Source organism: Schistocerca cancellata, chromosome 1 (genome assembly GCF_023864275.1).
Source record: "Schistocerca cancellata isolate TAMUIC-IGC-003103 chromosome 1, iqSchCanc2.1, whole genome shotgun sequence".
NCBI lineage: Eukaryota > Metazoa > Arthropoda > Insecta > Orthoptera > Acrididae > Schistocerca > Schistocerca cancellata.
In genome coordinates this window covers 326,408,707-326,480,795 of record NC_064626.1, presented here as the reverse complement: position 1 = coordinate 326,480,795, position 72,089 = coordinate 326,408,707, and the positions used below count along the sequence as shown (strand labels likewise).

At 42.2% G+C, this 72,089-nt stretch overlaps 2 pseudogenes; both read left to right on the top strand.

Moving 5' to 3' along the window:
* Positions 1–14,760: 14,760 nt before the first annotated feature.
* LOC126095476 (5S ribosomal RNA) lies at positions 14,761–14,878 on the top strand (annotated as a pseudogene).
* A 3,538-nt stretch (positions 14,879–18,416) lies between these two features.
* On the top strand, positions 18,417–41,531 carry LOC126174570 (protein DEK-like; annotated as a pseudogene).
* The last annotated feature ends 30,558 nt before the right edge of the window (positions 41,532–72,089 follow it).

Here is a 72,089-nt window from a genome sequence, read left to right as displayed (position 1 = left end):
TACGCTACAGTCTGTGTATCGCATTCGGGTACTGCAGTATACTGGCTAATATCCTGTATTATTCTGTAGATAAGAGTGCCACTCAGGATACGAGTTTCTCTCCCCCCCACCCCCCCCCCCCCCCCCCCCACCCCCCCGTTGCAGCGCTGTTCACCGGTTCACAGATCCTGGAAAATTATTCCCATCGCTTAAATATATCTTGGGTCTTAGGATTATATAAGCAGTTTTGATGACTGAAGGTGATATGTACTCTGCACACTACTACTGCTACACCTTGGATCTTTAGAGTACGTACGAAACTTTAACAGCGGCAGTTGATCAGTTTGCCGTGTCATCAACATATGAGAGAGTGAAGATGGGTTCCTCCATTTTTAGTTGACTTTGGTGCCGAGTTTGTAAGAATAAGTAAACATTAAGTGGTACTGAAAATGGCTAACGTCAACACACCTGCCAACGATGCGATAAGATTCTACCACACTCCACCTCAACAACAATCCATGTATTTTCGTCCATATAAGGAGCAACTTTGACAGCTAGGATTGTGCTGATGAAAGTTCCTGTGGGCAGACATTTGGAAGAAGAGGAAAGATCATCTGAAAAGTACTTTGTAGATAGAAAAAGATATACGATTTATTCCAGAAGTGCATTTTTTTAATTTGGCCTACTGGAAATTAGTTTAGGTACACAGTACCATCCTCAGGCTATGCCCTGTTTTGACACAAGTACTTTAGAACCAAGTGTGATGCCTCCAAGCCCCAGGATGGCCTGAGCATGGCACTGTGTACTGAAACTGGTACCCAATAGACAAAATAAATTATTGCAACTTTAGACGATAACATGTATCTTTTTCTGATTCTCGTGGTCGGTGTTCCATTCAACAGCATGGCACGAATATGTAATCCGTAGATACTCTGGCTGGGTGATGGATCCGAATCACTGTTGGACACTAAAGAAACCAACGAAACTTGGTGGCGTAATGGAAAAGGAAACAAATAATCTCGTACAAAAAGCTTTATTAAATTTTGCATATACATTTACAAACTGGAAACAACTCTTCCGTTACTCTCACTTTCTCCAGTTTTAATAACATCCGTGCTAGTTCTTAACATACAATTTTAATCTACAACAGAATCTCAAATCTCTTTCCCCAACCAGTAATTTTACAAATACAAAGAAGGTATGAACATGTGGCCGGTAATTGGAAGTGTTATGATCATCACTCCTCTGCTAAAAGATTTCGGATTAGCCCCTGTTCGGATATCTAAGAGGGGAGTGCCAAAGGGAAAGTGACCATGAGAATAAGTTTAAAAAACCAACGAAAGGGTGATGTTCTACGAGTCAGGGTGTGGAATGTCATGAGTTTGAACTTGGTAGGGGATCTAGAAAAACTGATGAGGAAAATGCAAAGGCTCAATCTAGATGTAGTGGTGGTAAGTAAAGTGAAATGGAAAGAAGACTAAATATATCTGGTCAGACGAATATAGGGTAATACCACCAGCAGCAGAAAATGGTATAAAGGTTACAATACGACAGTATGGCAGAAAGTGAGTTACTGTGAACAGTTCAGTGGTGGGGTTGTTCTCATTAGAAGCGACAACAAACCAACACCAACAAATGTAATTCAAGTACACATGGAATGCCAACTTCGCAAGCAGAAGACGAAGAGATAGAGAATGTATAAGCGGATGTTTAACGGGTAATTTAGTATGTAAACGGAGGTGAAAAACTTATAATAATGTGGGATTTGAATTCCGTTGTAGAGGATGGAGTAGAAGAATGGGTTATGTGAGAATATGGGATTGGTAGTAGGAATGAGAGAGCAGAAAGACTAACTGATTTCTGCAACACATATCAGTAATGCTGAATACTCCGTTCAAGAATCACAAGAATATGTATTCTCGGAAAAGGCCGCGAAATATGGGGACACTTCAGTTAGATTACATCATTATCAGGCAGAGATTCGGAAATAAGATAATGGATTATGCCGTGTACCCAGGAGCGGGTACAGGCTCTGATACCAATTTTATAATGATGAAGCGTAGGCTGAAGAGTAAGAGATTGGTTAGAAAGAACCAGTGCACAAAGAAGTGGGATACGGAAGCACTAAGGTATGAAAAGATACACCTGAAGTTCTCTGAGACTATAGATCCTGCGATAGTGAATAGCTCCGTAGTTCAGTGGAAAAGGAATGGATATCTCTAACGAAACGCAGTCACAGGCGTTGCAAAGAAATAGAAAGCTACAAGAAATCTGCGAGGAAACAACCGTTAGCAGAAGAAACACTACAGCTGATCGACAAAAGAATAGACAGGGAAATTCAGGAGTATAGAAATACGAACACTTAGGAAATAAATAAATATGAACTGCAGGAAGCTAAGTCGAAATGAGTGCATGAAAAATATGAAGAAATCGAAAAAGAAGTGATTGTTGAAGAGAATGACTGAGCATATAGAAAAGTCAAGACGTCCTACGGAGAAATTGAAAGCAAGTGCGGTAACATTAAGAGTGCAATTGTAATTTCCCTATTAAATGCAGAGGAGAGAGTGGAACGGTGGAAAGAGTACATTGAAGGCTTCTATGAGGAGGAGAACTTGTCTGAAGACGTGACTGAATAAAAATCAGTAGTCGCAGGGAACAGGTGGGGACTCAGTTATTAGCCCAGATTTTGAAAGAGCTTCGGAAGATTTAAAATCAAATAAGATGAAAAGAATAAATAACATTCTATCGGAATATCTAGAGTTATTGGCGGTGGGTGGGGGGGGGGGGGGGGGGAGGGAAGGGGGAGTGGCAACAAAAAGGCTATTCACCTTTGGTGTATGCAGTGTATAAGACTGGCGATATAGCATCAGATTTCGGATAAACACCACCCACAGAAATCAGAAACCGAGAAGAGACAGAAGTATTGCACAATCAGTTTAACAGCTCATGCAGCCAAGATGTTGACAAGGAAACTACACAGAACAATAGATCTGTTAGATGACGATCAATTTGGATTTAGGAATGGTAAAGGCAACAGAGTGACGTTTCTGACTTGTGGCTAACAGCGGAAACACCACTGAAGAAAAAGTAAGACATCGGATCTGTCGCCCTAGACAAAGCTTTCGAAACTGTAGAATTGTGCAAGATGTTCGAAATTCAAGGAAAAATAGGAGAAGACTATAGTGAAAGATGGTGTGATATACAAGACATAGAAAAATTAAGAAGGAACAATAAGAGTGGAAGATAAAGAACGAAGTGCTCGGTTTAAAAAGGGTGTAAAACAGGGTATAATCTTTTGCCTCGACTGTTCAATCTATACACCGATGAAGCAATGACAAAAAAAAAAAAAAAAAAAAAACAGAAACAAAAACGATATCAAGGGTGGAATTAAAATTCAAGGCGAATTTTCTGAAATTGTAGTCAGTTGTTGACTGTTACATGTACATCACATCTGCACATTTCTATCCCATTCGGATAATTTCTATGTTGTGTATTGTACTGTTTCCTTTTTTGTCTTGGTGTGTATGTACTACGCATAGTATCTCGATATACTAGTAGTAATAGGGTACCACCAAACTCTGTTACTAATGAGGTGATAACATGACTGACGCTGGCGGTGGCGCCACTTCTGCTGCTGTTACTGCTGCTAATGTTGCTGCCACTGCTGGACCTCATGTTATTTGTGTTCGTTGGTGAGTTGACTCTCAACTTGTGGTTGAGTGTGATTTCAGTTATAAACTTTAAGATAAGAGACTCTTGCTAAAATATCTGTTGGTTTTATTAAGTCATATATTATAGCGATAAAGGTAAGTATGATATAAATATAGCCATCTCGGATGATGAATTGTAGTGGTTAAGTTATTGGGTATAAATTAGATCCTAAAAATACATCTGAATTCCGGCAACTATCCAGGTTGAAACAGTACCACTAGCCAATAGGACAAAGCCCCAGCTACGATTTTCAATTTCCTGCCATTTATAAGTAAAGCAGTTGGCGTAGAAGGGAGGAAGAGAGAAGGGAGAGAGGAATGTGGACAATGGTCTTGACCCTGGGGGCGATTTGGCAACAGCAGAAGCTTTCTTGTAACGAATACAGCCCCCATACGGCCTCCCAGCCGTCTGTAAATAATTCGTCTTACAGTCATGATTTATTAATCTCATAGTGGGAATATTCATCTGTTTATTCTGAGATTGGAATAATCACCATGTCCAGTTAGTCTATAGGTATTTCTCCTTCTCGTACATCTTGCACACCATGTGGAATAGTTTTATCATGTCTGCCTCTCGAGGATATGGGTAATTCTAAGACCTGTTATCTACTCCAAGGCCCTTGTTTGGGCTTAGGTATTTCAGTGTTCTGTTAAACTCTACTCACAGTATCACGTCTCTCACCTTATTCTCCTCTACTTCCTCTTCCCTTTCTGTATATTGTCTTCAAGTTCATTTACTGTGTGTCCCCTTCCATGTACTGTTAGCTTCCCCTTCTTCGCTTAGTACTGATTTTCCAGCAGTGCTGTTGATATTCTTACAGCTGATTTTTTGTCCAAAGGCCTCTGTATCTTTCCTATAGGCAGTATCTATCTTCCCCGAAATTATACTTGCTTCTACGGCCTTTTATTTGTTCTCTAGCCAAGCCTGCCTAGGCTTCTACGTATTCCTTTGTTTCAGTTAGTTGCTGTGTAAAGCCCCCTTTGAAACTCCCAACAGTCTCTACTTCTTTCAACATCCAGGTCGCATAATTTTGATTTCCTACCGTTTTTCTGTTTCTTCGCTTCACTGTACGATTAAAAACCACTTAATAGTGGTCAGGGCCTACATCTGTCTCTGAAAATGCCTTACAGTTTACAATAGGGTTTGGAAAGCTTTGTCTTACCACTATATAGCCTATGCGCAAACTTGCAGTGTCTCCTCGTCTCTTCCACGTATCCAACCCTCATTCACGATCCTTATATCAAAATCATGCTTTAAGTTGATATAAACACGAAAGATTTCGGGGCCTTAAAAATCTTCAGAGACGCAGACCGTTTCATGTGGTACAATCATACATCACTACATCAGTTATAACTGCAAGAGGCCTTCCTGATGAAGGGCACTTGTTGTGGTACGAAATTAGAATTACACTCCTGGAAATTGAAATAAGAACACCGTGAATTCATTGTCCCAGGAAGGGGAAACTTTATTGACACATTCCTGGGGTCAGATACATCACATGATCACACTGACAGAACCACAGGCACATAGACACAGGCAACAGAGCATGCACAATGTCGGCACTAGTACAGTGTATATCCACCTTTCGCAGCAATGCAGGCTGCTATTCTCCCATGGAGACGATCGTAGAGATGCTGGATGTAGTCCTGTGGAACGGCTTGCCATGCCATTTCCACCTGGCGCCTCAGTTGGACCAGCGTTCGTGCTGGACGTGCAGACCGCGTGAGACGACGCTTCATCCAGTCCCAAACATGCTCAATGGGGGACAGATCCGGAGATCTTGCTGGCCAGGGTAGTTGACTTACACCTTCTAGAGCACGTTGGGTGGCACGGGATACATGCGGACGTGCATTGTCCTGTTGGAACAGCAAGTTCCCTTGCCGGTCTAGGAATGGTAGAACGATGGGTTCGATGACGGTTTGGATGTACCATGCACTATTCAGTGTCCCCTCGACGATTGCCAGTGGTGTACGGCCAGTGTAGGAGATCGCTCCCCACACCATGATGCCGGGTGTTGGCCCTGTGTGCCTCGGTCGTATGCAGTCCTGATTGTGGCGCTCACCTGCACGGCGCCAAACACGCATACGACCATCATTGGCACCAAGGCAGAAGCGACTCTCATCGCTGAAGACGACACGTCTCCATTCGTCCCTCCATTCACGCCTGTCGCGACACCACTGGAGGCGGGCTGCACGATGTTGGGGCGTGAGCGGAAGACGGCCTAACGGTGTGCGGGACCGTAGCCCAGCTTCATGGAGACGGTTGCGAATAGTCCTCGCCGATACCCCAGGAGCAACAGTGTCCCTAATTTGCTGGGAAGTGGCGGTGCGGTCCCCTACGGCACTGCGTAGGATCCTACGGTCTTGGCGTGCATCCGTGCGTCGCTGCGGTCCGGTCCCAGGTCGACGGGCACGTCCACCTTCCGCCGACCACTGGCGACAACATCGATGTACTGTGGAGACCTCACGCCCCACGTGTTGAGCAATTCGGCGGTACGTCCACCCGGCCTCCCGCATGCCCACTATACGCCCTCGCTCAAAGTCCGTCAACTGCACATACGGTTCACGTCCACGCTGTCGCGGCATGCTACCAGTGTTAAAGACTGCGATGGAGCTCCGTATGCCACGGCAAACTGGCTGACACTGACGGCGGCGGTGCACAAATGCTGCGCAGCTAGCGCCATTCGACGGCCAACACCGCGGTTCCTGGTGTGTCCGCTGTGCCGTGCGTGTGATCATTGCTTGTACAGCCCTCTCGCAGTGTCCGGAGCAAGTATGGTGGGTGTCAATGTGTTCTTTTTTCCATTTCGAGGAGTGTATATTAATACCTTCAGCTGCTGACGGGCGTTGATATATATCAATGGGGACTGGTGAAAATGTGTGCTCCGAACGGGACATGAGCCCGGGATCTCCTGTTTACAGGGCAGGCGCTTTATCCAGCTGAGCCACCAAGGGCACAGAAGATAGTGCGACTGCAGGGATTACCTCGCGCACGCCTCCCGCGAGACTCACATTCTCACCATGTATGTCCACACACTACATTCGTAGTGTCCAGCGCCAACACATACCCATATAAGTATAACTAGTAGTGGTGGCTACAGTCTGGTACATTTTTCAAAACGAAGTTCTGTAAACGAGAAGAATTTTATGTACACTACACATTAATGACTTTAGAGATAGTATTAACTGCAGTGTCGTGCTTTTCACACGATGCACCTTTACATATGAGTAAATCGTCCCCAGCAAAAAATGCAGTGTTATCCAGTCATGTGTCAATAACATGTCATTATGCCAAGTCACAAGAACATTTCAGAGTAATAATGCGCTGAAATATGTTGGTGGACGATTACGCAGATTCAGAGGTAGGTTAACTGAATGGAGTGCTACAATTCATTGAATGGAACACTGAGAAATTCAGTTTGTTTACAACACAGATTGGTTACAAATCAGTTGTAGACTACTATACAGTTCCAGTGAACGAGACCGTTATCAGGTGGATTGTTAGGAGATATAGTTCGTGTACAACGAATGGTATTACCAGAAGCCACCAGTTTCTTTTACTTTTGAGAGAATGTAAGCGAAATGTTAGAAATCATTACTTGACAGGGACTCGAAGACAGACGCAGTACATCTCGCCAAAATCTAATTCATAAATTCCCAAAACAGTACCTCAGGGAATAAATCACAAATATTCATTAGATCACTGCGTATAATTCCTGTAGAGATTGCGCAAATTAATTCTAACTTTTTAAACAGTCATTCTTCTCAAGCTTGATCTGTGAAGACAGAGGTACGGAGCGTTGAACATTTCCGTCATGTAGGGTAACACAGCCGTGAATGTGTTAAAGGGAGTGACATTGTCACACTCAGCTATTACTTAAGTAACAGGTATTTATTTGATTGCGTTTCGCCCCATTGCCCAGTTTAGCTTTAGAGGTAATATTGAAGTCCTATAGGTACCGTCTACACATCGTAACATATCTGCTGATTGTAGTAGACATAATTAGTAATGATCTGTAATTCCGAAACTGGCCGAGCACTTGACACATAATAAAGTAACTGGCCATTAGTAAGCAATTAATGTACAATTATTGTCAACTCTCTGACAACTCTCACAGTGACTCAAAAATTAACATCCTATATGCACACATTAAAAAAGTTTTGCATCACCTCGGTTCCGAGAATTCCGGAACCTGTAGAGAAAATTGGAATGAAGATCAACATATACATTTTTCAGCCCTTTTAATTGCTCATGAAAACCACACATTGTATGTTGCACCACCGTACAGAGAGAATATCAGAGGTAGTGGTCCACATTGCTGTACACACCGGTACGTCTAATATACAGTAGCACGCCCTCTTGCATTGATGCATGCTTGTATTCGTAGTGGCATACTATCCATAAGTTCATCAAGGCACTGTTGGTACAGATTGACCCACTCCTCAACGGCGATTCGGCGTAGATACCTTAGAGTGGTTGGTGGGTCACATCGTCCATAAACGGGCCTTTTCCATCTATACCAGGAATGTTCGATAGGGTTCATGTCTGGAGAACATGATGGCCAATCTATTCGAGCGACGTCGTTATCCTGAAGGAAGTCATTCACAAGATGTGCAATATGGGGCCGGCCGAAGTGGCCGTGCGGTTAAAGGCGCTGCAGTCTGGAACCGCAAGACTGCTACGGTCGCAGGTTCGAATCCTGCCTCGGGCATGGATGTTTGAGGTTAGTTAGGTTTAACTAGTTCTAAGTTCTAGGGGACTAATGACCTCAGCAGTTGAGTCCCATAGTGCTCAGAGCCATTTGAACCATTTTTTTGCAGTATGGGGGCGCGAATTGTCGGCCATGAAGACGATTGCCTCGCAAGTATGCTGCCGATGTGGTTGCACTATCGGTCGGATCAGAGGATGGCATTCACGTATGGTACAGCTGTTACAGCGCCTTCCATGAGCACCAGCGGTGTACGTCGGCCCCACATAATGCCACCCCAAAACAGCAGTGAACCTCCACCTTGCTGCACTGGCTGGACAGTGTGTCTAATGCGTTCAATCTGACCGAAATGCCTCCTGACATGTCTCCGACGATTGTATGGTTAAAGGCACATGCGACACTCATCGGTGAAGAGAACGTGATGCCAATCCTGAGCGGTCCATTCGGCATGTTGTTGGGCCCGTCTGTACCGCACTGCATAGTATCGTATTTGCAAAGATGGACCTCGCCATGGACGTCGGGAGTGAAGTAGTGCATCATGCAGCCTACTGCGTACAGTTTGAGTCGTAACACGACGTCCTGTGGCTGCACGAAAACATGGTGGCGTTGCTGTCGGTGTTCCTACGAGCCATAATCCGTAGGTAGCGGTCATCCACTGCAGTAGTAGCCCTTCAGCTGCCTGAGCAAGGCATGTCATCGACGGTTCCTATCTCTCTCTGTATCTCCTCCATGTCCGCTTTGGTTCACTCCGAGACGACTGGACACTTCCCTTGTTGAGAGCACTTCCTGGCACAAAATAACAATGCGCACGCGTTCGAGCCGCGGTATTGTTCGTCTAGGCATGGTTGAGCTACAGACAACACCAGCCGTGTACCTCCTTCCTGATGAAATGACTGCAACTGATCGGCTGTCAGACCCCCACCGTCCCTATAGGCGCTGCTTATACTTGGTTGTTTACATCTTTGGGCATGGTTAGTGACATCTGTGAACAGTAAAAGGGACTGTGTCTGTGATACAATATCCACAGTGAACGTCTATCTCCAGGAGTACTGAGAACCGGGTTGATGAAAAACTTTTTTTGATGTGTGTAGATGACGATGTAGACCTAAATCCTTCGAAATCCTTCCGTGCAGTAGTAACTGTAGTAGTAGTTATGTGATAAGCATAGATGGGTTTCGGATTGCTAGCAGAATAAGTCAACATCATGCGTATAATTACCTTTACGTGACAACGTAAGGAATTGATACCAAACGAAACACAAATCTTGAGTCGTATATTTCTGTGTATTGTTTCGAGAAGGTTTAACCAGATTTGTCGAAATTGATTGTATATTATTATGCTATTAATTGGAAGCACAAGGGCAACCTTAATGTTAGCCATTACACAGGCAGACGTAATATATTAAAGTTCCTGATAAACAGGTATATTCGACCTGGTGCGTCGGTGATGTTTGCCTCAATGCTTACGGCGATTTTGCCTGATGATCATACCGATTCTGGCTGCACGGCGTTCTAACGGAAACTTTATGACCACCCTTACACGCTCGCTATGTCACATTCATAGCCCTGCAATCCCATCACACTAATTAGGCTCATCCTACTGAATTGGCGCAGTAATTAATGTCGTTGTTATTATTTTACGCGCAAAGGATAACTAGCATTATACTTATATATTCTTCTATAATCATCTCTCTTGCTTATGTGTCTTTTCTAGCTTATTTGGCGGCTATAAAATTATCGGAGACAGACGCAGTACATCTCGCAAAAATCTTTCTCAAAAATTCCCAAAACAGTATCTCAGGGAATAAATGACAATATATTCATTAGATCAGTGCTTATAATTCCTGTAGAGACTGCGCAGATTAACTCTAACTTATTAAACAGTCATTCTTCTCAAGCTTGAGCTGTAAAGACGAAGGTAAGGAACGTTGAACACTTCCGTCATGCAGGGTACCACAACCGTGAATTTGTTAAAGGGAGTGACAATGTTACACTTGGCTATTGCTTGAATAACCGGTATTTGTTTGATTGCGTTTCGCGCTATTGGCCAGTTTAACGTTAGAAGCCATTTTCAAGTTCAGTAGGTACCGTCTACACATCGTAACAAATCCGCTGCATGTAGTCGACATAATTAGTAATGATCTGTAATTCTGAAACTTACCAAACATGTGACGCACAATAAAGTAACTGTCTTTTAGTAAGGAATCTTATTAAGCGGTACAAATCTGGTAGCTTAACGTGGAGATCACATTTCATTACATAATTTACCTAATCACGTGCCTACGGCCAATCTTATACGTTTTAAGTAATGAAATTACTCAGTTATGGAACGAAAAATGTCAGTCTAGAATCTTAAGGAATGTAGTCTGAGCCATTTGCCTAACATCCTAGTCATCTAACGTACATGATCTCTGTTGTAGTCCAGGTACACATGTCAGACGCCGAACGATCTGCGCAGAGTTAACTGGTGTCAGTTTTCATGGTCGTAACTCTTCCTAGAAGCGATGTAGTCTGAGCCATCTGCCTAACATCCTAGTCATCTAACGTAAAGGATCTCCGTTGTAGTCCAGGTACACATGTCAGAGGCCGAACGATCTGCGCAGAGCTAACAGGTGTCGGGTTTCATGGTCATAACACTCCGGAAACCAGTGATCACAAAAGCGAAGACATTAAATCATATGAAGTGGTATCAACTATGCTGCTACTGATCTTTGAAGGAAGGTGACGTGGTTGTACTGAGTGATGATTCAATCTGACTTAGTGGAACCCAGAGGTAATGGCGTAGAACATACGGCAATCACGTTCACCGCAATGTGAAGGACGTGATGTTGAAAATATCAGCTGCTAAGACAAATTACACAGCATGTAGAAATTCCTTTGAATGACATCGTAGTCGCCGTTGACAGTATAAATTACTTTGCTTTGCAGTTTTTTGTTCAAATGTTGAACAGCGATGAAGCATCTCTTGCAGTAAACGCATTCTGTTTTTGCGTAGTGTGAAGGGGAAAAAAATGTGTGTGAAATCTTATGGGACTTAACTGCTAAGGTCGTCAGTCCCTAAGTTTACACACTACTTAACCTAAATTATCCTAAGGAGAAATACGCACACCCATGCCCGAGGGAGGACTCAAACTTCCGCCAGGACCACCCGCACAGTCCACGACTGTAGCGCTTCAGACCGTTCGGCTACTCCCGCGCGGCGTGAAGGGAAAAAAACGTGGTGGAGGTGCTATAGTGGTCTAAGCGTGCAAACAAAGGTTACTTCGGTAAGCATATCACTGGTTTAAAAATAAACGAAAACACTACTGTATCCTCCACAGAAACGAATCCTTATAGAAATTAACTCAACGTTATCAATCCCACACGAAAAGGGAGAAAATAAGAATTACTAAAGTCTAATTTCTCTTTCACACCACCTAATTAATGTTCTTCACCTACAACCCTCTTCGCAGGGACTCAACTCTAAGCGAAATTACCTCATTTAATAGCTGTATCGACGGGTAGGGGAAAAAAATTGCATTCCTTAACAGCTAATGACTTCTTCTCATTAGGGCACTCTGCTAAGTAGTTATCGACTTTTAAAATTAATTATTCCGCCTTATTCCAGTTGGGAAACGGCGTTCGTTCGCGGCCTTTGTTTTTGTCGGGGACTTCCCAAGATTAATAACACCGTTGGTAAGAATAGCAAAATAATGCGCCTTTTGTAGCACGGACCTGGTTATCTCCATTAAGGAACAATTAGTGATATTAATGATAATGCAGTTTTGCGGCAGAGAGTTGGTGGCTTGGAGCTCCTATATCATGGTCCGGGCTGCGGATATGGCGGAGGGAGGCGTTGTCTTGGTGGTCGGTAAGTCGGTGTGTAATCTAGTGCAGAGACCCTGGCTCAAGGTGGGGACATCTTTTAAAATTTATTTATTTTACTTTTTAACTAGGACAACGATGTACCGGCCAGCAAGCTCGCTTACGGGTGCGCGCCTCTGGATACTGGTGATAGATGAGAGCATAGTTTACTTCGTGCAAAATTATCACAATTTTTAAATGAAATCACTTCGCTTTATCGTGTTGAAAAATCGTTTATTCCGACTGCAGTTTCAACACGTCGTCATTTTCAAGCATTCTGAAAGCGATCAGTCGTCAAATATAATACACGTTAATATGAAACTGACGACGGCTGAAAATGAATATTTCAGAGCTACTTATGTGGGATGTTGTAACACAGTAACACAGCGTTGTGACATGCTGTGAAAGAGCAGTTACGTGTGGTGGTGTGAATTTATCTGCAGCTCCGTACACTATACACTTTAGAAAGCTAGTGAAATAATAATACAAACAATGCAGTTTAAATTCATTCGTACATGTATCAAAAGCGACAAAGATGTAAACGCCGGCCAGTGTGGCCGAGCGGTTCTAGGCGCTTCAGTTGGGAACCGCGCGACCGCTACGGTCGCAGGTTCGAATCCTGCCTCGGGCATGGATGTGAGTGATCTCCTTAGGTTAGTTAGGTTTAAGTAGTTCTAAGTTCTAGGGGACTGATGACCTCACATGTTAAGTCCCATAGCGCTCAGAGCCATTTGAACCATTTGAAAGATGTAAACATACAAAGAGGATGAGCTCTGAATTAAAAAATGCTAGTATGTGGAGCGATGTCATCTGGATTGTGAAAGTGTGCGCAGATAGGAGGAAACCGACAGAAATAAGTGATAAATGAGAGCGGAATTCACAAATGATATCGTCTCCATAAATTAGCGTTTTTGACTCCATAACCCATACCTTTTACGTCTACAGCTTTGCCGCTTTTGTGTTCCATTTAGTATGTCTGCTACACGAGATTTAAACTTAAGTGGTTATACCATTATTTAACATCTTTATAACGTGAATGGTACATGAACAGCAGATAAATTCACACCGCCACACGGAACGGCTCAGCATGTGACAGCGTTATATTATTGAGTGGGGTGCAACATTCCATGTAGGTAGTTCTGAAATATTTATTTTCAGTCTTGGTCAGTTCATGTTAAGGTGTACTGTATTTGAGGACTGACTGCTTTCAGAATGCTTGAAAACGAACACGTGTCGAAATTGCAGTCGAAATAAACTAAGTTCCAACAGCCTTCAGCTGAATGATTCCGTTCAAAAATTTCACGAAACCTGCAGACCCAGTCATCACAAAATTATCATAGTTTTTAGTACTCTGTGGAGAAGTGAACAATGATAGCCAAATCTGATGCAATTTGATGAAAATAGATACGAACACAACTATTTCTGTATCATGAAAATATGTGGTCCTTGCTTGTTGTTGAGTTAACTGTAATGTGTTCTTGGCTTTCTTGCTTAGGTGGATTTCAGTGATAACGAAAGCTTGCAGTAACTCCCCCGTGATGTTCTTTAGGAGGAACAGACTGTTTTGAAAGACATTGTGATGGTGTTCTGTCATCTATAGTTGGTATATAATAGGCAGATGTATTTCGTAGTGAAACCATAAAGAGGATATTATTCTGTTCTGAGTGCCTTTTCTTGTAAGTATCTGATGGGACGATAGTAATGGCACCTTATCGGTAGCAGTTAAAATAGCTCAGCTTGTTTCTCTACCACCTTTTAAAACACCGAGCAACGTATTCCATGCACAGCAAAGAATATTAGCCGCTAGCCATGTTAAATTTGTCACAAAGAAACATCAATCGCTGTAGTGTTTCCTCTTACCTACAGACTGTTTGAGGAGCACTTCTTCTCCCGAATGTTTACACAGAAGGAAACGTCTGTCAACATGATGCTTTCCGTCAAAGCTAGCCCTTATGCAGGTTCAACATTAATAAAACCTAAAAACTGCAGGGACTGATTCCTGACTAGAATTGGAGGAAAAAAGGTCCTATGAATATGTGTCCCGAAATGCATCGTTGTCACGGTAGATGGTGCTGACGAATGAAAGTTCCTCTGACCAAGTGCCGTGTGTTCCTTGTGTGTTGCAAGCTGTGTGATTGACGCATCTCATAGAACACGGGTGCTTCATGTTTTATTGGAAACGGAAAGCATTGCACGCATGGCGTGGCCTGCTCGCTCTTCTGATTTGAATCCCATAGAGCATGTCTGGTACACACTGCGGAGACGGGTTGAATCACGTCAGAATCTAACAATTACTACCCAAGACTTGCGACCAGCTCGGCAGGAAGAATGGATGTCATTGCCTGAACATGGGATTGAGGACATCACTCACAGCAAACCATGTCGTCGTCAAGCCTATACTGCTGACAGAGGTAGTCACACCCCATACTCAGCACTTCAATCAGTTGCCAGAATGTGTGTGCAAATCTGTTTAAGTTGGAAAAAACGAAGAACATTTTTGTCTACCTTTACGCATTTCGTGGCAACGGCCTTGCCGCAGTGGATACACCGGTTCCCGTGAGATCACCGAAGTTAAGTGCTGTCGGGCGTGGCCGGCACTTGGATGGGTGACCATCCAGGCCGCCATGCGCTGTTGCCATTTTTCGGGGTGCACTCAGCCTCGTAATGCCAATTGAGGAGCTGCCCGACCGAATAGTAGCGGCTCCGGTAAGAGAAAGCCATCATAACGACCGGGAGAGCGGTGTGCTGACCACATGCCCCTCCTATCCGCACCCTCAACTGGGGATGACACGGCGGTCGGATGGTCCAGATGGGCCACTTCTGGCCTGAAGACGGAGTGCTTTACGCATTTCGTAGTTATTTACGTTCTGTTTTCTTTACATTGATACAAGCCCACATGAGTTCCTAAGATCTCATCACGATACCTGACAGCGGTTAAACATTACTGATTCACCCGTACAATTTCGTGAAGATCTGTTCGAGTGCTAAGCATAAATCCTGCGCATATCTTTAGGGGTCCTCCTCTATATTGGTCTCTTTCCACAGTGTTTGGGTCCGGCAACCGTCTTCTACGTTCCCTCCAGAGGCGAATCCGACGAAAATCACTGTCCAAACCAAATCAGGACTCATCTGTGAAAAGAACATTGGACAACTGTTCGATCGTCCACGTGGCTTGTTGGCGACACCGCTCTAGACGTTCCCTTCTGTGAAGACGCGTCAGAGATACACATCCAGCAAGTCTCCGACAGTAGAGGCCACTCTGCTGAATCCTTCTGTAGAGATTTTGTCTCGATAAAACACGTCCAGTGGATGCTGCGATGTCAGCTGCCAGTTGTTGTGCAGTACTAAGGCAGTACCGTTGTACGCTTGCAGACAAATAATCGTTTCTCTTTCTGATGTCACACGTGGTCGGCCCTGCTCTGCCTATGTCTCTGGTCTTCGGTATACAGTTTCGGTCTCTGTAAACTCGCCACATCCAAGAAACAACAGGACGATTCGCCTTAAGCCATCGGACCACATCGGTTTGCAACTGTTTTGCTTCCATTCTTCCTATGCTTATCTACTGCAGAGTCTGGTAGGAGTCTTCTCTGTGCCATACTGCACCATCTGTGACTGTGTACTCAGAGAACGTGATTGTGGGACTTCCGACAAATAATATTCCGTTCGTTTGGTGGATGCCCTGACGCCATCGCTAGCGTGGTTGTCCGTTGACCAGAATACCTTCTTCCTTGAAGAACACGATCTTACGGACATCTGTCCACAGTTGGTATGATTATATCGTGACTTAGACACAAAAGGGCAAATGGCGGTTTGCTTCCTAAATTTTGGGCACCAGTGTATGTATGTTTGATATGTGCTTGAAGTTGTGCAGCGTTCTTCTACCAGTGATTCTTACCATAGGGTATCGTGACAATAGTACATTTACTTTTGAATACATTATGGGAAAGACAGTGATCAATGTCTTACAAATATTTACTATAAAAACAGTCTTGATCACGATTTATTTATCAAGGTGACAGGTTTCGACCACTACTGTGGTCATCTTCAGACCATAAATCGTGATCAAGACTGTTTTTAATAGTAAAAAAATAGTACATTTATTTCTCCCCGTTTCATTAGAAACATTTTGTAAGCATACTGAACATACAGATTTATTTACGTTTTGTTTTTCATCAGTGTTGGCAGAAGCACATATTTTTGTTGTTGTTACTGATTGCTTTATCTTCTTGAGGACGTATCTAATGGTAGTTTACATGTTATTACAGCTGGTTGGGCTGATTTAGATCCTGAAAAAAATCACCTAATGTTGAGAAAGGAATATAACGTCATTCATGTTTTATCAAGTACAAGTTGTACAACTTTGACTCCATCGTTTGCCCATAGGTGGCGACAACGGTAAATAGCGGTCGAAAGAAACAGATCGCAGACGTCAGGCATTTACCTTGGACCTCGGTCAACATAATCACATTCAAACATTAGTCCATTTGTGTCTGCATCATAAAGTTGTTCTTGATTGAAACCGACAGTTTACTTGCCTATTTCTCGTCATTTGTGGGAGGTGTTACTATTTTGTTTCAATATGAAGAAAACAGCGGCAGAGTCTCAAAGATTGCTCTCAAGTGCGTATGGTAAGGACGCTATTAGAGAAAGAACGTGTCGTGAGTGGTTTCAGCGCTTCAAGAACGGTGATTTTAACGTCCTAGACCGGCGTAGTGGTGGAAGAGGGAATGTTTTCGAAGATGCAGTATTGGAGACAATGCTGAGTGAAGCCTCGCATCAGACTCAAGAAGAATTGGCACGATTAGTGGAAGTGACACAGCAAGCCATTTCGAAACGTCTCAAGGCTATGGGCACAATTCAAAAAGAAGTAACTTGGGTCCCGTGTAAGCTGAAACCAAGACACGTTGAACGGCGTTTGTGTGTTTGTGAACAGTTGCTTCAGAGGCAGAAACGGAAACGATTTCTGTGTCGCATTGTGACCGGGGACGAAAAATGGTTTCATTACGATAACCCTAAACGCCAAAACTCATGGGAATATCCCGGCCATGCTTCCACGTCGACGGCCAAACCGAATATTCACGGCCGGCCGTGGTGGCCGATCGGTTCTAGGCGCTTCAGTCCGGCAGGTTCAAATCCTGCCTCGAGCATGGATGTGTGTGATGTCCTTAGGTTAGTTATGTTTAAGTAGTTCTAAGTTCTAGGGGACTGATTACCTCAGGTGTTAAGTCCCATAGCGCTCTGAGCCATTTCGAATACTCACGGCTCCTAGATCATGCTCTGCATTTGGTGGGACCAGCTCAGCGTCGTGTACTATGAGGTGTTAAAACCACGAGAAACAATCACAGGTGCACGTTATCGAACGCAGTTAATGCGTTTGAGCAGTGCATTAAAAGACAAACGGCTGCAATACAGCGAGAGCCACGATAAAGTGATTTTGCAGCACGACAGCGCTCGACCCCAATTTGCAAGAGAGGTCAAAACGTACTTGGAAACGTTAAAATGGGAAGTCCTACCCCACCCGTCGTATTCCCCAGACATTACTCTCTCTGACTATCATCTGTTTAGATCAATGGCGCATGGCCTGGCTGACTAACATTTCGGACCTCATTAAGAAGTCACAAACTGGATCAATTCGTCGATCGCTTCAAAAGATGAACAATTTTTTCGACGCGGGATTCGTACACTGCCCGAAAGATGGGAGAAAGTAGTGACCAGCGATGGAAAATACTATGAATGATACATGTGTAAACAATTTGTTGCATTAAAGCCTGAAATGTTGGGGAAAAAAACGGCGGAAGCAAAGCTGTAGACAAGAAAAATTCTTTCTTTTGCAGTATACTTTATTTGTTTTTACCATACATGTATAGTCCTGTTTCACATGATATATGAAGCAGTACAGATTGCTAAGAGTGCGTCAACAGAATAGCAGAATACACAAAAGAGGAAATTAAATTTACTCATGAGCAAAAATAGCAGGAGATCAAGCACATATACACTTACACAAACACACACACACACGCACACGCACACACACACACAGACATAGACAGGGTATTCTGACACATGTTGTACACAAGAATCATGAATCTCACATACAACTTAGTGAAACGGACATACATTTGTTATGAAAACGCTTTAAATACAACATTAACAAGAGTGAATTAACAAACGCAGACATGAGGGACAATATAACAGAGGCAGAACATTTTGTGACAGAGGTAAGAAAAAACCGAAACAACGACATAAATGAGGAACTAGTCAGAGGATTGACAGCATTAGAAGTTAATGGCTTCATGATAAATAAGGGCGCCTCAGGAACTATAACGACAGAAGAGCATTAACTGTCAAATCAATAAAGGGAAAAACTTTATGAAAGGCGGGTAATAACTATAAAAGCAGACCAATATATTATTACTGAGGCAACGGATGAAAGGAAATACAGTAATAAAATTTTATTACAGAAAAATGAAATCACTGAACTAAAATCTTAAAATCTGATCTACTATCAGATTTCAAACAAAGCTAGAAACCAATATAAAAGAATTCAAAACCAAATTCACATAAAATCTGAAACTAAATTTAAAAAAATACGTTAAGACAGTATTCACATGAGACTGGCTATTAATTTGAACAGTGGTTTCACATATATCACTGCCAAGTCTTCACACAAAAACATTTGAAACAATAGGGCAACAGGAGTTTAACTACTCCTTCGAATTAATCTAAAATATGAAACTTAGATACATCCTGTCAAATGCGTAGCTGTTAACTTTCACTGTGAATAAAATAATTATTTATTTGATGACACAAAACACTGTAAGAGGAAAACTGACAGGAAACTAGGAAATCCCTAACACTGCTACAGAAGATCTTATACAAATCATAAAACGGTTCAGCTACTGAATCCCACTGAATCACACGGAACTGCATCTTTTCCTGAGCTCATAACGATGGATAATCCCCGTTGAACAGGATAGATTTGCAAACGTATAGTGTACTGATTGGAAGCGCTAACACCAAAAGTGCTCTAATGCAGTTTCTTTTAAAGTATGACGATTGAGATAAGACTGCATTATTAAGGATATTATGTGTACTTTGTTGCATACTTTAGAGGTTATTTTAGAATTTTGATATGCAGTTTGATTTGCAGCGAATATTGCGCTCCAAAGGCGACGAACGGTTTCTTTCAAAAATGGCTCTGAGGACTATGGAACTTAACATCTATGGTCATCAGTCCCCTAGAACTTAGAACTACTTAAACCTAACTAACCTAAGGACAGCACACAACACCCAGCCATCACGAGGCAGAGAAAATCCCTGACCCCGCCGGGAATCGAACCCGGGAACCCGGGTGTGGGAAGCGAGAACGCTACCGCACGACCACGAGATGCGGGCACGGTTTCTTTGTTACAGCTTGGAAGTGAACGGTTGAATTCCATAATGATACATCTACAGTCATATAAATGCACTTACAATAGTTAAATTAAATGTTATCGTATCATATAAACTTGGTATTTAAGTAATCACTCAATGACGTAATTTAACCTTACCGATTAGTACACAGGTCGCAAGATACAAAGAGCAGATTATCGGTATTAAGACTCCTGACGTGTACTCATGTCATGTTATCCCTCAGTACGGAAAGAGTAATGTAGAAATCAGTCACTGGTATTTGCACTTCCGCAATATTTAAGGGGTGAATCAAATACAACTTGCACCTAAAATAGTGCAGAAATGCACAGTGCTATCGATGTGCAATTTTCACAGAATGTATTGGTTGTCAGGGGCTCGTACTGTTAACCAACGAACACATCGTAATAACACCCTTTTTTTTGGCATCACCCTTTTAAATGGAACAATGCCTATTGACATTAACAAACTAAATGTAAGATAAATCAGAATGTTTACGAGATAATTTAGTTTGAAAAGTTCCCATACCAACAATTGTGCAATACCTTTGGTAGCCCACATTAAAGAACAACGAAAATGCAAACACTAGTTACATGGTTCCTTACCAGTAACGGGACAACTGTCCATCACAAGTTGTGTTCAAAATGTCCACCGACAGCGGCAATACACTCTTCCAGTCTCTTATGGAATGACTTCTGTACACTTACCTATCATTTCAGAGGAGATGTCTCACCAGGCTGCAGTAATATTTCGTCGCATATTGTCATGTGTAGCTGATATGCCCTTGTAGACAGCGTCTTTCACAGAAAAAAGATTCGGGGAACGGGCCGGCCAAAGCACAGGTCCTCTGTGTCCAGCCTAACGATTTGGAAACAATTCGTGAAGACATTGTATAGCACTTCACTATGGGCTGGACAGCAGTCATACTGGTACAACAGGATCCTCCTGGTCTGCTAAAGAACGTCTTCTACCATCTGTGGAACATGGTCTCTTAGGAAGCTTCCATACGTGTCCCCATTCAGTGTTCCATCTACATTACATGGCCCTATAAGCTGACGTCTCACTATCCCGCATCACACTCACGCTCATGGACGCGGACATTCCGCTTGGCGAAGGCATCGAGAATTGGCTCAAATCGTTCAGATGGCTCTGAGCACTATGCGACTTAACTTCTGAGGTCATCAGTCGCCTAGAACTTAGAGCAAATTAAACCTAAGTAACCTAAGGACATCACACACATCCATGCCCGAGGCAGGATTCGAACCTGCGACCGTAACGGTCACTCGGCTCCAGACTGTAGCGCCTAGAACCGCACGGCCACTCCGGCCGGCGCAACGAGAATTGTCAACAGTCCAGTAGTGCATGTTTTGGCGGTTAACCTGGCAGTGATTGTTAAATGTGGTTTGACCACTAAACAAGATACATGACACATGTGGACTCCCTTGTTTTAATGTCCATAATGGTTTCCATGCAGCTGTTGATGGAGAGACATGTGATAGTGATGCAACCTATGTCGATGGAGAATGCGTGGAGGACTTTCCTGGCTCATGCCACTTCCTCCTGCAGTTTCAAGGAAGCTAACATGCGGATCAACTGCAACAGCAACAAGAATATTGATTTCCCCCTGTTCTGTAGTCACTTGTTTCCTTCTGTAACATCTTCTAGCTCCTACAATACCACTTTAACGTAGCTACTTGAAGAGACACCCATGGTTTAGGGGTATTGTTTCTGATTGGTAATCAAGTCACCCACAATGCAGGTTTCGAACATCGCCACTGCTTAGGTTTTGAATAGAAATCACCACTGGCGGACGGTGACTACTGGCATAAGAAGCCATCCTTATTCAGACAACGGCACTGTCAAATAGGACGGAGGAGCGGATGGAGATTGAGGACAGTCTCTTGTAACTGGGCAGGGAAACTGCCACTAAAAGCGGAACAATCAGCAATGATCAACGGCATGAGGATGCGCAAGGCAGTGGAAACCACTGCATTAAAGATACTGTGTGTATCCACAGGACATGATCTCTCCACTGGCAAATGATTTCGGAATAGTCCCCCATTCTGTTTTCTGGGAGCAAACTGCCAAGGGGGTGATGATCTTGAGAAAAGGAATGAATAACGAAACAAAGGATAATGTTCTACGAGTTGGGGTGCTGAATGTCGGTGGTTTGAACCTGGTAGAAAAGGAGAACGCTGACGCTCAATCTAGTTATAGTGAGAGTCAGCGAAGTGAGCTGGAAGGAAGACAAGGACTTCTGGGTGGACGAGTATTAGGTAATATCAACAGCGGCAGAAAATGGTATAACGGGAGTACATTCGTTGCGAATTTCAGTGATAAGGCTATTTCATTGCAGTTGACAGCAAACGAATACCGCACCGACAGTTCACATTCACATGCTAAAGATGAAGACCTAGAGAAAGTAAATGAGGATATAAAACGAGCGATTTAGTACATAAAGAGAGATGAAAACCAAATAGCATGCAGTTGTGTATGGAGTAGAATAAGGCGTTGCGGGAGAGTATAGGCTTGGTAGAAGATACGAGAGAGGAGAGAGACTAATCGAGTTCTGTAATAAATATCAATTAGTAATAGCGAATACTACAGTATGTTCAGTAATCACAAGAGGAGGTGGCACACTTGGAAACGCGCCGGGAGGTACGGGAAGATTTCACTTAGATTACATCACGGTCAGGCAAAGATATAGGATTATGAGGTGTACCCAGGAGCAGATGCAAAGTCAGATCTCAGTTTAGTATTGATGAAGAGAAGGCTGAAGTTTAAGAGACTAGTAATGAAGAATCAGTACATAAAGAAGTGGAGTACCGAAGTACTAAGAAATGAATAGATACGTTTGAAGTTCACTGAGGCTAGTATACACTGCGATAATGAGCAGCTCAGTAGGCAATACAGCTGAAGAGGATTGGACGTCTCTAAAGAGGGCAATCACAGAAGTTGGAAAGGAAAACTACGAAGAAACCATGGATAACAGATGAAATATTTCAGCTGGTCGATGAAAGAAGGAAGTACGAAAATGTTCAGGAAAATTCAAAAATAGAGAAACACAAGACACTTAGGAATGGAATAAACATGAAGTGCAGGGAAGCTAAGGCAAAACGACTGCATGAAAAATGTGAAGATATCTAAAAAGGAATGATCATCGGAAGGACGGATTCAGCATATAGGAAATTTAAAAAACCGGTTCGGACGCTGCAGTTGGTAATGGAAGCATGACTGAAGAAAAATCAAGACACTTCAAAGGATTTGTCGACCTGGAAAAAGCTTTAGCTGCTTAAAATGGTGCAAAATATTCGAAATTCTGAGAAGTATATGGAGAAACTGTATGGAAAGACGCAGAAGCATCGCGGTTCAGGACTGAAGCGCCTAGAACCGCTCGGCCACAGCGGCCGGCGGATCACGAAGTAGACGAAGTTAGGGAAATCTGTTACCTACGCAGGAAAGTAACCTACGATGGAGCAAAGACGACGTAAAAAAACAGACTAACACTGGCAAAAAGGCATTCATGGACAAGAGAAGTCTGCTACTATTAAACATAGGTCTTCCGTTGAGGAAGAAATTGAAGAAAACTCTGGAGCACAGAGTTGTCAGATAGTGAGACATGGACTGTGGGAAACCAGAACAGAGGAGAATCCAAACGTTTGAGATGTGGTGGTACAGAAGAATGTCGAAAATTAGGTGGACTGATAAAGGAAGAAATGAGGTAGTTTTCCGTAGAACCGTCGAGGCAAGGGAAATATAGGGAACACTGACAAGAAGAAGGGACATCTATTAAGACGTCACGGGATAAGTTCCATGGTAGTAGAGGGAGCTGTAGAGGGTAACAACTGTAGGGGAAGACAGAGACTGAAGTACATCCAGAAATTATTGAGGATGTAGGATGCAATTTGTACTCTGAGGTGAAAAATTTAACAAAAAAATTATGTGCTTGATAAATAATTTCCATGATGGTCTATTGGGATATCTCGCTGCATAGACCGTACAACGAACTGCATTCTTCCTACACTCTCTATTTCGAATTTTTCAGCATTGCTAAATCCCATCCCACACTCATGACCTACTGTTTGGACTGCCACGCACTAACTTGCTAGTAAGTCACAGTGCACTCAAGGAACGAGCATGCACACTGGAAACAAACACAACAACATCGTACCTAGCTACTAGGCAGGTTGAACGGCACAACCAAGTGTCGGTGTGGGAACTTTTCAAAATAAAGTATATCGTAAACGAATCGCACTAGAATCCTGAAACAAATACCATTGACATTCCAATTTACCCTCCTTTTAGACTGTTGATATCAATAGCCATTGTACCCTTTCTAAGTATTATTACAATCTGCTTATTGGCTAACAACATGAGCCCCTGACTACCAAGCCATCTTCTGAAAACCGCACGTCAGTAGCACTTTCGATTTCCGCGATACATGCTGTGAAAAATTTCACGTGATTCACGCCGTATATTGGTCAGAAACAGTAAGAGAAGTTTGCAAAAGTATTTCAGGGTAGGTTTTGTTTCAAGAGCAATAGCTCAGTACCCGAGTTAATCAGTATCTAAGTTATCCAATCACGCCATTATATGAGTAATTTCAAGCAGCCCATCAGAGACGATACGAAAACTGGACATAGGACGGTAGTATGGACTGAACGAGATTCAAAGGCTGAGCAGTCTCGTTCGCTGTCGCCTAAGCTATGAGAGCAACAGACACTAATTGTATCTGGCGCTATGCTTGAATTTGCGCGTACAACTGCCTGATTAGATAATTTCAATGGTATTTAACTCGGAAACGGCACAAATTAAGTAACTTTTCTAATAATTATTTCGCAGCACAGCCTGTCCAAATTCGGAGTAGGTATTAAAATTCATGGAGAAGAAATAAAAACTTTGAGCTTCGTCGATGACATTGTAATTCTTTCAGAGACAGCAAAGGACTCGGAAGAACTGTTGAACGGTGTATGGAATGTAGTCGAATTAAGTCGGGTATTGCTGAGGGAATTAGATTAGGAAATGAGACACTTAAAGTAGTAAAGGAGTTTTGCTACTTGGGGAGCAAAATAACTGATGATGGTCGAAGTAGAGAAGATATAAAATGTAGACTGGCAATGACAAGGAAAGCGTTTCTGAAGAAGAGAAATTTGTTAACATCGAGTATAGATTTAAGTGTCAGGAAGTCGTTTCTGAAAGTATTTGTATGGAAGTGAAACATGGACGATAAATAGTTTGGACAAGAAGAGAATAGAAGCTTTCGAAATGTGGGGCCACAGAAAAATGCTGAAGATTAGATGAGTAGATCACATAACTAATGATGAAGCATTGAATAGAATTGGGGAGAAGAGGAGTATGTGGCACAACTTGACAAAAAGAAGGGACCGGTTAGTAGGACATGTTTCGAGGCATCAAGGGATCACAGATTTAGCATTGGAGGTCAGCGTGGAGGGTAAAAATCGTAGAGGGAGACCAAGAGATGAATACACTAATCAGATTCGGAAGGATGTGGGTTGCAGTAAGTACTGGGAGATGAAGAAGCTTGCACAGGATAGGGTAGCATGGAGAGCTGCATCAAACCAGTCTCAGGACTGAAGACCACAACAACAACAACAACAACAACAACACAGCCTGCCCAGCAACTTCAGTACAAGTTTTCCTGGCTTTCTGACAACCGTTTACATGTATCAGTTTCTGAACGATAGTAAGGGGTGAAAGCAAACTGTGTAATTCAGAATAAAACGCTTCGATTCAAGTAACAGTGTTCGTGTGTTGACTGCAAAGAATATCCTCATACCATAATATTTTATCACGAGTGTTTTTAGTACAGTATTACTTTACGTCAATCACCCAAAATGGCTGACAGAGTGATTATGGATGGCCGTGATAAGTAGGAAATTCGTGGTTGAGTCTCTTCCTTCATATTCAAATATATAACTGAAAGCTTGTTTTTCACGTTCGTCTGTTAGGTTAGAATTAAATTACAATTAAGTCGTATACAGGGTGAGCTAGTAGTACTCTACCTACAAACTGTCAGACGTGGTAGTACAGACCAAAACAACGAAAAATGTAGATTAAAAATGGAATCTGCTCATGACATAATTATCACGACGTTCCAGAAGGGAACCACAACTGACTACATAACGAGACTTAACCCCCATTAATCCATCTTGAATCGCAACTGGTGCGCAAGAAGCAGTTTGCGGTACGTCTTTCAGTTCTTTTCGGACATGAACGAGAAACTTCATGGATTTGCTAACGAACTTGCTCAACTATATGAAAAATACGCTCCCTCAAAAAAACCTGCACCTTGGATAACTAAAGAACTAAATCAACTCATGAAAATTAGAGATGTTGCACAACGGGCATACAATCGGCGCCCTTTGTTTGAAACAAAAGCGGAACGGAGTCAGTCAAGCTGTGAGAAATGCAGAACTCAGTCACGTCTGTACATCTACATCTACAACATACTCCGCAAGCCATAAACTGGTGTGTGGCGGAGGGTACTTTCGGTGCCATTATCTGATCCCTCCAACCCTGTTCCATTTGCGAACAGTACGTGCGAAGAATGACTGTCGGTAAGCCTCTGTATTGCCTCTAGTTTCTCGAAATTTCAGTAGTAAACCTCTCCGTGATGCACAACGCCTCTCTTGTAACCTCTGCCAGTGGAATTTGTTTAGCATCACCGTAACGTTCTCTCGCCAGCTAAACGATCCCATGACGAAACGCGCCGCTCTTCGTTGGAACTTCTCTATCAGTCCTATCTGATAGCGACCCCCGATAGATGAACAATACTCAAGAATCAGGCGAACATGCGCCTTATAAGCCACTTCTTTGGTAGATGAGTTACAGTTCCTTAAGATTCTTCCGATGAGTCTGAGTCTGGTGTCTCCTTCTCCCACAATCTGTTTTATATGGTCAATCCACGTAAGGTTGCTCTGGATAGTTACGCCTAGATATTTTACGGTAGACGCTGTCTCTTGTTATTAATAGTGTAGCTGTACAGTAGTGGATTTCTTTTCCTATGTATGCTCAGTCTGCAAAATTTATTTATGTTCAGGGTCAGCTGCCAGAGCTTCCAGTAATCATCAATTCTCTGCAGGTCGTTCAGCAAATTCTGTCTTCTGGCGTTGCTACTTTGTTATAGAGAACTGCATCATCTGCGAACAGCCTTAAAGAGCATCCGACGCTTTCTACTAAATTGTTTATATATACTGTAAACAGCAACGGTCCTATCGCACTTCCCTGTGGTACTCCGAATATTACCTGTACATTAACCGGCAACAGAAATACACCAGCTGTCCCAAGGAAAAATATGCGTGGTCTTAATATAGGCAAAGAACCCAACATGTATTTCACGTCAACTACAGCCACAGGTGAACGGCAAACGAAACAAAGATTCATTGATTACTTCATGGGTTTAAACGACTGTGGCCACGAAAACATGTTACTGAGAAAATCGTCAAAAAAGCCTTCATACGTATCAGATCAGCATCTACCAGACACGACGGCATCGTAGTTCCTCTACTGCCCACTGTAACACGTATCTTCAAACTCTCCTTACCACAAGCGTTTTGGACTAGCCGCAGCACCTCTGATTACCGACCTACGAGTATTTTCATTCTTCCTGCACTATCCAAGCCCCCAGAATATATAGTCCACGACATACTTGAATTAAGGTGGTAAATGTTCAAACTGGTGTCCGTCCATTGCAGTGCACCGTCGACAACGACTTACGACTAAGCGACATGCCAACTTAAGGGAGTAGCATCACAGGCTTGCTCAATTTGCTCTCTAAGATCATCCACTGTGTGTGGTCTCACTGCGTAAACTGTTTTCTTGAGAGCACCCCACAGAAAGAAGTCTAACGAGCGGGATATTCTACACTCCACCTTCGTCATGTCCATCTGCCAGGGAATGTACGACTGAAAAATGCCCTCACATCTAGGTGAAAGTGAGATGGCGCCCCATCATGTTGAAAGTAATAATCTTCATTTCCAAACACAACATTAAGACCACGAATTATCACTTCCAACATCTCCGAGTCGCCTGTGAAAGGTTTGTCAAAGTAGTATGGCCCGATTAACCATCTAGAAGACAGACAACACCAGCCTATTACTTCTGGTCGATTAACATGCCTTTGCCCGGTTACGTATGGATTCTCCATGGCCCAGTACACGCAATTATGGCAATTAATTGTTCCATCAAGTTTAAACGTCGCTTCGTCTGACCAAAGAATTCGATCTTGGAAACGTTGCTCTTCTTCACATCTGTTAATGAACCACTCACAAAATTCGCTTCGCCTATCAGGATCATCCTCGTTAAGAGCATGGAGAAGTCTTGGAATGTAAGACTTAAAGTACTGAGACCGCAAATTTCTACGAACACTGCCTCTGCAGACCCCAGTCCCACGAGAGCGTTGCCTCGCAGGTTTCTTCGGGGGATCGTGTGTATGCCTGGATTACTACATCATCACTCTCATTGTCTGTTGACCTTCTCTTTCGTCAGCTATGTCCCTTCTTCATATCGTGATCCGTTCCTTCGACTTCAAACTTATCTCTGATTCTTGTATTTGTTACTGTTGTCGATTGCGGTGTTCCAAATTCAACTCTCCAACGTCGGCGTACCGCACTCACACTCTCTGTTTTCCAGTAACATTTTAGCACCCATTTCAGTTGTTCAAACGATAACGCCATGTTTGCTGACAATCCTGAAACAGAAGAAAGCATTGTTTTGTTTTTCACCTCCATCTAAATTATTACCCACAAAAATTGTATTTCTGTCTCGTTTCATTAAAGAGAGATTCTGTTTCAAAGATTCTACGTATTATTTTGGGACACCCTGTATATTACTTTAGTGCAGGAAAGCCGTCAAGTGAGTCAAATCATGTCTGTAGAGCTTGAGAACGATGTACTCTAGGTGGTAATGGCCTTCAGCCAATGGAAGTTGGACAGTGGCTGAACACTGCTGGAGTCAAGCGGCGACAGGAATTCTAGAGTTTGGATCCAATGCTGGAAGAAGGCACGCCGCCTATTGTGCGTGTTTCAGTGGTGTAGGTGATAGATTCTGGGCTAGGAACGGCCGCTACAATACTCTAACGTTTGAAGGGGCTCTAAGTCCACAGAGATCTGAATTTGCTCCGCTTATATAACGGAACTGCGGACAGACAGAGTATGGGTTACTAAGTTTGTATCGCTTATATTAATTTGTGAATCATCTTGTTGAACTCTGAACTGTTTCGAGCTGATCAGTATTTCGTATACTGTGATCACGAAATGAACTTAGTTTCCGCGAGTCTTGGATGACTGTTTCGTTTAAGGATTTTGCAACCATTCTCGTAACCTTTACTGCGTTTGATAAGGATATTTTCTGTTTGTATTTTGACAGAATATCGTGGAACCACACACCGTTTATTTGAGATGTCCAGTCTTGAATAAACATTGTTGAACATAATTCTCTGTCGCCTACATCAATTACAGACCTTAGAATGGAACCCTTGTTGTTAAAATATTCGTTTAACTTTTATATTTCTGTGTATTTTATTAACTAGCAATCCTATCCAGTACAAGGACTAATTGACGACAGGATCGCAACTGCAGGTTATTACTTGCAGTTAATTAGCTGCAGCGTATGGAAGCAGACATGCGCGGCTCAATCCGATGACTAAATCGAGCCATCATTTTTAAATAGAGCTGTGCAGAGCCCCAGTACCTAAAATACGAGTAACGGCGGCTGAAGAAGCAACTGGTTTGCTGGTATGGGATGCGGTTTGGAAGACCAACTACTCAAGCAGTAACCGATAGGTAACGTCGCAACCTCCAGCTATAGCTATGTGCAGAACCAATAAACCCGAAGGCAGCTATCGAGAATCTCAATATTGAGCTGTGCGCTCTATCAAAATGGACACTGGATGTAGCGTTAAAACGCAACCCATACGTAAGACAAGGGGCATTGGTTTCTCATCCTAGAGTCACTAGACGGAAATATCGGTAACGCTTACCATCTTTAACCCTAAATGGGACAAATATTAATTCTCCCTCAGCAAAGAGTCTAGGTCTAACACTAGATGAAAATATAAATTTGACTGAACACTTAACCCACCTTCCAAGAAGGCATCAGCATCTCCCTATGCCCTATAGAAGTGTGAAAAGCTCTTCCCTTCTTGACCCAAAAAGAAGTATTAGAAATATTTTTACTTCTAATTATTTATTACAGTAATTTTATTTTACGAAGCCTTTCTCAGGATTGTTCACACAGCCTGGATCTGATTATGAATGCCTGTGTTTGTTACATCTGTGATGTTCTACTCTTTTACGATATTTCACCAATCTCTCTGCACACACCCACAAGTGAGGCTTCCATATTCTCTGTTATCAACGTACACTCGTATTTCCCCTCGACCTTAAAGCTCTTGTCTGAACAATACGGCAGAAACACACGTTACTATCACAGCAAAATCTTTTTTGCCCCCCCCCCAACCCCATCTTTCAGCCACTTTCTCGAAGTCCTTCTCAGTAGCAGGAACCTTACTCGGAATAATCTCCTTATTTATATTAGAGAACTGAATAACACCTCCCGCTTCAGAAGACAGTTAATGCTATATCAACTAAGCAACGATCATGATTACCACGTCCCTGCACGTACATGTTACCTGTACCCATACTTCGTTCCATGCTGATTTTCCCTTTTCCCCGTGTTCTTAGCTGTTGCAATTTACTTACATTTCTTTTCCCCAAATATCGCTATGTCGGGAAACATCTATTTTCTACAGCTACACCTACACAATATTTCTCATGTCTGCCACTCTCATTGTTATTATTATTATTTCTTTCTTTTCTCAGACGTTTTGTCTGGTCAAAAATGGAAAGTGACGTGGACCTTGATCAAGCGTGACTTCCTTTTAACTGTACGGTGTATGTTATATTACATTTAGGAACTTTTGGGTGATTGAACATGTATCAATAATTATGGATTTCTGTAGTTGTATATATAAGTTTGGATGTAGCTGTATTGCATTGATGTACTGGTGGATATTGTGTGGTATGACTCCTGTAGTTGATAGTATAATTGGTATAATGTCAACTTTATCCTGATGCCACATGTCCTTGACCTCCTCAGCCAGTTGGATGTATTTTTCAATTTTTTCGCCTGTTTTCTTTTGTATATTTGTTGTATTGGGTATGGATATTTCGATTATTTGTGTTAATTTCTTCTTTTTATTGGTGAGTATGATGTCAGGTTTGTTACGTGGTGTTGTTTTATCTGTTATAATGGTTCTGTTCCAGTATAATTTGTATTCATCATTCTCCAGTACATTTTGTGGTGGATACTTGTATGTGGGAACGTGTTGTTTTATAAGTTTATGTTGTAAGGCAAGCTGTAAATGTATTATTTTTGCTACATTGTCATGTCTTCTGGGGTATTCTGTATTTGCTAGTATTGTACATCCGCTTGTGATGTGATCTACTGTTTCTATTTGTTGTTTGCAAAGTCTGCATTTATCTGTTGTGGTATTGGGATCTTTAATAATATGCTTGCTGTAATATCTGGTGTTTATTGTTTGATCCTGTATTGCAATCATGAATCCTTCTGTCTCACTGTGTATATTGCCTTTTCTTAGCCGTGTGTTGGATGCATCTTGATCCGTGTGTGGCTGTGTTAGATGATACAGGTGCTTGCCATGTAATGTTTCCTTTTTCCAATTTACTTTCTTCGTATCTGTTGATGTTATGTGATCTAGAGGGTTGTAGAAGTGGTTATGAAATTGCAGTGGTGTAGCCGATGTATTTATATGAGTGATTGCTTTGTGTGTTTTGCTAGTTTCTGCTCGTTCTATAAAGAATTTTCTTAAATTGTCTACCTGTCCAAAATGTAGGTTTTTTATGTCGATAAATCCCCTTCCCCCTTCCTTTCTGCTTAATGTGAATCTTTCTGTTGCTGAATGTATGTGATGTATTCTATATTTGTGACATTGTGATCGTGTGAGTGCTTCTAGGTCTGTGTTACTCCATTTCACTACTCCAAATGAGTAGGTCAATATTGGTATAGCATAAGTATTTATAGCTTTTGTCTTGTTTCTTACTGTCAATTCTGTTTTCAGTATTTTTGTTAGTCTTTGTCTATATTTTTCTTTTAGTTCTTCTTTAATATTTGTATTATCTATTCCTATTTTTTGTCTGTATCCTAGATATTTATAGGCATCTGTTTTTTCCATCGCTTCTATGCAGTCGCTGTGGTTATCCAATATGTAATCTTCTTGTTAAGTGTGTTTTCCCTTGACTATGCTATTTTTCTTACATTTGTCTGTTCCAAAAGCCATATTTAGATCATTGCTGAATACTTCCGTTATCTTTGGTAATTGGTTGAGTTGTTGATTTGTTGCTGCCAGTAGTTTTAGATCATCCATGTATAGCACATGTGTGATTTTGTGTTGGTATCTTCCAGTAATATTGTATCCATAATTTGTATTATTTAGCATGTTGGATAGTGGGTTCAGAGCAAGGCAGAACCAGAAAGTACTTAATGAGTCTCCTTGGTATATGCCACGCTTAATGTGTATTGGCTGGGATGTGATATTATTTGAATTTGTTTGTGTATTAAGTGTGGTTTTCCAATTTTTCATTACTATGTTTAGGAACTGTATCAATTTAGGATGTACCTTGTATATTTCCAATATTTGTAGTAACCATGAGTGGAGTACACTATCAAAAGCTTTTTGGTGATCAATGTATGCGTAGTGTAGCGACCTTTGTTTAGTTTTAGCTTGATATGTCACCACTGCATCTATTATCAGTTCCTCTTTACATCCTCATGCTCCTTTGCAACAGCCTTTTTGTTCTTAATTTGTAATTTTGTTCTGTGTTGTATGTGTTATTAATTTCTGTGTAATGACTGAAGTTAATATTTTGTATATTGTTGGTAGGCATGTTATGGGGCGATATTTAGCTGGGTTTGCTGTGTCTGCTTGATCTTTAGGTTTCAGATAAGTTATTCCATGTGTAAGTGTATCAGAGAATGTGTATGGGTCTGCAATGTAACTGTTAAATAATTTAGTTAGATGTGAATGTGTTGAGGTGAACTTCTTTAGGCAGAAATTTGCTATTTTATCTTTTCCAAGGGCTTTCCAATTGTGAGTAGAATTAATTGCTTGGGTGACTTCATGTTGCAAAATTATCACTTCAGGCATCCGCGGTATCATCTTGTATGTGAGTGTTTCTGCTTGTATCTACCTTGCATGCCTGTTATGTTGTACCAGGTTTGACCATATGTTGCTCCAGAAGTGTTCCATGTGTGTTATGCTTGGTGGATTGTCTATTTTAAAGTGTGTGTTATCTATTGTCTGGTAAAATTTCTTTTGGTTTGTGTTGAATGTTTGGTTTTGTTTCCTTCTATTTTCACTTTTTTTGTGTCTTCTAAGTCGTTTGGCCAATGCTTGTAATTTCTGCCTCTTTTCATCTAATTGCTCTATCGCTTCTTGTTGTGAGATTTTACCTAACCTTTTTCGTTTTTTTTTCTAGATTTCATTTCTTATAAATTGTGTTAGCTGTCCGATGTCTTTTCTCAGTTTTTCTATTCTGATCTGTAGCCTGTGTTGCCATGCTGGTTTTGTGGGTTTCTTCTGTGTGTTGGTTGGTTCTGATCTCTGCGTAGTGTTCCTATATAAACCAGTAGTTGTAGCTCTTCCATAGTTGTGTTTTCATTTATTTTGTTGTGTATGATCGTGTTGATAGTTTTTATTGTTGTTTCGACTTGTAGGTTATTTGGCGGTCTATGCAAGAATGGTCTAATGTCTGTATTTGTGTCTTTGTATTCTATATATGTCAGCTGGAATTTCTCTTCTATATCTAACATGTGTGTCACTTCGTGTTCTATTTGTGCTTGTTCTGGTGGCTGTCTTAAGATTTCGTTTTCCTCTGATTGTTTAATTGATGCGTGTTGGTCTTTGTTTGTTTGCTCTGGGATGTTTGAGTCCATTACTGTATTTTCTTCTTCTTCTGGTCGCACATTATTTTGTTCCAGTATTTGTTGTACTTGTTGTTCGATGTTTTCTAATTCTGATTGGGGTATCCTGTTATTTTTGATTATTACACGGATCTGATCAGCTAGTCGCTGTTCTGTTAAAAATTTTAATTCCGGGTATCTGGTAATAAATGTCGTGTATACTTGTGATCTGTATCCAGTTGTGTTGGTTCCTAGGTTTGTTGCTTGGTAATAACAGAACATGAGGTGTCGATTAACTTCATCTGACCATCTCTTCGTCTGTCTTTTTTTTCCTTCTAGGGTGGTTGCAGGAAGCATATCCTGCAAAACACCTCTATTTGGATTTAAATCATTTTCCAGTTGGCTAGCAGTGTCGTTACCATTGTGGGCGGGCATAGGGTTCAAGTGTCGTCCCCGACCATGACGGCGCTTGTCCGAGACTTCTTTAGTTCTGTCCTGAACCAAGTAATCACACTAAAAGGGCGGTTAGCCCTATTAGTGGTTTATTCCTTTCGTCGCATTTTACGACTGGCAGAACACACCAGAGGCCTATTCCTTTCCCGGGCCTCCAACGGGTTTATTATTATTATTATTATTATTATTATTCCTATTATTATCATTATATATAATTTTTTATTATTATTTTTACTTTTTTCATTATTAGTGATAGTAGCAACAGTATTAGAAGTACTGCCGGTTTTACATTTATTTTGTCGTAGTGTTATTCACTCACATTTTCAGTACATACAATCAAATCATTTTAGTACTACTTGATTAAGTTTTTATTTCTTAAGAAACTACGTATAAAAAGGTATTGTATCCATGAAAACGTGTCCGATGTGAGATAGGGCCTGTTGGCCCTAATCAGGTCATATTAAATGAATAAGTAAAAAAATATTTTGAGAAGTAGTATTAGGGACCATAACAAGAAAAAATCCAGTAAATATCCACTAAACACGGTCTCTAGAGGCCATACATCAAGATCTGTGAGCAGTTGCTCATTTTCGCTACTGTGAAACACACCTACTCTACTAACAAGTCTTTTTCTTGTTGTGGTCCCCACCTCCTCGCAAAACATGTACAGCAAAGTGTTTGCAGTAGAAGAGGTGTACTTCACTGCATCGAAGATGAACAACTCACAGCTCGTAAGGCACGTTGTTTGGAGTCCATGTTTACTCGACATTCTTTTCGTGTTCTGGTCCATACTACCATTACTGAAAATTTGTTGATGAAGTTCTGGGCCGTGCGGTATTAGCCGAGCGGTCACAGGGCGCTGCAGTCATGGACTGTGCGGCTAATCCCGACGGAGTTTCGAGTCCTCCCTCGGGCATGGATGTGTGTGTTTGTCCTTAGGATAATTTAGGTTAAGTAGTGTATAAGCTTAGGGACTGATGACCGTAGCAGTTAAGTCCAGTAAGATTTCACACACATTTGAACATTTTTTGATGGAGTTCTGCTTCAATCTGTACATTAGTCGCACTATCTCTTTCTCGTGGAAAAAAAAACCACTACACTGCTTAACGAGCTACTACGTGGCTACATTTTGCGCATTCTGTATTTAGCCTCTGTGCAAGACATTTGTCGTTTTCAATACCAATGATCGCAGCTAACTGGGTCACATTCCACGTGTAGATGGTCGCAGTTGGCCCCGGCGTATCACAACTATAGAGTCTGCATTCGGATTGTACGATCGGACGCCTGTCGATAAGCAGAATCCGGGCTCGGCGAGGCACGCACGCGTGCCCAGTGGAGCGCGATTGACGGCCACTGACATCACGCCACGTCATGTCACGTCACGGCAGCGCGTCAGACGCACACGCATCACGCACCATGCGCGGAGGAGGGCGCTCGCACAAATGTGTGGTTACACACACACACACACACACACACTCAGACACACACACACACACACACACACACACACATACACACACACACACGCACACAAACACAAGCGCGAATGTGTGTGCGCGTGCGTGCACGCGTTGCACACACGTTCACATCACTGCTTTCTCACGACGCCCCGTGTTGCACGAAACAGCTACCGCCTGTCCGACGGCATTTAGCGATTGACACTTTGAGAATGAGTTCCATTTTACGAGACCCTGCTAGATGTTAAATTCACAATTTTACGTCCTCGCTGTCAGACGACTGCGCGATTCTATGTACGAGGGCAGTATACGTCACCGCAGGTCCGCTTTACGGTCGGTTTATACAGTTCTTACTTGTCAGATCCGGGCTCGTTTAATGCTGAATCGACAGATTCATTTTATGTGCCCTGAGTACTTCCATGCGGTTAGTAAAGGATTAGCTGTTCAGAGACTTCGAAAACCTGTTTCGCGGTCTTCTGCAGCAGCTGGTTGCCTGGTTCTACTTCCCTGATTACATAAATTGATAACTCAGTTTAGAAGTAATATACAAATATGAAACTGGTGTCTAATTGTTTACAAACTATCAAAGTTTTTTTTCTGTTTTAGGTTCGCAGTACGTAAGTAGTGGATGAAGTGCAGTGCCCAACAAGCCATGTTAACCAATCAGGAGAAGGCGCAGTGTGTCCTGTGGTACCATGAGACACGATCACCAACCACAGTGCAGAGACACTTCCAGACAACATTTGGAAGGAAACCACCTGATGTCAAGAGCATTAAAGCCTGGTATGAGAAGTTCAAGAACACAGGATCGGTTGCTGACCTTCCGAGGTCAGGTCGACCAAGAACCTCTGCAGACAGAGTGGAAGCTGTCAGTCAGTCTTTTCTGCGAAGTCCGAAGAAATCGGTGCGCAGGGCCTCGCGTGAATTACAGATGCCAAAAAGCTCTCTCCATGACATTTTACACAAACGTTTATTGTTTCGTGCATACAAAGTGCAAATCGTTCAGGCCTTGTTGCCCAAATACGGTACACGTCGATATGACTTTGCGGTCGAAATGCTATCACGTATTGAGGACGATGATGGTTATCTCAGACTAATTGCCTTTTCCGACGACCGACCTTTTGTGTCAGTGGTGTAGTGAATCGCCATAATGTGTGCATTTGGGGTTCACAACCCCCTGGCGAGGTCATGGAGTGCACCAGAGGAATGTTTGGTGCGCGCTATTGCACGATCGAATTATCGGGCCATTCTTCTTCGCTGAGGCTACCATCACATCTGCAATGTATCTGGACATGTTGCAACTGTATGCTGTTCCTCAGCTGCTTCAGTATTAACCCGATGTCTTGTTTCAGCAAGACGGTGCACCGCCTCATTTGGGTTTGGACGTCCGTGCCTATCTCGATATGACCTTTCCTGGGCGATGGATTGGTCGTGATGGGCCAACGGTTTCGCCTCCACGCTCTCCTGACATAGCCCCATTAGACTTCTTTTTAAGGGGTTATGTCAAGGGCGAGGTCTGCCGAACACGTGTACCAGATCTTGAAACCCTGCTGCAACGGATAACCACAGTCGTTGAATCGATCCCTCCAGTGATGTTGGCTAATGTGTGGACGGAAATTGAATATCGCCTAGATGTGCTACGTGCTATGAAGGGAGCTCATGTGGAAGTTTACTGATGTGTCAAAAAAAACTTTGATAGTTTGTAAACAATTAGACACCTGTTTCATAATTGTAGCTTACTTCTAGCCTGAGTTATCAATTTATGTAATCAGGGAAAGACTTTTGGGATACCCTGTATTTTCAGCGTAATGTCTCCCTTCAGTACTCCACAAAACTCTTTCTTCTTCTACTAGTATTTCTGTATTACTGTTTTTCGTAAGATAAGATTCTACATCACTATGAAACGTAATTACTATTTTAAAAGATGTACAGAAATATGTGTGTGACTTTCCGTTTCTATGATAGTATCCTAACTAAGAACAAAAAGAGAAATGATGGAACAGGAAAGAAAACATTACTCCTCCAACAAATTATAAAGAAATCAGTTCTCAACTCTCTGACGGCGAGTTTTCAAATATCCACTAATGTCTCTGTTCTGTATTGGTGCAACGTGATACAACGGCGCAGCAGCGACCAGACGCTCCCTGCAGGTAAGGATTTTTTCTGCCCGCCCGTCCACACAATACACGGTCGGAACCAGCCGGGACATTGACACGGGCCGTGACCACGAAGCAACGCGCACGCACCACTCTGTTTCGCAATGTATTCTCTAAATACAGTCCACTTTCACCAATCATTCACGCACTTTCATTTCAACCGCCCTTGCTTTGCAGCGAGTGATACGCATTCTTTTGGACTGTGGAAGGAGCGAGGCAGCGCAGAATTTACCGCGCGTTTTGCGGTTGCCTACGTTTTGGTTCTCCGGGCACGAATATAACTAGTCGAACATGTTCCAGCACAAAAGTTCTGTGCTTCGATTTGCACCTACGGCGAATTACGAGTATCCGGCTATCGTGGCTTTCTGCGTGATTCTCCGAGACTACCATACGCTCCGCATGTCTCTAACGCATCAGCAGTGATAGACGTCCGCACTAGAGCTCTCCAAGGTACAAACGCCGCGAGAATTGTGTTGTGAAGTAAACCTCAAGCCAGCAGACGTCGTAACACAGCCAAGCAGTTCCGACAACACGACACCAGTGTATCGGTGAGCCCTGTCCTTCGCCGTCTCCGCCAGCAGCTGCCGCCCAATCAGCGCTCTACAGGTACCGTCGTACTGCCCTGCGAGCAGCCTGGCTCTAGTTCCTTAATCTATTATACTTTGTGCTAATCTCCTGAAGCATGGATCCTGTCCAGAAACGAAATTTAAGTAAGAAAAGAGCAGTAATCAAGTCACGAGTGACAAGACTCTCAACATTTGTTAAAAGCTTTCAAGATAGATCCAATCTCAACGACACTGCTAAATGCAAGCAAGGATGAATACAACGACATCCACATTCAGTCAGATAGTAACGATGTAGAAGAATCTCATAATGCAGACAGGGAGTCGTTTGAAGACTTGTCCTTAGATTTAGAATCAAAGATAGCGACAATTCTCCAGTCAAATGTTGTGTTACCACCTAAGTCTGTAAGTTCATGCAGTGCACGTGAAATAAAGCTTCCAGCAATTTCATTACGAAAATTCAATGGTAACATAGCAGAATTTATGCACTTCTTCGATACCTGTAAGGTATTAGTTATCAACAATGAAGCCTTAACTGATATCCAGCGATATTATTATTTATTATCCTGTGTGTCTGGTTGAAAACTTACCGGTTACAGAAGGTAGCTTAACACTGAATGGGATTTAATCGATCGAAAGTGTAACAATCCCAAGTTAATTGTTGATTTGCATGTAAAAGAACTTCTGAATCTGCCCACCGTCAAAGTTTAACCTGCTAAGGACTTACAGATGTTAATTAATCAGATGATAAGAAATCTGAAAGCGATTGAGGTAATGCAGGCCGGCAGTCCATTGCATGAAATATTGCTGTCGAACATTTTGTTGGATCATAATAGTGTGACTCTGAGGAATCAGTGGGAATATAAAACAGGTGACACCACATTTCCGCCTCTGAAAGATCTGGTGGCATCTCTAGAAACCAGCTGCCAGACGTTAGAGCTCATTCATCCAAAGAAAATGCTGCCACAGTCCCAGCAGCCGGCCGCGATGCATACTAATGCAGAAGGCTACAGTTCTCCACGTACATTTCTCGTGACTGCTCCCGACTGTGCGTTCTGTAATTCAACGCATAAGCTAAGTAGGTGTCCTAAGTTCCAAGAGAGCGACACTGCTGAAAGAATACACTTCGTAAAAAGACAAAAACTTTGTTTCAACTGTCTCAACTCGATTCATAGGCAGAAGGAATGCCGTGCCGGCAACTGCTGCATTTGTAGAAAGCACCACAACACATTATTGCACAAGGAACAAGCCAGTAAAGAGAGTGACAGTAGAAACCAAGAAACGGATGTACAACGACAGCAAACATACTGCACAGTGAAAGGAGACCACCAACGTGCAGAAGTATTAATATCTACTGCACTTGTAAACATCACCGACAAAAATGTGAAGGTATACAAATGCAGGGCATTTCTTGACAGTGCCTCACAAATGAACTTTATGTCTAGGATCTTAGCAGCTCAGTCGCCATTTGATACCAATCAACGATGTTCAAATCGCGCAAGTTTGCAGTGTGTATATTTCATCAAGACTTGCTGACTACAGTACACATGCAGTCTGTGCATTGCTACCGCGTATAACAGGGTCACTGACAACAGAATCCCTTGAAACCTCCACTTGACTGCTTCCTAATCACGCAAGGTTAGCGGACACATCATTTAACAAACCTGGTGAGATTGATCCTCTGCTTGGAGCATCGATCAACTGAAAAGAGATAACCACCAAACCTTACAAGAAACATCATTTGGTTGGATTGTGTCAAGAAAGATAACGCCTCATTTAGTTAAGTCCAACACTCGAAGAGCGCTGTCATGCCTAGCACGCAATACCATCCTTAACATTCAGGTCGAAAGGTTCTTGCAGCAAGAAAAAATGAAGCCTGTTTCTGTGCACAAAAAGGAAGAAAGTGAAGAAGAGGATGGTGGTGAGGATGACGACGATGTTGACGGAGAAAACGACAAGTCGGGGGACGAAACAGTTCCATTGCTTGATCAAACCCTAGAAATATCACGTAGAAGAGAGAGAAAGAAGGTGGAAAGATTCACAGAAGAATTCAGTGAGCTTAAAGAAACGGAGGCAATTGGAATACCATAAGGCAAAGGAACTCCGCTGGGTGAAATACCAAGAACTAAGCCATTTCTCAAGAAATTCAAGGTTGATGCTCTATAGCAGTTTCGCAGAGCTCTGTTCAACATTTGAGAAGGTCACTCTTGTGAGAAATAACATATGGAATATCTGTGGGTTTGATTTTGACAAGTGGTCAGACCTTTTGTGGCGGCGTTCGTAGCGACAAACACTTCGCTGTAGAAACGGCTTACGAAATCACCGCCACACTTTTAATAGCGGGCCGATCGGTCCGCTGGAACAGTGAACAGAAAGATGAAAACCCAAACACTCTGATTAAATAAAAGTCGGTACTTATCTTTATTAACGAGGATACAGAAACACAGTAGTGAACTCCGTGTCTACAGAAATCTGTCTAGTTCGAGTCGGAGCGGCTAGGTCAGCGTCGGCTGACGACAAACAACAACTCTGCTGCGATGAACACACAACTGACTAGCAAGTACACAAATCGGTGGCGAGTATACAACTGAGCGGCGAATACAGAACTGTCCTAGCGCTCGCGACTCCAGCGCTTAAGAAGCCAAAAGCCAGCGGTGGCGCGCGCAGACTTGCGGCGATTTCCTGTCTCGCTGGCGCTGCTTATGCGGACGGCGTCCGGACTTTGATGCTGCCAACCTTTTGGCAGCGGGCTCGGGACTGGCTAGGATATAACAAGACCAATATGAAAAGAAGATGAAAGGGATTAGAAAGATGTGGAAGATGAGCCTGATGAAGGAGCTAACAGTGATGATTCAAAATCCAAGCCAAAATCAAAGAAAGGTCGCAGAAGCCAATCTAAAAAAAAGCATCCAAGAAGCTAATGCTAAAAACACTCCAAACATAATATCTGAGAAGAAATCTTCAGCTAAAAAACGGAAATCCTCTAGTAAGAGTGTTGACGAGTCTCCATCTGAAGACGAACTCCTCTCAAAAAAGACAAAGGCTCCACCTACAGATGAAGAAACGAAGTCGTATGTCAAAGAAATTTTCCAAGGAGCTAACTCGAAGAAATAACAATGAAGACTGTTTGTAAGCAAGTATATGCTCATTATCCACATTTTGACTTGGCACACAAGAAGGATTTCATCAAAGTAACGGTAATGCTGCTGCAAGTTTTAGTGATTATCGTACCTGCACTTCACATGCATTTTGCAGAATACTATGCAATTGTAAATAAAAAGACCACATCAAGAGAATGTTATTTGACTTAATTATTGGTTTATAAAACAACAAGAAGTAATATCTTGCAGTTGCAAAAACCAAACAACTTTAATAGAAATACCTTGGGAATAAGTCCAGGTGTCTACTGAAGTGTGCTTGTTTGTTTCAGTGTTTTAGCATTCTACTTTAATAGAACTGTGTACTTTTAAGAGTAGTTTCAAATTACCTTTATTACTGAAACTTTTTCATTTTATTGATACTTTTAGGCACTTATCATTAACATATTATTCCAGAGAATATTCTATTCAGTACCTTCTCAATAGTTACGTGATCTACCAATGTATGTGTGCATAGAATTCTGAAATTATGTAGATTGACAGTAAGAGATACATTAACAGATACACAGATTAGTTAAAGACTATGAAAAAGTGCTGAAATCTAAAATAAGAAAATGCATTATAACAGCTGCGGCACCTATGCTCGCCACTGTATATTTTTACCAAAGTACAGTAAACCCCCTAGGGTATTATTCTTTGTACACTTTGATGTTCGATACATGATGAAGATCTCTTGATTTATATGTGCTTATGGTGTCAAGTTCCACCGTATATGCATGTGCGTTTCGCAGTATGCGAAATGGATCTTCGTACACCAAGAAAACTTGCTAAGAAAAACTTTCCTGTATGAAATAAATGATGCGATTTGAGCAATACTTTCTGGCCTACCTGTATTTTGATGTTCACTCGTGAATTCTGTAGCTTCTTCCTTTTCTCTGAGACTTTCTTGATGTTTTCCAATGCTGAATTAAGTATTTCACTATGTCTTTAACGTAGTTGTGTCTGGAAGGCTACTAACTGTTTTATACTATCGTCGTGGATTATTCTTTAGTATAAAGAGTGGAGGCAACGTTGTAAAATCATTCGGTAGTTCGTTAATGATATTTTGAAAATCAGATTGATTGAATCCCACTTTCTATGTTGATGATAGCAATACAATCTGCAAAGTTTACCCAATTCTTTCATAATGCGTCCTGAAGGGTTACAACATGGCTTAAACGTGATATAAATATTTGTCTAATGCTTCTACGTATCAAAGTTTTTAGCAGTATGTCAGAACGAAATTGTGGGCCATTATGAGAAATTACTTTGTCATCATGCCCTACTTCTTTCAGAAAATTCTTTACGAATGCTATACGAACAGATTTTGCAGTAGCTTTCCTGAAAGTTGTAAATGACACAAATCTAGAGGTAAGCTCAACAGGTACAAAAACAAATGAATGACCATGACTGGATCTGGTAACAGTACCGAAAATGTCAACAGCAGCTAATCCCCTTAGTTCCATAGGAATGATTGGAAATAATGGTGTTATGTGCGTAATGGTAGACTGTTTTGCCTTTTGGCATAGATTGCATTTTGCTTAGACAGTATGATTTCGCTTTTCCATTTTGTTGAAGTGACATGTATCCCGTAATTTAACGGTGAGAAAATGTTCATGATCAAAACCATCGTTTTTCTGAACTGATGAGTTTCCTCTTATACTCGCATTCCATTCATTGTGTGCTGAAAACACAACATGTTCACCAAAGAAGTGATCACCATCTTCAAAATTAGTGCGTTCAATGTGGTTTCCAACGTGAGAGTGATTGAACCTACTGGTATCGTTATCGCGACCGATCTTTTCTTCGATACTGGCGAGCTGTTCCTGTATCTTTCTTACGTTACGCTTATTTTGCTGATTAATCGTCACCTGCCCTTTTTAAAATGTTGCAGGGAATGAAATTCTTCGGTATCAGTGAACATAACCGGCTGAGTATCGTCTGACCTTTTATCTGAATCATAATTTGCGTCACTCTCTCTCTGATAATACTTCGACTCGTCAGTTACCAACTGGTTTTGCTTCTTTGAAACTTCAGTATTAGTCTGTAACTATAATGACTCGAACTTAAGTGCTAATTCCTCTGTTTGCAGTTCTTATTGAACACGATCACGTCTGGACTAAAAATTATTAATATCTGACTTGAGTTCCTCGCTTCCTGACTTTTCGACCGTTCTGAGATTTCCTCGAATTTACGATTTAAATTGTCATTTACCTCACCACGAAACAATTTGAAGTTATCTTCCTATGTGCTACTAGATTCGTTGATCTTTGCAGTTATCTCAGCATAAGATTTTTTGATCTCAGCAATTTGAGTAGTATTAATTGTAAAACATTATTACTGAAACAGGGGAAGACAAAATTATTTCTCTCTGTAGAAGCACTATCTGAATCTCTCATAACAAAATCGGACTGTGCTGCGATATTTTGATCGCCTGAATTGCGTGTAGTTTCTTGCAGTTCATCAAACATGACGCAAATAATAGCCTACGCTATGATTACTCACGGTATTGTTTGGAAGTTTCCTGATTTCATTATCCTGAGAAGAATTTTCTACACCATGTCTCAAATTATCCGAAACTTCATTTCAAGCTACTTCTACTGCCTTGTCCATTGCTGCCCGTGCTCTAGTTTTCATTGTCGTTGTAACAATAAAGAAAATGTCACAAAAATGCACCATATCTATCTTAAAATAAAACTCTTACCTTCCCTGTTACAAAGTAAATACTGAACTATAAAACTGATGAAATAAAAGTTATGAACTAACACAAAGCAACTCGCAGGCAATAAAAATGCTATGCAACGACTACTAAGTGCAAATGCATTTGCAAGGCGAAGCATCTCTAACTGCTAAATCATCCTCGCTCACTGGCCAGGCGAAACGCGTTCGTAATAATTATTTTAAAAGATGTACGGAAATATGTGTGTGACGTTCCGTCTCTGACAATGATAGTATTGTGACAGAACAAAAAGAAACACCCACGAGTTATAAAGAAATCAAATCTCAACTCTCTGAATGAGAGTTTCAAAATATCCTCTAACGTCTCCAAGCAACTGCCTTGCACTGCTACTCTACGCAACAAACAACTTACCTCGTCTTGCCGCTGAAACTTCGTGATCAGCTCACACTAAAATATTTCAAAAATCAATGCTGCCATCCATGCAGAGCGCAATGCATGGACTAATTGAAACAATTACTGCCATATTTTTATACACAAAAATTGAATGATCAGGAGTGATTTGGTCAACTAACCTCAAACGATGTAAAGAAAAATTAAGGAAACCAGTAAAACTTTTAATTTACTATATTCTCAAAATTGATTAATTAAATGCAGAGAAACTTTACACAGACTTAATCATTCCACAGTATCAGTACTCAATAAACACTTCATTGGCCACAGTAAAGATATGAATATTAGTCTGAGTGTATCCACGCACAAATCTGACAAAATCCCTCCAGTGCGCAAGCCACCAACAATTACATGCACCGAAAAGACAAATTATCAAAATCCTCAGTTAATAGCAAAGTCTCCTCCGGCGCTACTAGCACGATCTCGGCAGGCTGCGACCTGTCACGTGACTTCTATCCATCGCCCACTGCGTCCGACCACTTCCGATTCCCCTCGACAACTGCTCGCTCGCTACTACTAGCGATTATAATATCTCAGAGTTCGTGTGTGCACAAAACAGAATGATAGACGCCCAACTTTCGAAATTTTTTAGTTAATCCTTACCGAAGCTTTCCAGAATCGTATCACGCGCATTCATAAAAGTGTCTATATACGAGGCCACTGCTGTTTTGATGATCTTCGGTTCTACATAGCTGTTTCAAGTATTTGCTCTCTATTGTCCACTTTCAGTACAAAAATCATTCTAAATTCGCGCATTACTATCATGAAATGCATAAATTTCATTACGATTCGCTTCTGTAAACAGATGTATAATTTCAGCGTGTTATTAATAAGACTTGGTCGAAGTTCTGACGCATTGTGATTTTTCTTCATGGTGTGCAACAAACATTGTGAATGAACCATGGTAAAAGATTTCTTAATAGGCTGTGTTAAGCATTCTTACGCTCTTCCTTCTATACATCACGAAAAAAGTACAGTTTTTAATATTTCAGGGCTCTTAAATAGCACGGCAACTTAAAAAAGGAATATGTCTCGAAAAGGTATTCGGCCTATCACTTATAGAAAGCATCTACTTCTTATAACAGCGATATAAACATAGACGAAACACCACTGTGACTTCAGTGTAATTTTAACTACGCACCTGGCAAGAACTTTGCAGGAAATTCGAACAGTACCTTCTGTATAACTCAGATGTGTTGTCGATTCAACTAAATACCTAGGAGCTAAAATTATCAAGAGCTTAAATTGGAGCGGTAACGCAGATAATATTATGGGGAAGGCGGACCAAATACTGCGTTGTGCTGGCAGAATGTTTACAAGTTCCTACAAATCTACTACAATAACGCTCAGTGTTCATGCTGCATCAGACCTGAGTTTGTATCAGGGAATCAGAATCAGTCACGATCTTCTTCAGATAAAGCTGGAGTCTTTGATTTGACTCCACATGAACAAGAAAATGTTAAACAGGGATGCTGCGGAGAAAAATTTTGCTACTGTTCTGAAGAGGCTACCTTCCTACACTTGTCCGTCTTTTACTGTAGTGCAACTGGGAGGCAGCTCGTTTTGTATAATCGAAACTAAGGGCGAGAGTGACGTGAATATGATATGCGAATTCGACTGTCAGTAGTTTTAAAAGGAAGTTATCGTTGCGGTGAAAACTTCTCATGAAATTTCAGTCACCAATTTTCTCCTCGAGGTGTGGACATATTTTGTAGAACATTGTGACATACGAGGGTCGTTCAATAAGTAATGCCGACATTTTTTAAGAAGGCAGTAATCTACGTAGACAGGTGTCCTTGTTGGTGCTTCACATTTGTTCGATGCGCCGATGAACGTTTTTGTTCAGTGTATGGCGATGCTGCAGGTGATAGGCGCTACGGTCGCAGGTTCGAATCCTGCCTCGGGCATGGATGTGTGTGATGTCCTTAGGTTAGTTAGATTTAAGTAGTTCTAAGTTCTAGGGGACTGATGACCTCAGAAGATAAGTCCCATAGTACTCGGAGCTTTTTTTTTCGGGTGATAGGAGTACATATCATTACAGGGCCCCCACCGGCTTGAGCATTCCCCTGCTGACACGAAGGGTCCACGGATTCATGAGGTTATCTGTACACGACCATCTGCTCGATAAAAGTTGAAACGAGACTCTGCCGACCAGACAACATGTTTCCAGTCATTAACAGTCCAATGTCGGTGTTGACGGACCCAGGCGAGGCGTAAAGCTTTGTGTTGTGCTGTCATCACAGATAAACGAGGGGCTTCGGCTCCTAAAGCCCGTATCGATGATGTTTCGTTGAATGGTTCGCACGCTGACACTTGCTGATGGTCCAGCATTAGAATCTGCAGCAGTTTGCAGAAGGGTTGCACTTCTGTCACGTTGAATAATCGTCTTCAGCCGTCGTTGGTCCAGTTGTTGCAGGATCTTTCTCTGGCCGCAGAGATGTCGGAGATTTTTTGTTTTATCGGATTACTGATATTCAGGGTACACTCGTAAAATGGTCGTACGGGAAACTCCCCACTTTATCGCTACCTCGGAGAAGCTGTGTCCCACCGCTTGTGCCCCAACTGTAACTCCACCGACAAACACATTTGAATCTTGATAACCTGCAGCAGTAACCGATCTAAAAACTGCGTCAGACACTTGTTATATATAGAAGGTGCCTACCGCGGCTCAGTATTCTGCCAGCTTACATCGAATTCGCGTGGCTATACCACTTTCTTTGAAGCTTTAGTGCATAAATAGTGACAACAGTACTAAGTAAAAGGAGCTAAACAATGGAAGGTAAACCAGATTTTATTATTTACTTACGGTGGCTCCATTGGACACTGGGACAGCGGCGATAGGTTGAATTGTTCAGTATCCTGGAGCCGAGGTCGACCACGTGACGCGCGTTAGCAGGAAACACAAGTAAGTGAGCTGCTTCGATGGCAGGGAGTGAACACTGCCGATCCGAAAACGTTCTAGGGGTCACAGCGCGTGTTTACAGCTTGGAATGGTGTGTGGAACGTGTCTGTATATTGTGTAGGTGCTAGGTAAAACCTAGTGTGAGGGTAATTAACAGGGTAGGTGTTTCACCAGGTCAGTGTGTGAGAGGTACAGATTACAAGTATTAGATTGTGACTGTAACAATAAAACATCGTCAAAATGTAGAAAAAATTATATTACATAAATGCCATTTGTACATACTTTTCGAGTGCGGGTTGATCATTCAGCAAATCCTTACAGCTAAGAAAGCAATGTTTATAAACTTCTTCTTAAAGTTTCATTTTGCACGCATTTTCGACTATGTGGAAAACTTCCATTTCGCGTGAATATGGCGGGGAGTGAGCGTGTTCTTCAGTTCTAAGATGTTCTGCGAAAACCGACTTACATGAATTCTCACCAAAACTTTGTAGGACCCGTTTCTTACACACATCAAAAAAGCTTTGCGTCACTTCGGTTCAAAGAGTTTCGGAACCTGTACAGAAAATTACAATGGAGATAATCCAGCCTTTGTATTGTTCGTGAAAACCACAAATTGCATATTGTTACCATACAGCGAGACCTTCATAGGTCGTGGTCCAGATTGCCGTAAACCGGGCACCTCTAATACCCAGTAGCACGTCCTTTTACATTGATTCATGCCCGTATTCGTCGTGGCATACTATCCACAAGTTCCTCAAGGCACTGTTGGTCCATATTGTCCCACTCATCAACGGTGATTCGGCGTAGGTCCCTCAACGTGGTTGGTGGGTCATATCGTCCATAAACAGCCCTTTTGAATCCATCCCAGGCATGTTCGATAGGGTTCATGACTGGAGAACATGCTGACCCCTCTAGTCGAACGATATCGTTATCCTGAAGGAAGTCATTCACAATATGTACACGATGGGGGTGCCTATTGTCGTCAATGAAGACGAATGCCTCTCCAATATGCTGCCAATATTGATGCACTATCTGTCGGAGGATGGCATTCACGTATCGAACAGCTGTTACGGCACTTTCCATGACCACCAGCAGCGTACGTCGGCCACCCCAGAAGGTCAGGCAACGTCCACCTTGCTGCACTTTCTGGGGGCGTTGACACTGACCGGCTTGCGTCCAAACACGTCTCCGACGATTGTCTGGTTGATGGCATATGCGACACTCATCGTTGAAGAGAACGTGATGCCAATCCTTAGCGGTCCATTCAGCATGTTGCTGGGCTCATCTGTACAACACTGCATGGTGTCGTGGTTGCAAAGATGCAACTCGCCATAGACGTCGGGAGTGAAGCTGCGCATCATGCAGCCTACTGCGCACAGATTGAGTCGTTACACGAGGACCTGTGGCTGCACGAAAAGCATTATTCAACATGGTGGCGTTGCTGTCAGCGTTGTTCCGAGCCATAATCCGTAGGTAGCAGTCATCCAATGCAGTCCACCCTTAGGCGACCTGAGCGAGGCATGTCATCGACAGTTCCTGTCTCTCTGTATCTCCTCCTCTTCCGAGCAACATCGGTTTGGTTCACTACGAGACGCCTAGACACTTCCTTTTTTGAGAGCCCTTCCTGGCAGGAAGTAACAATGCGGACGCGATCGAACCGCAGTATTGACCGTCTAGGCATGGTTGAACTACAGACAACAAGAGCCGTGTACCTCCTTCCTGGTGGAATGACTGGAACTGATCGGCTGTCGGACTCCCTCTGTGTAATAGGCGCTGTTAAAGCATGGTTGTTCACATCTTTGGGCGAGTTTAGTAACATCTCTGAACAGTAGAGGGTCTGTGTGTGTGATATAACATCCACAGTCAACGTCTATGTGCAGGAGTTCTGGCAGCCGGGGTGATGCAAAATCGTTTTTGGTGTGTGCATTTCAGTGTTAGCTTATCAGTGATATGAGCCTATTTCACTTCTGAACATGATAATTAAAACTTTTAAAACAAGTAAACTAAACAAAATATTGGTTTTCTTGTGCATCTGGCGAGTGACATTTATCGGGAATGCTCAGTATATTCTCTTAATTAACATTTTCATAAAATATGAACGGCAAACGGTAATTTGGGATTACAAATAAATCTCCAAGAATTTTTATCGACACGTTAAGAATGTTGCATGGGGGCTTAATTTATATAGAATGCTAATATTTTTTTTGGTAGCTGTTTGTCCGATTACTCAAGTCTCGTAAACGGCTGGCCCTGACTAGTATTAGTACGCAATCTGACTGCATAGAACAACAACAAAGAATGAAATGAAAATTTCAGTTAATACAATTAATTAATTAAGTCCCCAGCAACTATAAATTCTACGAAGCCAACAAGGCACAAGTGTAGCTGTTCTGTGTGTGGTAGTGTGACTCAACGCACATCTGGCACGGTTCTTCTTCAACAAGACAAGAAATTTTAAATACCATTTATACTGACGTGATAAAAGAAAATTAGAAATACTATAATTGTGCAAGAAAACCAAAATTACACTCTAATACAAGAACACACGCCAGATGCTTTGTTGACTGAACCTGTAATGACACATTATTCAGGTCACTGAAAGAATAAAAGAATAAAAGAAAATACCTCCATATATATTGACGAAATGCACTCTGACCATTACAATATCTCCATTAGAACAACATCTGCTATCTCTCCCATCAAACCACTGCATAAAACATGGAACAACACTCTCCACTACCACATCTCACTCTGACTTCACGACCAGCAGTCTCCACCACAACTTCTAGGTAAGAACTGCTTGCCGCTACGTCTCAGTAATCACTGCCAGTGGAGGCGGCGGAACAATACTCTCTGGCGCGATTTCTGGCGCTGTGGCTCAGTGTAGCCACCTTTCATATGCCCTTCCTCCACGGGCTAGAATTTGATGGTATTTTTACCAGCATTGGTGGTGAAAATACCACCAAATTCGTCAAAAAAAAAATACAGACAAAAATAAAAGATAATATTAATACGTAAGTATCATATAACTAGATAAAATTTTGGCTTTGCACTGACCTTACAATAGCCTAATATATAAAATACAGTAAGGAATACAAATTCTTTCATACATATGACTTTACATAATAGTTTACAGAAATATCATGTGGTTAAACAATTCAATCGATAGCGTCAGCAATGACGAATATGAGCAGGTAAGAGTCTTATAACTTTTCACAAACAGTAATACACAAAAAATCAGTTTATACAAATATTCACATAAAATGTTTTCATAACAAGTGGTTGACAGTTCCAGCAGTAGCACCCAGCAATGTTGAGTAGGTGCAGACACCATCAGGTGACATCATTTCAGTAGAAGCAGTCCATCAGTGGCACCCAGCATTGTGGAACAGGTGCAGACTCCAACAGGTGACATCATTTCAGTAGAAGCAGTCCATCAGTGGCACCCAGCAATGTTGAGTAGGTGCAGACAGCAAGAAGTAACATCATTTCAGTAGAAGCAGTTCCATCAGTGGCACCCAGCAATGTTGAACAGGTGCAGACACCAACAAGTGACATTATTTCAATAGATGCAGTCCATCAGTGGCACCCAGCAATGTTGAACAGGTGCAGACACCAACAAGTGACATCATCTCAGTAGAAACAGTCCATCCGTGGCACCCAACAATGTTGAACAGGTGCTACAGCAACAAGTGACATTATTTCAATAGATGCAGTCATCAGTGGCACCCAGCAATGTTGAGCAGGTGCAGACATCAGTCCATAATATTCACTATCACTAATCAGACAGTTCATCAGCAGAAATTAAACATTTCTAAGTGTCACACATCAATTTGAACAGGTGCAGGTGTGAACAACAGTTTGAATGCACACACAATTGCTTTTACAAAATTATTATCAATGCTCTTACACTAAACATACAAATCATAACAAACACACAAATGATGTCAGATAATTGTCATATTACTATTACAAATACTCAAATATCAGTAAACCTATAATATTTATGGGTGTCAGTGCAAGCCACTACAAACAAATAAAATAATATTTAGGAGATAGGTGGGTAGGATTAGGAAAGGAAAACACACAAAACACACTCACTCATCTTTCATCCACATTACGTACTACTGTGTAATTGAATAGTGTTAACTGTGTGAATCCACTTCTGCCAAATTTCATGTTCATCATGTGTATCAAGTAGTAGTGACAGCAATGTATAACAGTCAATAATAGTTAAGTCAACGTCATAGTCATCATGTCAAGACCAATGTTTGCCAAGCCAGATCAAAATGTACGGTTGCTGAACAACTGTCAGTGTGCCAAGATATGCAACTTCCTCTCTCCAAAAAAAAGTACATACTGCTTAGTGATTTAACAAAGTGTGTGTAGACGATCTTCCTTCCATTTTAGTGTTCTAGTCTGCTATCTTCATCCTCCTTGTTCCATATAGACCAACAAAAAAAAAAAATATGCACCTCACTTATTTTACCTTTTATACACCATAACTCCAATCAACTTCATATAATCTCAATACCTCCATAATACCTCTTCAATACGTCGATACATATAAACCTTATTGCCAGTATCATTTCACTTCCATAACAACTCTTTCCTCTAGTCAGTCTCCTCGATCGAGTACAGATAAAATCCTAGTGCAAACCTCCTCATCCCATACAATCCGAAGACACACTGTCAACACACAACCTCTGTGTAATCCATCTGACCAAAATCTTCTACTCATTATGAATTATAAACAAAGAATGCATACATGACCTCTAACAGACTTAGTTCGAATAACTCTCAGTAATTAAGTACGATTACGGAGTGTGAATGATCCTAATATTTCACAGTGTGTACACCACTTCAAGAATTATGGCAAACAGAAGCAAACATGTGGAGTATTTCTTGTGTCAAGTGTCACTTCCTATTTCAATTGCTCACGAAAAATGCAGTGTAATAACTGTGTTGGTATGTCATGTCGTTAGCTTCCTTCCTATTGGCATACATTTATATAGCTTTCATAAAATCTCCAGCTCATGTGACTTCTATGATGTTTCTTGTACTAAAGTCGCTCGTCGAATTACTGCAGTTCATTTTCTTATGTTAAAATATAAAGCACTGAGCGTAAGCAAAACAAGCAACAGCGAGTAAATATACCAGTAGTGAACAGAATGTCAACAAGTGGATGCAGCACAATTTCTATAACGAGGCTTCGCCAAGCGAACAATCCGTAACCCATACCACATCGTAACCCACACTCCATGTCCGTACACTGTACATCAGCATTGCTATATACCAAATTAAAGTATAGTTATGACAACAAGCAGAAATGTGTAAATGTGCAATCCATACGCATAGCAGTAAACATATATCTTACGTACTAAACAGGTCATTAGCATCGTATCTTAATAAGTAAACATGAAGGCGCAAGCAGATAAATCACAAAGTATAACTTACATACCTAACCACATCAGCACAATTAATCAGGTGACAATTATAATTTAAATAAATAGGCACAGCAGGCACATAATTAAAAATATGACATCAGTGAAAAAGCAGTGCAGCCAAGCGATGCATAATATACACAAGTAACAATCCAGTTCATTAATAATCATTGTCAAAATCAGTTAACGTACGCAAGCACGTCGCTTCACAAGTAATTTCATTGAACATGTAATTAGCACAAAGTATGAATCACGTAATCGCGAGCAGCAAATTACGTCTAAGGTACGTACCTAAGTGGAAATATGTTACCTGAAAAATAAACTCAATTAATAATTACCTTTTTAGTTTATTACTTTCTTCTTGGAAATTACATTCTTCCTGAAAATTTCTCGATAGCAAGTCGTCTTAACGTCGGACACGCACAGAATTTACCTGAAGTTCTTAAATATTTTATAGAACCGTATCCTGAAAAATACTGAATGTTAATAACAGAATTTATCAAGTCACTATAGCTTTATACTGATTTTATTCGGAGAAAGACTGTATTTGTTTACGGCTGTCAGTGCATTCGCACTGAGCGCTCGATCAGCTGTAGGCGCGTGACGTAGGAAGTGATTGTTTGCGGTCAACGACTGCCTTGTGCGGCGCGCAGACTTGACTGCTGCTTTGAGTATGTGCCGCCGCCAAAACACAGCGCGGTATCCTTGTACTCTCTGCGTGTTTACAAGTAGCTGTTAGTCTCTCAAAAATATGTCATTCCACAAAAATTTTGACGTTTGATATATGATGTATTCCCTTAGAGCGTCGTGATTTAAGAGTTTCTACTTCAACAGTGTTATCATGAATAATTTTGCGAATCCTATATGGACCGTTATAAAGCAGAAAAAATTTGCGACACAAGCCTTTTCCTTTGTGAGACAAACGATGAGACTTAATTAACACCTTCTGACCAACTGACAAGATTTTTAAACGACCAGGACGCTTAGCTGATTTCTCCCTTCTAGCAGCCACAGATGCAATATTTTGTAGAGCCAGGTTGACAACTTCAGAATGCCGCAGTTTCCGTGAAGGCGGAAAAGGAACGATTTCAGAAATGCGATTTGTCGGTGCTTTGTTTTTTAATATCAGTATAGGTGGTAAAGAAGTTGAGTCGTTAGGAAGTTCATTCAGAAGGTTTTGAAAAATATGAAGATACTGATCCCACGTTCTGTGATTCTGATGACAATAAAGACGACACAATTTATTGATTTCCTTCATCCATCTCTCTGAAGCGTTAGATTGAGGGTGAAAAAGTGAAATGAAGATTGGTTTAATTTTACGACGCTGTAGAGTACGAAGCCAAATTTTAGAACGAAACTGTGATCCATTATCTGATATAACCTTATCAACATGGCCCACTTCTTTAAGAAAATGTTTGATGAAAGCGTTAGATACTGAACGAGCTGTTGCTTTGCGTAAAGGTGTAAAACACATATTTTGATGTCAACTCCACTGCTACGAAAATGTACGCAAAACCAGTAGTAGGTCGAACCACTGGACCGAAAAAATCAACTGCAGCCATGACCTTTAATTTTGCTGGAATGATAGGAAACAACGCTGCTCTGTGAGAAACTATTGGCGGCTTAGCCTTTTGACATAATTTGCATAAACGAAGTGTGGCCAAATTGTCCAATCTAACAAAGCGTCTAAGAAAATTACAGACACCAAGGAAACTACGAACATCACGTTTTGTGGTAGGAACAGCATAATTACGAATAGCGTCTAATTTCTCTGGATCAGGAAGAATACCTTCTATAGAAATAATGTGACCAACAAATTTCACCTGTGGACGACCAAATTCAGATTTTTCCAAGTTCACTGTAATGCTAACTCTTGCAAAAATACGTAATAATGAATCCAAAATTTTGTTGTGTTCACTCCAGGAATGTTTAGCAATAAGAATATCGTCAACATATGAAGTAATGTTGTCACGAAGATAAACAGGTAAAATTTCGTTTAAACTACGGATGAATGCTGCAGAAAATATAGTAAGTCATAATGGTAATTTCCGAAATCACTTTTAGGTAAACTAGTCATATCCGGTTATTGTTTAGCGTCTCTCTAGATAGATTGATAGTCGAAGAGTTGTTTCGATAGATGCAAAGAATAGTAAAAGAGTAGGCAGCGGTACAGAAAACTAAAAGAGAAATAGCACCACTACAGCTCGGGGCCCTATGCTCGCTACGGCACATATTCACTTAAGAGTAGTGAATCCCCTGAGGACTTAAATAGCTGCACATAGTTTTCAGTTTGTGACTTAGTGGCACTTTTAGCGGAAGTGCGTACGTAAATTGATCTAACCATGCACATGGATGTATGTCATTCTTAGAATTGCGGAAGATCTTAAATTTCCGAACAGTCAAAAAGTGTTTATAGTCAAAGTTTTCGCCTCGTGGCGACAAAGACCTACCGCGTCTGTCCCAGTCCGAATGTCGATTATTGTCAAGTTCGCGCGCCTGGCGCTCTCTTGTTGCTTCTCGTAAATGAAACAAATTATTTTCCTCAAACCCTTCTGCTATCTGTGATTCTAAATTTCTTCTGCTGTCTTTTCCTGCGATTTCGCCTTCAATTTGTTTGAATTGCTTTCGTAATTCCTCCACTTCCCTTTTAACGCGTTCATTAAATTTTCCCTGATTTTCAACATGCTTATTTATGTTCTGGTACTCTTCGGTTTCTGCAAATGGCAATGGTGCTGTATCATCTGAATCTCTGTCCCCATTTAAACTAAGACTTGTCAATTTATCTGAAATCTCCTCTACTCTTTCCGATAAATCACCTATTTGTTCTTTCTGTTTATGTACGTCTTCCGTAAGTGTCGCGACTCGGGTTTCAGTATTAACACATTTAGTAGTTAACTGTTCATACTGTTGTGTTAGGTTATTTAATCTGTCATTTGGTACGGATTTCTCGATTCTCTCAAATATTTCCTCCTCATCGTGTGCACGTTGTAAATTTAACTCTGAAAAATTTTGTACTATCACGCGATCTCTTTCTTCCTGTTCTCTAACCTGTTCCCTTTGTCTAATCTCTACTGCAACTAATATATTATTGTGAGCATTCAAAATCGGTTGTACTTCTTCTCTGATTTCTTTCTTTAATTCCTCTTTCATATTTTTGAAACATGTCTCTATTCGTGAATCTAACCGTGTTTCCATTGTTCCCATCTCAGTTTTAATTGTTCCTATTTGTGATCCCAGTGAGTCTAGCCGTGTTTCCATTGTTCCCATATCAGTTTTTAATTCAGATCTCTAAGTTCCCATCTCGGTTTTAAATTTAGATCCCAACTGTGATTCCATTGTTCCCATCTGTGTTTTTAATTCAGATCTAAACTGTGTTTCCATTCGTGCTCCCAAATTTAATATAGCACCCATCAACTGCTCCATATCAGCCGGTTAGAAATTCTTTTCGCCCCTAACATTTCCCGCAGAACTAACTTCCTTCTGCATAGCCATAAAGCTATCTGTGTTCGATACTATTTCAGAATCTTCTTTCGTTAATCTCGTACTCTGTGAATTTTCTGATTGAGAAAAATTTTGAAATGGTTCCGGACTATTTTCCCGACTTCTTAAATTGTTTTCCACTTCATTATTCATGATACTGTTTTCCTCTGTTGGCGAGTTCGCCATGTTAACAATTTCGTCATTCTCACTATCCATCATTTTTGCCTTTTTCATAGATCGCGTAATCATTTACAAAACATACAAAGCTCGTCACTGTACGAAAATTACACACAATGACTCCTCCTCTCCAACAATACCATTCACATGAAATGTTTCCTTCAAACACGATTGACGAACAATTGAAATAATTGCATTAAATCGTCAAACGCGTATACAAGACAACAAAATTAAATTATGAATTACCATAAGAAGAATGACAATTACCAAATCTACACATGCAATATAGACTACAATTACTAAACTACAAATTACTACAACAATACTACTGTCTACTATTTTTACAATCAGAAGAATTCCAAGGGACGATCCGAAGCAGCGGTCGCCACGTGCATGGGGGCTTAATTTATATAGAATGCTAATATTTTTTTTGTAGCTGTTTGTCCGATTACTCAAGTCTCGTAAACGGCTGGCCCTGACTAGTATTAGTACGCAATCTGACTGCATAGAACAACAACAAAGAATGAAATGAAAATTTCAGTTAATACAATTAATTAATTAAGTCCCCAGCAACTATAAATTCTACGAAGCCAACAAGGCACAAGTGTAGCTGTTCTGTGTGTGGTAGTGTGACTCAACGCACATATGGCACGGTTCTTCTTCAACAAGACAAGAAATTTTAAATACCATTTATACTAACGTGATAAAAGAAAATTAGAAATACTATAATTGTGCAAGAAAACCAAAATTACACTCTAATACAAGAACACACGCCAGATGCTTTGTTGACTGAACCTGTAATGACATATTATTCAGGTCACTGAAAGAATAAAAGAATAAAAGAAAATACCTCCATATATATTGACGAAATGCACTCTGACCATTACAATATCTCCATTAGAACAACATCTGCTATCTCTCCCATCAAACCACTGCATAAAACATGGAACAACACTCTCCACTACCACATCTCACTCTGATTTCACGACCAGCAGTCTCCACCACAACTTCTCGGTAAGAACTGCCTGCCGCTACGTCTCAATAATCACTGCCAGTGGAGGCGGCGGAACAATACTCTCTGGCGCGATTTCTGGCGCTGTGGCTCAGTGTAGCCACCTTTCAATGTGCTCAAAAACAACAGATCACATCTCTATAGGGCTGCATCAAAATATCTTCCACTGTACATCGTCGGCTATCCTAGCTAATTTTTGACGAAATGATGCGTTCTGCTAAATTGTGCGATGAGACAGAATCCTTAACGAAGTTCGATTTTCTATAGAGACTTAAAAACAGCTATATACCAGTAAAAATGCGGCGTTTATATCTTGTGAAAGATGCGAAGAAAATTATTGCTTGATCTTTCAAAGTTCCTTTGTACGGAATTTAGCCCATCAGGTCGTCCACGCCAAAATTCATGCAGCCTGCCAGGAACATCCGCGCGAAACTAGTTCTTCGTTCCTTTTCTTCAAACTAAAATGGTTCTGAGCACTATGGGATTTAACGTCTGAGGTCATCAGTCTCCTAGACTTAGTACTTCTTAAACCTAACTAACCTAAGGACATCACACACATCCATGCCAGAGGCAGAACCTGCGAGCATAGCAGCCGCGTGGTTCCGGACTGAAGCGCCTATAACCGCTCGACCACAGCGGCCGGCCTTCAAACTAAACAAACGTTGGTTTTACAGACCTAGACTAAATTTATCACTTCCCAAAAAGGCACGTTTTTGCTGGTAATGATCATTTCAAAAGAGGTAACTTACGGACTCACAGATGTCTTTACACTAACGTGATGATGATGTTTGGTTTGTGGGGCGCTCAACTTCGTGTTTATCAGCGCCCGTAAAATTACCCAATCTTTGCTCAGTCCAATTTCGCCACTTTCTTGGATGATGATGAAATGATGAGGACAACACAAACACCCAGTCATCTCGAGGCAAGTGAAAATCCCTCACCCCGCCGGGAATCGAACCCGGGACCCCGTGCTCGGGAAGCGAGAACGCTACCGCGAGACCACGAGCGGCGGACATTACACTAACGTATTTTAGCGCGCCCAGATGCTTGGGTTTGTGCGTGCAATGACCTGACTGAAAGACTTCAATCCCAAATAACTCGGAAACGGTGTAATTTAATCGAAGTTTTTTCTTAACAATTATTTCTCAGCACAATCTCTCCTGCAACACCGTAAAAAACTTTTCAGACTGTTTCTGACTAAGAAAGAAGAGGCGCCACCGACTACAGAATTCAGCGTTACTACTCGTTTCTGGGCCAGAATTATTTCAGCGGTCTGCTGTACCCAAATATACTGCTGCAGTTGTCCCATATGTTACTCGTGAGGTTGTGAGAGCCTGCTTGTTGCCTGGACCCGTTTGATGCCCAGAGTGGTATCTGCTGTTTTCTTTCCCGAATTTCACGTCTTTAAAGCAAAATTATATAATACGAACTCAAAATGTTCTGAGAAGTGTACGTTGATAACACTAACGAATCAAGAGATAACTACTGTTGTCTTCTTGCCGTAACTGAATGACTCAGTGTGGAAAATCCATAGCTTCGTTTATATCTACATCACATGTGATATGAAATGCACTGTTTTATTCTAAAGAAACCTGTGTAAAAGCCATTTAAGGGTACTGATGCAATAGAGAACTTTCTATATGTTCGTCAATTGTGGGGTTGTGTATGAAAATTTTGAATTTGAAACTCCAGCCACAAGATGCTACTAGTGCGGTCCAAAAATACACGTCTCCTTTTAATGTGACCGAGGTCAGCTAAAAGGTTGGACATCCCCGCTCTAAGGAAAGTTTCCTCTGTGACACGTCCTGTTCAATATCTGCACATCATAAACTCCCTTTTTACATCGACTGGAAGCTTGCTGTATATTTTTATTCCTGACTCAATAAGTGCCTTGGTACTTTCGGATGAACTCACTTCTAGCATTCAAGGCAATAGACAGCAGCTTAATACGATTCAATGAAATGAAATTTGCTTTCGTAATTTCATCGAACTCTAGTACGGGTGGCAGAGCCTTAGTAAAAAGATTTCGTTTCCTTTGATCGTGGTTATCGATATTACAGTGTCTCTACAAGAAATCTGCATTGTCGGTTACATACATCATCACTGGTTATGCATATTGACCTGAAAATGTAAATATCCTAAGAGACCTGAAGAGACTTCTGCAAGATGTTATTTCAGTAACGGCATACATTAATATAGCTGCTCGAAGTATGAAAATTTTGACAACTGCAGCAGTATTTCGATTGTAGAATAGACGTACGTAATATATGACAAAAGTATTTTTCTATATTAACGAAGTTACAAATAGTGCTCAATGGAAATGGTAATGTTTGAAGTCTTCAGCTGGAGGCATTTAAGAATATTGGAAGATGGATATTTGTTCCGCAGATTTACTTTAAATTAGAGGGTTAGGAAATTAAAGGCAGCTACTTTTTAGCAGACGAAGAACGCAGCAGTCACCTAAGTTAATATGGACTACTGCAGGCATATGGCTCTTTTGCTCTCAATTCCCATCTTTTTAGAAGTATTAATGTTGCTTTGGCCAAGTAAGAGTTCCCTTTGGGAACCTGGAGACTACCTGACTTCCGGAAACAACATTACAAAAAAATGGTTCAAATGGCTCTGAGCACTATAGGACTTAACTTCTGAGGTCATCAGTCCCCTAGAACTTAGAACTACTTAAACCTAACTAACCTGAGGACATCACACACATCCATGACCGAGGCAGGATTCGAACCTGCGACCGTAGCGGTCGCGCGGTTCCAGACTGTAGCGCCTAGAACCGCTCGGCCACCACGGAGGGCCAACAACATTACACCTGGTGGCAATTTTGCGAGTGAAGTATTTGTTTTCGTGAGTCACATAACGCGGTGTAACGCTCATTTCAGCCGATTTACACCAAGTTTCTTCGAGGCGGTTGGCGGAAGAACGCTCTGGCGTGATAGGTTAGACCAGGCTCAGACAGTCAGCTTCGTATGGGGCCCACAGTAGAGGCTTTGGCAGTCTACACTCCTGGAAATTGAAATAAGAACACTGTGAATTCATTGTCCCAGGAAGGGGAAACTTTATTGACGCATTCCTGGGGTCAGATACATCACATGATCACACTGACGGAACCACAGGCACATAGACACAGGCAACAGAGCATGCACAATGTCGGCACTAGTACAGTGTATATCCACCTTTCGCAGCAATGCAGGCTGCTATTCTCCCATGGAGACGATCGTAGAGATGCTGGATGTAGTCCTGTGGAACGGCTTGCCATGCCATTTCCACCTGGCGCCTCAGTTGGACCAGCGTTCGTGCTGGACGTGCAGACCGCGTGAGACGACGCTTCATCCAGTCCCAAACATGCTCAATGGGGGACAGATCCGGAGATCTTGCTGGCCAGGGTAGTTGACTTACACCTTCTAGAGCACGTTGGGTGGCACGGGATACATGCGGACGTGCATTGTCCTGTTGGAACAGCAAGTTCCCTTGCCGGTCAAGGAATGGTAGAACGATGGGTTCGATGACGGTTTGGATGTACCGTGCACTATTCAGTGTCCCCTCGACGATCACCAGTGGTGTACGGCCAGTGTAGGAGATCGCTCCCCACACCATGATGCCGGGTGTTGGCCCTCTGTGCCTCGGTCGTATGCAGTCCTGATTGTGGCGCTCACCTGCACGGCGCCAAACACGCATACGACCATCATTGGCACCAAGGCAGAAGCGACTCTCATCGCTGAAGACGACACGTCTCCATTCGTCCCTCCATTCACACCTGTCGCGACACCACTGGAGGCGGGCTGCACGATGTTGGGGCGTGAGCGGAAGACGGCCTAACGGTGTGCGGGACCGTAGCCCAGCTTCATGGAGACGGTTGCGAATGGTCCTCGCCGATACCAAAGGAGCAACAGTGTCCCTAATTTGCTGGGAAGTGGCGGTGCGGTCCCCTACGGCACTGCGTAGGATCCTACGGTCTTGGCGTGCATCCGTGCCTCGCTGCGGTCCGGTCCCAGGTCGACGGGCACGTGCACCTTCCGCCGACCACTGGCGACAACATCGATGTACTGTGGAGACCTCACGCCCCACGTGTTGAGCAATTCGGCGGTACGTCCACCCAGCCTCCCGCATGCCCACTATACGCCCTCGCTCAAAGTCCGTCAACTGCACATACGGTTCACGTCCACGCTGTCGCGGCATGCTACCAGTGTTAAAGACTGCGATGGAGCTCCGTATGCCACGGCAAACTGGCTGACACTGACGGCGGCGGTGCACAAATGCTGCGCAGCTAGCGCCATTCGACGGCCAACACCGCGGTTCCTGGTGTGTCCGCTGTGCCGTGCGTGGGATCATTGCTTGTACAGCCCTCTCGCAGTGTCCGGAGCAAGTATGGTGGGTCTGACACACCGGTGTCAATGTGTTCTTTTTTCCATTTCCAGGAGTGTATTTCCATCCAGTCTCAGGAGTATAATTCAGGGTGTACAAATGGAACCACAGTTTACCAGAGGCTGACTTTTCGTTTTTGCGATTTGGTTTTCCCGATTAGCTAGTGGAGTTTATAATTTTGTAATAAACTCTCACTGCGTTCGTAGTGCGTGGTCCAGTTAAATCTGGCCGATGTGGGCTGCGATAATCGCGGGAAGTAGGTCCTATAGCAGCTGCATACGTGAGATTTCCCCACACTCAACTTCTAGAAGCGACTTACAAAGTCGACGACATAAACTGTGTTTTTAAGACGTGTCCGCAGTTGCTAACTTCCTATAGCTACTCGTTTCAGTATCCTGTTGAGGTAAAATATGTTTTATGTAGGAATATGTTCTCTTTTAAGCCTGCGTAACCTCGTACCAGTGCACCGCTTTAAGAAATGTATACTCTGCACTTTCAAAACAAACTTTAGAATCATATTTCCCGTGTCGAGATGGCTGTATCGGCAGGCACCAAAAGTCAGTAAATTAACTTTCCATATACAGTTGACGTCTCACAGGACATAATGATTTCAATTGCATTTCTTCAGAGTCAGACAAACCGTTGCAAAGTAACCTACTTAGCTTGCTGCGCTCTTACATTTCTGCCTGGTTTAATGAGCTTCTTTAGGTTTTAAATGGGCAGCTAAGTCAAAATAATCATGAGGTTACCCATGGAAGAGAGAATAATAGTCAAATCAAACTCATTTCAATTTTATAACTTATAGGTTATTAGCTTCTTGTTACTGTGTTAGTACAAGGTCATATGATTAAAAGCCTTTAGCGAAGAACAATAGAATAAATTACGTTTGAGGCATATATGGGCAAGGGTTTTGAGAATTGTGTTAGGTGGTTTGATGTAGGCTATTTTATATAACTATACCAGATAAAAAATTGTACGATGAGGAGAGTCCATAATTTTCTTCATGTATGCCATATCCAGATGAAGCCACTCCTTGATCATTACATCCTGTAGAGATACCAAAATGTGCAGTCGTTGATTAATACGTTTCACCAGCTGGTGCAAATAGTCTAGGTATTTTATTTGGTAAGAGTATTGTGTAATTTAGCTTAAAAGACGTGATAGGGTTCTTGAATTCCTCAAACTAAAAAAGTATATGTGGAGACCTAGCGACACGCCTGTTGCCATCTTGGATGACGGGAGTATCCTCAGAAAACTCATCAGGAAGATGTGGAAAAAATGGCAACACGTTTCCTCCAAGATTATTGATTTAAATATTAAAATTCGTGTTCGCGGTAACCTGAATGGACCGACTAAGAACACTTCCGAAACATTACAGAATCCCCTCCAGCCTGAACTACACGTTCCACATACTGCTAGTTAAATGCCTCAATGTGCCGTCGGGGCATGTTATGCCTGGTGTCAACTGGAAACAGACAAAACCATGTCTCATCAGGCTACACTACACTCCTCCAGTCCAGCTACTGTCCAGTTTTGCATTCTTGCTCGGAAAATAGTTGCAACGGTCCTGCGTCCATTGGCAACTGTCGGATTTAAGACCTTGCGCCACCGCACTATTCACCCCGTTGTCCTGTTTTATTTCTTTGGCGACTTCCCTTCTTCGGGGGTCTGATTTTTTACTACTGATTTTTTCTGTCTGTTTAAATACTTTGCATAGGGTCTCTAGAAATATCGAGAAAGATTTCTTAAAATTGGTGAAAGAATTTAAAATTTTTACAAATTTTCTTAAAAAGATTCTTTTCCTATTTTAATCATTTGTACACTCATGTTCATAAATTAAGGATAATTGCAGAATGTGGTGCCACACAACGTGGCACTACACAAAACTGGCGCTAATAACATAGGCACATAGGGAACACACACGACACAGATCTGTAAGTCCACGGTATAGGTGACAAGTTGAGAAAACTGTCCCGAAACACATGTGCTACAAAACGTCACTGTTTCCTGCGCATGTACCCCGACATCAGTATGGGTTATGATCACCATGCACACGTACACAGGCCGCACAATGGGTTGGCATACTCTGGATCAGGTGGTCGAGCAGCTGCCGGGGCATAGCCTCCCACTTATGCACCAGTGCCTGTCGGAGCTCCTGAAGTGTCCTAGGGGTTTGAAGGCGTGTAGCGATACGTCGACCGAGAGCATCCCAGACGTGTTCGATGGGATTTAGGTCTGTAGAACAGGCAGGCCACTCCATTCGCCTGATATCTTCTGTTTCAAGGTACTCCTCCACGATGACAGCTCGGTGGGGCTGTGCGTTATCATCCATCAGGAGGAAGGTGGGACCCACTGCGACCCTCAAAAGGCCAACATACTGGTGCAAAATGACGTCCCGATACACCTGACCTGTTACAGTGCCTCTGTCAAAGACATGCAGGGGTGTACGTGCACCACTCATAATCCCACCCCACACCATCAAATCACGACCTCCATACAGGTCCCTTCCAAGGACATTAAGGGGTTGGTACCTGGTTCCTGGTTGACGCCAGATGAAAACCCGGAGAGAATCACTGTTCAGACTATACCTGGAATCGTCAGTGAACATAACCTGTGACCACTGTTCCAATGACCACGTACTGTGTTCTTGACACCAGGCTTTACGGGCTTTCCTGTGACTAGGGATCAGTGGAATACACCTTGCAAATCTCCAGGTGAATAAACCATGCCTGTTCAGTCGTCTGTAAACTGTGTGTCTGGAGACAACTGTTCCAGTGGCTGCGGTAAGGTCCTGAGCAAGGCTACCTGCAGTACTCCGTGGCAGTCTGGGGACACTGATGGTGAGATATCGGTCTTCTTGTGGTGTTTTACACCGTGGACGTCTCATACCGTAGCGCCTGGACACGTTTCCTGTCTGCAGGAATCGTTGCCGTAATCTTGAGATCACACTTTGTGGCACACGGAGGGCCCCTGCTACGACCTGCTGTGTTTGACAAGCCTCCAGTCGCCCTAGCATTCTGCCCTCATAACGTCAGCAATATGTGTTCTTTGAGCCATTGTCAATACACAGTCACCACTAGCACGTCTGAAAACGTCTGAACACTTAGTCACTGCACCGTACTCTGACATGGACCAACACACCTCTGCGTATGTGGACTGCTGCCAGCGCCACTGTGCGACGACCGCAGGTTAAATGCAACGCATGGTCATACCCTGAGTTGCTTTAAGCCTGCAAACCGCCCACCAGAGCGTTGTTTCACCATGTATCGTCATTATCCTTAATTTATGAGCATGAGTGTATTAGGTGGAATTTTTTCCTTCTTATGTAGTTCACCTGATGATGCTGTTTTACTGCAATGAAACCAGTTGTGACAATAAAGAAATCAGTTGCAACTGCTCTGCGATTCATTTTACTTCTATTCATTAAAACAGATTCTTGTTTGCGAGGCGTGATATTTATCTCTGGTCCCTGTCGGCTGAAATCTTTTTACTTTACATAGCTGTGGGTGATAAATCATTCATTGTAGATACGTTGAACGATCCTCTTTGGTGCACCAACAAACTACAAAGTTCCCTCAAGGTGTAGTCCGTGGTACGTCCAAGCACGTATCTCCTTGCTGGCGGTGCGTCACGTCTTCTGACCTACCCATTCCACTGCCCTGATTCAATACAACCGACTATCAAATACACACCACGCCTCTGCCATGACCTACGTCAACGATAGAGGGTCACCTACCCTCCTCTTACCAGTTCTACAACTTCTACAGCGCTACAAATCGCCTAGAGTGATCTTTTAAGTGTGGGTGGGGACTAATCCTCTGTCTGGTGAAATTACATACGGGGTGATTTAGCTGACCCTGCCGCTGTCGTTTTATGCAGTCCACAATGTTATATCTGGTCTTCAAAAACAGCATGAGATTTTTATATTCTCCTACTCGCTCTGTACAAACTATTAGTCGTACAGAAAAAGTGAACAGGAACGTTTTGTATGAAATTTAATGTAGTTAGACTTTTAGTAGGATACTGTTTGCTGGAGGCCAAAGTTTTCTACTTATCTATGAAAAACGTACGAAAGTTTCCTTCAGAAACAGCTCCACCCCCCACACTCGGCTTCCCCGATCAGGATTTCTTGTATGTTGTTCGTGGCACTCCTTCCTACCACAATACAAAAATTTCCTACTACACGAACTATTTCTTATACTGGACGCTTTTTGGTGTGTATTGACTGGGTTACTACGCTACCAGCACAGTCGGCATTTTCGTAACATTATTAATTGAAACTTGCCCGCGAGTATAATGAAACGGAAACAACTATTGTAAACATTACACTGAAACTAATTACATTCACAAAACTCGATTCAAACATGAACTATAGCGGCACAGTAGATTAGTAGTCAGAAGGCCTGACGAATACAATGATGCAATTGTTTATTTTGTGCTGCTAAAATTCACAAAATTAATAGAAAGAATTAACACAAACGTCAGTTTTACAGTTCGTAAGTGCTCGACTAAGTCAGTGGCGTAATAAGGCCAGTCAATGAAGACCAAAAAAGGTCAAATTTCACGAACAGTTCATGTAGCCGGAAATTATTTTACAGCGAAAGGAGGGAGCGCCGCCGGCCGCTGTGACCGAGCGGTTCTAGGCGCTTCAGTCAGAAACAGCGCAGCTGCTACGGTGGCAAGTTCGAATCCTGCCTCGGGCATGGATGTGTTTGATGTCCTTAGGTTGGTTGGGTTTAAGTAGTTCTAAGTTCTAGGGGACTGATGACCTAAGATGGTAAGTCCCATAGTTCTCAGAGCCATTTGAACCATTTGAGGGAGCGCCGCGAACAACTGGCAATGGATGAGTGTGCTGGTGCAGCTGCGTTTGAAGGTCAGTCACGGTATATACGTTTGTGTTGAATACCTCGACAACGCAATCCAGTACAATACTGAACTGCAGTACACTTTGAAAGAAAAGAATCTGTTTAGTTTTTTAGGGACTAATAGTTGTCGTGTAGCAAAAGAGAGAATACGAAAACGTCGCGGAGGGTTTCTGAAGGCCAGATACTACATGTCGGGTTGCATGCAGCGACAGCGGTCGGGTCAGATGAATCTCCCTGTATATGACGCTTCTAGTATTTGAAAGTGGTTTTAAAGGGCTGAAAATTTATGAACCGCAACTGAATTATGACTACCGACGATTTTTCATTTTCTTAATCAAATAAACTCGTTATCTTCCAAGACGGTTCGACGTTTTTGGTGGGCTATTTTCCAAGAATTTTGAACTAGCAGCAGCTGAGATTGATGTTAATTGGGATTTGTGGATTATAGTAGAAGTGAGCAGTAAGTGGTTAAATTTATTTGTGAAATTGTATTTTAGAGTGAGTGCGGGCATTCGACTTAGACTCGTTATTAATTATGATTGAAATTGACGGAGTTTCACTTAGTAGTTAATTACCCAAAATGAATAATTTTATGACAGCACAGTAACCCAGTCTGTTGTTTCTTGTGGTCATTATTCCAGAGGCTGCGTTGATGAAACTCAGCTCACTAATCTATAAAGTCTCTTCAGCTTTGTATAACTACTGCAAACTATATCCATTACAGCTTGCTTTTTAACAGTCAGTCCTTGATCTCCTACCGTTCCACCTCCACATGCCTCCCCCATTTCCCTTAATTACCAATCTCATGATTCATTGATGTCTAAGGATGCATGGCTACCTCTTTTCTTCTTTTAGTAAAATTGACTTGGTTACCCAAGCTACAGATACAACATAAACGACTTAAGGAATGCGCCCTTTTAACTGTGAAATTTTTGAACTGAACAGCATATTGCAATACATTCAAACTATTGATTTCTCCCAAATCAGGTTCAATAACTTACATCAGTTACCTGATATACTCAACTAATATTCAGAATTCTTCTGTAACAGCACATCTCAACAGTTTCTATTCTCTCCTTGTCTGAACTGTTGATCGGGCGTTTTTCTCTTCCACGTAAGTATACAATTCACACAGATACCTTCAGAAAACAGGTCTCCTAACACTGAAATCTATATTTAGTGTTAATAAACTACTATTTTTGAGAAGTGCTGTTTTTGCTATTCCCAGTGTGTATTTACTATCCTCTGCACATCGGCTACCGCCAATAATTTCATTATTTTACAACCCAAATAGCAAAACATACGAGGGTCGTCCACAAAGTAAGTTCCGTTTGGTTATATAAAACAAACGTGTACAGATACAGAAAAAAATATTTAGTGTACAAAAATCTATAAATTTTAAACTACTTTTCTACATAGCTTCCGAAATTTTGTATGCTCTTTTCATAGCGTGGCACAAGTTTTCGTATGCCTTCTTCATAGAAGGTTAGCCAGGCGAAGTGGCCGAGCGGTTCTAGGCGCTACAGTCTGGAATCGCACGACCACTACGGTCGCAGGTTCGAATCTTGCCTCGGGCATGGATGTGTGTGATGTCCTTAGGTTAGTTAGGTTTAATTAGTTCTAAGTTCTAGGGGACTGATGACCTGAGCAATTAAGTCCCATAGTTCAAATGGTTCAAATGGCTCTGAGCACTATGCGACTTAACTTCTGAGGTCATCAGTCGCCTAGAACTTAGAACTAATTAAACCTAACTAACCTAAGGGCATCACACATATCCATGCCCGAGGCAGGATTCGAACCTGCGACCGTAGCAGCCTTCGGTTCCAGACTGTAGCGCCTAGAACCGCACGGCCACTGGGCCGGCAGTCCCATAGTGCTCAGAGCCATTTGAACCATTTCATAGAAGGTTGCCGCCTGTGTATTCAACCATATGGTAACATGCTCTTTCTGCTCGTCATCATCGCTGAAGTGTTGACCACCATGGACAGATTTTAGGTGTAAGAAGAGACGAAAGTCGCTAGGTGTGTGAACCAGTTCATCGGTAGCCACAGACAGGCGTCCACTTCGTTCTTCATCGTGCACTTGATCACGTCCTTCACTGAACAGTCTGACCCATCTAACCATCGAATCACTCATAGCGTTTTATCCGTAAACCTCGCAGATTTGCCGATGAATTTCCTGTTTTAACTTTCTTCGCATTTAGAAAACGAAACATAGATCTGATTTCACACGCGGCGGCATTTTCAATTACGGCTGACATTATGAAGAAGCACTACAAAGCACACGTCGGCAGCAGCGATCTAAATATGGGGTACATGCCTTCTCCTTGAGTAAGAGTAACTGCCGCGCATGCTCGGAACTGCGATCGTAGGGCTGCCGCGGATATAAATAGAAATGGAACTTACTTCGTCGACGACCCTAGTATATACTACTTACAGGGTCTCATTCTAATTCTCTCAGCATCGTCTTAGTTCGACTATATTCCATTTATCCTTGTTGTATTTCTGTTGTTTACCTTACAAGCCCTTTTCAAGGCCTATCTACACTGTTCAGCCAAGCTTCCAAGTTCTTCGCAGTGTCTAACAGAATTAAAATGTCACCAGCAAGCCTTTAAGTACCTTTTTCTTCTCCCTGAACTTATATTCACTATTTCTCTTTAGTTTCCTTAACGGATTCCTCAGTATAGATACTAACATCGAGGACAGTCTACAACCCTGTCTCACTCCCTTCACAACTATAACATCCCTTTCAGGAACTTCGTCTCTTGTACCTGCATACCCGTAGACAACATCCTGTTCCCTGTTCCTGTCCCCGCTACCTTCAGAATTTCAAGTTTAGCCGGTTGAAAAGCCATGTAAATAGAATACTTTCGCAATTGTTTTGAAGTGAATTAATTTATAGCACAGATGTATCAACTTAAACAAAACTACATTTCATTGACGTCAGTGTCATATCTGTGCCATGCCGATAACTTTTCACGTGTGCCACCAGTGTTTGTAGCTACGGCAGCGGCAGGCGTGGGCGGCTCGCATTCAGCCAGCGGACTTGGCAGCGCCGGGGTCCCACAGGTGTCGGGTGCTCCTGAAGGGGTTCGTTAGGGCTGCGGAACGCTGATTCAGGCCATTCTTGCGCCGGCCACTGGCCTCTCCGGCGAAAAACTCTGCGCCGGACTGCGGCTGCGCGTACATTCTGCGGCCAGCGTCCGCCCAGGAGGAGCAATCACGCAGCACAGCGCAGAGCAGACCAGCACTCGGCCGCCTCAATACTTTTCTTCTCGAGCCCCCCCCTCCCAGCCGCTGTTCGGAGCTTAGACTGTCCGTCCCGCTCCGCTTGCTCCTTACACCTGTAATTCAGTCGATATTGTCCGAGCGGGCTGCTGTCCCGAGAGCAAAACTGCAGCCACCAGTTAACTGTTCCTGCCGGCGGCAGAGTCGTCCGATTTCGGCCGGAAGTGGACGGCTCTTCCGAAGCGATTTGGTGCTCGGGACGGAACGAGAAAAGGAAAAATCGCTCAGGTTTTTCTCCTGCGCTGGGAAATGGAGATGTAGCAGTAGCTGAATGTGAATACGGCAATGGATCTGCGGCAAAACAACACACTTGCGTTTCAAGTGATTCACATAATGGAAAGATGTAATACTGTATATGCGACGTTCCTTCGTATCTTTTACTGAACCCTTTTTAGTTAAATTACATCACAAAATCCAGCTCATCTCTTCTGCAAGCACTACAGATCGTTGTTCATAGCCGGCTGCGGTGGCCGAGCGGTTCTAGGCGCTTCAGTCCGCAACCGCTTAACTGCTACGGTCGCAGGTTCGAATCCTGCCTGGGGCATGGGTGTAGGTAGTGTCCTTAGGTTATTTAGGTTTAAGTAGTTCTAAGTTCTAGGGGACTGATGGCCCCAGGTATTAAGCCCCATAGTGCTCAGAGTCATTTGAACCATTTTTTCATTGTTCATATTTAAGAATCTTGTAGTCCTTTATTCGAAACACTACCGGTTTCGCACCATTACAGATACATCCTCAAGTGATGCACTGTTAGTTAAAACACAGTTCTATAACACGATTCTGTAAAACAAAAAAACGGAAAGAACTTTCACAAATTTAAAAAAAAAAATCCCTGTCAAACGAGCGTTAAATGAAAAACTGTGAAATTATTTTTTTAAAAGACCAATAAAAATGGCTCTGAGCACTATGGGACTCAACATCTCAGGTCATAAGTCCCCTAGAACTTAGAACTACTTAAACCTAACTAACCTAAGGACACCACACACACCCATGCCCCAGGCAGGATTCGAACCTGCGATCGTAGCAGTCCCGCGGTTCCGGACTGCAGCGCCAGAACCGCTAGACCACCGCAGCCGGCAAAAGACCAATACTCACTTGATTAGCCCTCAAACTATTGGGGAGTTACGATCTCTCATAGTTCAGCGATAAATCGCAAATTTTTATCCATTATATGCTATCGTCACCAGTATAGTCTGTCTGTAAACTCAAGAGCGAGCAGCGTTTTTGGTGGGGGAAGTGGCCTTTCCCGGAAGAACGCTGTCACAGGCCTACAGGAGGCACCCAAAATCTGTTTCCCTTTCCCTGTCTAGCGGTGTAGATCGGCGTGCAGTGATATCCGTCGTTTGTGTTCGTGGGATCTTGGTTGCCAGTGTCAGTGAGTTAACGTTGTATACTTACTGATGTACTTCGATATCCTGAAGTGATGGATAATCGTCTAGCATTGTAGGAAAACATGCAGAATACGAAGAAGTGATCTGCGGAGTAACGAGCGTTCGATCGTCTCTAATGTTATTACAACGTGTATTAAAGAGGCGGCCCAAAAAGAACTGTTGGCTAATATTACCAGTCCCAATCAAAGGGCTGCAATATATGGAAACGTCGGCCTCACCTGATAGGACGCATAAGTAAGAAATGGAAAAATAAGCCGCATTGTTTACTGGAATGGTCATGAAGGAAAAATAATAATTTTAGGAGGAAACCCAGACAGTTTCAAAATCACGTAAAACCTTTGCTGCTTATGGAACACTGAATCTCTATCTCGGTCACTATTCACCTGATTCTAAGACATATTGCTTAAAACACGTGGGCAATAGCTATTCTAAACACTCCTGAAATTTCCTTCGAAACATGTACACCGATTCTGGACTTCTAAGCAAAAAGCTTGACATACGAGGTGCGTTCACATATTTTTATTTTTTGGTAAGAGCCTTGTTAATCTACAGAAATGTTATCCTCTTCAAAAGATTCCCCATTACATACTGTACACTTATGCCAGTGCTTTTTCCAATTACCGGAACACTTTGGGAACTGTTTCATCGGGATAGTTTATAGGTCTCGTCTCTTAAC